The following is a 54,116-nucleotide window of genomic DNA, read 5'->3' as shown; positions in this document are numbered from 1 at the left end:
AAAAAAAAAAACCAAAAAACAAAAAAACACAAAACAAAACAAAGCAAAACAAAACAAAAAAAACAACACTTGATGAACTTGAAGAGAGAAATTGACAACAATACAGTCATAGTAGGAGTCTTTATCTCCCCACTGACATGACTGGATAAATCTTCCAGACAAAAAATTAACAAGGAGCCCTGACCAGTTTGGCTCAGTGGATAAATGTCAGCCTGCAGACTGAAGATTCCCAAGTTTGATTCCGGCCAAAGGCATGTACCTTGGTTGCAGGCACATCCCCAGTAGGGGTTGTGCAGGAGGCAGCTGATCGATGTTTCTCTCTCATGGATGTTTCTAACTCTCTATCCCTCTCCCTTCCTCTCTGTAAAAAAATCAATAAAATATATTTTTAAAAAAATTAACAAGGAAACAGGGGCCTTAAATGGTACAGTAGATTAGATGGATCTAACCAATATTTATAAAACATTTAACCCCAAAGCAACAGAATATACATTCTTCTCAAGTACACATGAAACATCTCAAAGATAGCCCACATGGTAGGCACAAAACAAGTCTATACAAATTCAAGAAGATTGATATAGTATTAAGCATCTTCTCAAATAACAATGGCAAGAAGTTAGAAATCAACTGCAATAAAAAACACTCAAATACGTGGAGGCTAAATAGCATGTTATTAAACAATGAATGGGTTACCAATGAGATCAAGCAAGAAATTAAAAGCTTCCTGGAAACAAATGAAAATAAACACACAACCACCCAAAACCCATGGGACATGGTGAAAGCAGTCCTGAGAGGAAGTTCATAGCACTAGAGGACTACCTTAAAAACAAGAAAAGGATTATTAAACTATCTAACCCTAAAGCTGAATGAATTAGTATGAGAACAGCAAGAAAAGTCCAGAGGAAGTAGAAAGAAGGGAATAATAAAGATCAGAGTGGAAATAAATGACACAGCGACTTTTAAAAAAATGTACAAAATATCAATAAATCCAAGAGTTGGTTCTTTGAAAAGATAAACAAGATTCATGAACTCCTAGCCAGACTCATCAAGAAACAAAGAGAAAGGACCCAAATAAATAAAATCAGAAATGAAAGAGGTGATATAACAATGGACACCACAGAAATACAAAGGATTGTAAGCAATACTATGACAACTATACGTCAACAAACTGGACAAGCTGGGTGAAACAAATTCCTAGAAACATACAATCTTCCAAAACTTAATCAAGAAAAATCAAAAAACCTGAGTAGGCCAATAACAGCTGATGAAATTGAAGCAGTAATTTAAAAACTTCCAGCAAACAAAAGTTCTGGGCCAGATGGATTTACAGGTGAATTTTACCAAACATTCAAAAAGAACTAACACCTATCCTCCTCAAACTATTCCAAAAAATTCAAGAGGAAGGAACACTTCCAAGCTCTTTTTACAAAGCTAGCATTATCCTAATTCCTAAGCCAGATAAAGCCACTCTAAAGAAAGAACACAGATGCTAAAATCCTCAATAAAATATTAGCATATCAGATTCAGCAATATATTACAAATATCATACACAGTGATCAAGTGGGATTTATTCTGGGGATGCAAGGCTGGTACAATATTCACAAATCAATAAATGTGATACATCACATAAACAAACTCAAAGATAAAAGGCACATGATCATATCAATAGATGCAAAAAAAAAAAGTATTCCACAAAATCCAGTACCCTTGCTTTCATAAAAACACTCAGTAAAATGGGAATAAAGGGATCCTACTTCAAAATAATAAAGGCCATATATGACAAACCTACAGCCAACATTATACGCAATGGGCAAAATCTAAAAGCGTTTCCCTTAAGAAAAAGAACAAGTCAGACCATCAAACCTCAGAGGGAAGGTAGGGGAGGGTGAGGATAAGGGGGAGAGATCAACCAAAGAACTTTTATGCATGCATATAAACCTAACCAATGGACACAGACAACAGGGGGGTGAGGGCATGAGTGGGGGGATGGATGGAGGGGCAAAGGGGAAATAAGGACACATATGTAACACCTTAACCAATAAAGCAATTTAAAAAAAATAACAAGACAAGGATGTCTACTCTCACCACTCTTATTCAACATAGTACTGGAAGTCCTAGCCACAGTAATCAGACAAGAAGAAGAGATGAAAGGCATCCAAATTAAAAAGGAAGAGATAAAACTGTCATTATTCACATATGGCATGATATTGTACATAGAAAACCTTAAAGATTCCACCAAGAAACTACTAGACTTAAAAAATTAATTTGGCAAAGTAGCAGGATAAAAAATAAACATCCACAAATCAATGGTATTTTTATACACCAATAATGAACTCTCAGAAAGGGAAAGTAAAAAGCAATCCTACGTTTTCCATTGTAACAACAATAACAAAAAATAAGATACTCAAGAATAAAATTAACCAAGTAAAAGACATGTACTTGGAAAACTCTAAGACATTAAAAAGAGAAATAAAGGAAAATACAAACAAATGAAAGTGTAATACATGTTTATGAATTGGGATCATTAAAATGTCTATACTACCTAAAGCAATCTATAGATTCAACACAATTCCTAATAAAATACCAATGGCATACTTCACAAAACAAATACTCTAATATTTATATGAAACCATAAAATACACCAAATAGTTGCAGCAATGTTGAGAAAGAATAATGAAGCAGGAGGGATCAGAATGCTGCATATCAAACTATACTACAAAGCCATTATAACCAAAACAGTCTGGTATTAGCACTGGTACAGGTATATAGACCAATGGATCAGAACAGAGACTCCAAAATTGACCCACACCATTATGGTCAATTGATATTTGACAAAGGAGGCAAGAACATTCAAGGGAGTAAAAGACAGTCTTCAACAAATGTTGGGAAAACTGGACAGACGTATGCAAAAAGATGAAACTAGACCACCAACTTACACCAAGAATAAACTCAAAGTGGATAAAAGACTTAAATGTAAGGTATAAAACTATAGGAATCTTAGAAGAAAACATAGGCAGTAAAATCTCAGACATCTCATGTAGCAATATGTTTATGGATACATCTCCCAGGGCAAAGGAAACTAAGGAGAAAATAAACAAATGGAATTACATCCAAATAAAAAGAAAAAGAAACCACAGCAAAAGGAACCACCATCAAAATTAAAAAGGAACCCACTGGATGGAAGAACATATTTGCCAATGATACATCTGATAAGGGGTTAATATCCAGAATATATAAAGTACTCATACAACTCAACAAAAGGAAGACAAACAATCCAATTAAAAACATGGGCAGAAGACCTGAATAGACATTTCTCCAAAGAGCACATACAAATAGCCAACATAATGAAAAAATGCTCAAAGTCACCAATCATCAGAGAAATACAAATTAAAACAACAATGAGATATCACCTCAAGCCTGTCAGAATGGTTATCATCAAAAAACAACAAGTACTGGTGAGAATGTGGAGAAAAGGGAACACTGGTTCACTGCTGGTGGGTATGCAGATTGGTGCAGCCGCTATGAAAAACCATATGGAGTTTCCTCAAAAAATTAAAAATGGCACTTCTGATTGACCCAGCTATCTCTCTTCTGGGAATATATCCTAGAAACCCCAAAACACTGATCAGAAAGAATGTATGCACCCGTATGTTCATAGCAGCACAATTTACAATAGCTAAGATCTGGAAACAGCCCAAGTGCCCATCAGTAGATGAGTGGATAAAAAAGCTGTGGTACATTTATTCCATGGAATACTATGCAGCACTGAAAAATAAGAATCTCTTACCCTTTGAGACAGCCTGGAGGGACCTGGAGAGTATCATGCTAAGTGAAATAAGTCAGTCAGAGAAAGATAAGTGTCACATGATCTCACCCATATGTGGAATCTAATTAACAAAATAAACTGATAAACAGAGTCAATCCAGAGACATTGAAGCATGGAACAGAGTGAGGAATCTTGGAGGGAATGTGCGGGAGGGTGGGTGGGTGGGAGGTAATCAACCAAAGACCCTGTATGCATATATACATAACCCATGGACACAGACAGTAGGATGGTGAACGACTGAGGCAGCAGGCGAGGGTGGGCTAGAGCGGGTTAATGGGGGGAAAAAGGGGATATATGAAATACTTTCAACAATAAAGATTTTAAAAAATTAAAAATGAATCTGTTTGACTCAGCAATCCCACTTCTGGGAATATATCCTAATAATCCCAAAACACCAATCAGAAAGTATATATGTATCCCTATGTACATAGCAGTGTTATTTACAATGGCTAAGATCTGGAAATCTCCCAAGTGCCCATTAGTAGATAAGTGAATAAAAGAGCTGTGGTACATTTATACAGTGGAATACTATGCAGCTGTAAAACAGAGGGATCTTTTACCCTTTGAGACAGCATGAATGGATCTAGAGACTCTTATGCTAAGCAAAATAAGCCAGTTAGAGAAAGACAAGTATCACATGATCTCACTTTTAAGTGGAATTTAAAGAACAAAATAAACTGATGAATGAAATATGTCCAGAGGTATGGAAGCATGGAACAGAATAACAAAACTCAGTGGGAGAGGGGTTAAGAGTAGGAGACAGGAAGAGATTAACCAAACAACATATATGCATATATGCATAACCCATGGACACAGACAATGGCATGGGATAGGAGGCCTGGGGTGGAGTAGGGGTTGGGTGGAGAGGGGCAAAAAGGGAGAAAATCTGTAATACTGTCAACAATGAAATAAGATAAAAAATAAAATTAATAAGTAATCATATAGGCAATGTTAAAATTAGTTCATAAATTGAAAAATGTTTGTGAAAAATTTGAAAAACCTTTGCTCCAAAACATTTAGAAGTGACACATGCATTCTTTATGTGCCAAGGGAACTGATATAGAATCAATTTTTTAAAATATATTTTATTGATTTTTCACAGAGAGGAAGGGAGAGGAAGAGAGAGTTAGAAACATCGATGAGAGAAACATCGATCAGCTGCCTCCTGCACACCCCCCGCTGGGGATGTGCCCGCAACCAAGGTACATGCCCTTGATCGGAATCGAACCCGGGACCCTTGTGTCCTCAGGCCGATGCTCTATCCACTGAGCCAAACCAGTTAGGGCTAGAATCAATTTTTTAATTCATGATTATAAAACTCATGTCGTTATTACTACACTTGTGAATAATTTTTGGTTTATTGCTATTTTCAACTCATATACATAGCAGAAAATGTAATGTGATCAGAGAGTAAGACTAAAATGATGATCTGGAATGTGTGACAGTGGAATTCATTGGGAAGTAGTCATACATTTTAATGCAACTCCAGTCACCACTAATTTCCTCTGAGCATCTGCTTCTGGTTCTCTCTTCTGAGCAATAGTGCAAACTTTTCCAGGTATTACAGAAAAGCCTCCTGCTTTTCCTGTATTGCTATATCTATAATTTTGCAGCAATAATAGACAAGAATTAATGTTTGCTTCAAATGTGTACCGTATGGTCTTGAAACTTGTTTTATATATTATCTGATTTTTTAGTTGGATTATTTCCTTTTTATTCCATCTTGGCTAGAAGCAGAAGCTCAACAAATGACAATTTAACCAAATTTTAACCTCAAAATTAGGGTCAGAAGTTTAAAAACACAAGGAAGAAAGAAAGCCAAAGAAGAAATGTAAACAAATAAGAGGCTTATTTTTCTCAGGTAGAAAGAAGTCCTAAGGTAGAGAGCACAAAGTTGGCTAGAGTAGCTCCATAACCCCGCTGGGCTGCTTCTATCCTTTGCTCAACCATCCATTGCATGTCTGCTGGTTGGTAATTGCAATCTCGTTGCTTTATCTGACAGCATCATGTCTACATTCCAAGAAGAAAGGAATGGTGAGGAGCAAGATGTTTGCATGATCCAAATGTGCAAACTTAAAAAATAAAAAACAGCCTATGGTTTCTACCCAGTAATTTATGCTTATATCTCAGCAGTCAGAATTATGTCATGTAACTATTCTTAGCTGCAAAAGAAGCCGGGAAAGAGTTATAAAGAAGTAGATTGTTGCTGCTCCAAAAAAAAAAAAAAAAAAAAAAAAAAAAAAAAAAAAAAAAAAAAAAAAAACAACTGGGTTCTAGAAGAATGATTAGAAAATATATTGCAATAGCATTTAGCAGGGTCTGCCACTACTACTTTTTGCCACTAAGTCTTTATTATTGTGACAATATTATATTAGCAATTTAGGAGACAGAGGGTTAGTCATTACAACTAATAGCACAATTTCCAGTTTCCATTACTATATGAGCCATGTTAGAAAATTTAATGTGACCAGATGAACTCAACAGGAGAAATGTGTCTTTATGTGTTTTATATATAAATAAATATACAGTAATATGTTATAAAGCTACAAGTACTATATAATTTGAAATATTTTAGAAGGTATTTTAGGTAAACCAAATAATAGTTAATGAGTGTAAAACACGCTCCATTTGTTCCTGCTTTGACATCCAAATAACTTAATGTGAGTCAAAGCATTTCTTCTTTACACAAGTAAATAAATGTTTTACCAAGTCAAATTTATTCTTTCACATTTTATCAGGAGAATTTTCAATAACTTACAGAAATTTTAGACCTAGAGAATCAGGATCTTGAGAATATCAGGGAAAATATTAACGAATTTTGTTCTGGCATTTTCTTACAATCCCATGAAAAATTGGCAAGCCACTGAGCTTCTTTGTTCATTTCCTTTTCTTTCTACCATTTCCATTCATTGATAATATTTAGCATTTTCTATGTGCCACTCACAAAAAACCAACAAAGTAGTACTATTATCTCTATTTTCTATTTATAAAATCTTTGCTTGTCAGAAATGGAAAGGATTAAATAACACTAAACCTTCAATTTTAACATCTGGTAAATGAAAGGTCTTTCATGGATACTATCCAACAGTTTAATACTGAACAGAAAAAGTACTATGGGGGTGTATTATGGGTTGTCTAAGGAAGCACATTATTGGGGTTAAGCACTGACTGGAAAAGAATCGTGATTCTACTTATTAGCTGAATAATACTAGGGAAATTAGATCCATGCTTTTAATTTCCCTATCTGAAAATGGGGATAATAGCACCTACTCATGAATTTGCAAAAATAAAACTGAATTGGTTAGTATTACTAACATATTTAGAACAGTCTTGGTACATAGTAAACATTCTATTATCTATTGCTGAAAAACAAAATATTCAGTAGCTTAAAATAAAAATGTATTATGTGTTTACATGAATCAGGAATCTGGAAATCACTTAGCTGGGAGATTCTGCTTTAAGATCTCTCATGAGATTACATTCAAATTTCAACTGTGGCTGAATCATCTGGAGCTCTGCCTAGAGAAGGGTCAGGCTCTCACATAGTTAGAAGGTGGTATTGGCTGGGTTATGCCTGTTCACCTACATATGACTCTCATATTCCAGGGCTTATTCCCTATCTGTATTTACCATCTGAATAGCCTGGTCTTCTTTACAGCAAGTGAGAGTGCATGCATCCAACAGAGAAACCAGTCTTATTATAATCCAGTTTCAGAAGTGACATCTGAAGCACTTCTGCCCTATTCTGATCATTAGCAGTGAGTCGTTAAATCTTGCTGGGAGGCTGGGATCATAAGAAGCCTCATTAGAGGCTGCCTACCCCAATGAGGAACTGTATACATGTTAAGTGAAATAAATATGAAAATGTCTCTATATTTCCTCATGTATTTGAGTTCCTCAGTAATGGTAGTTAAAATAACAATGAAGGAATCACAGGAATTAGCAATGAAGAGTCAAGTTTACTATCTTTATTTAAGGGCTCATTTGAAAAGACTACAGTAATATAATAAACTTTTCTAAAAATATTTTTGTACAAAATTTATCAGAATTTATTAGAAAATTGTAAGTATTAACCATCAACCAAAGGATTACAGTAGCCTACTATGCAGGATTATTTATTAACCAACTAGATTAGTTTAGGTGTTGGCTCCACTATAGTTAGGAGTCATGAACTGGTATTCAGAATTATGGACACAGTGTTTATATAATATACTTCTAAGTCAGGAAAATAAGCAGAAAAGTAAGCAATTTCAGAGACAACCAGGATGCAGGGAACTAGGAAACAGCTGTTGAGGTTACAAGCCATGGGCATCAGGTCAGCTCTATCCCCACTTCCTTTCTTATTTATATACCTCAGAAAAGGACTCAGGCCTAGTCCTAAATGGAAGAAAATAGAGTATATAGCTTAAAACAAACTGCAAAGTCATATTTATTTACATTAAAATATGAATAACCTGTATACACACAAATTTAAGAGGCACAATCTGTTATGTACAATACATGTTACACAGTAATATCCGTAGATACATCAGTGGTTTGAGTGAAAACACAGTACCAAAACATTCCTGATACAAAATAAATTACTCATTCACATAATCTAATTATACAAGACATCTAATATTTTAAAAGTTATATACCTCAAAAAACACTAGCTAGATATACAGCTAAAATGTAATGTTTGTTTTATGAAGAATGTCTTCAGATTATTATATATAAATGATCACTTTCAGAATCCATTTTTATCTTTTAAATAAGCTACATTGATGTCTATTTATTTATAGCCTGGTAAAATGATGGAAGACAGACATTACTTCATCTTTTAAAGTTGAAACTATACTAGAGAATATGTTAAACTATTGCCCAATTCCAACACTGCCATCATAATTACAATCAAGTTATTTAAATTCCAATTTTAGATTATGAGATTCATTGCCCTATTTTGCAAATTGTTTCCTCTAAAAAATATGATCAGATTGTCCTCAACTATCTCATATTTTGGAGAAATTCAAGTTTTTAAAAAAATCTTAAAATGCTTTAGGTTAAAACTGATTCTATATGTAGAGATTTTGAGAAATTGGACACTTTAAAGAGCTTCATAAAAAGATTGTTTTCAATTCTAAAATCTATTAAAGATTTATATGAAGTCCAAGAGAACACTTGAATATTTTCATAATGCAGTGAAGGTTTCATCTTTGGCATTTCTCCATTAGTTCTAAATGAAATACATAAACGAACATTTTATATTTTTCTATCTACCTACTTCAGATATTTTCTGTACACAAAAGTGTTTGAAATTTCATTGCTAAGAAAGTTTTTTAGATCTGCAAAAAAAGTGTTAACATTTAGCTTTTTATTGAGAAGTTGAAATGTTCTGATGTTGCTGAAATGAGTTTACTTAGTTCTTTTTCAAGAACTGAAAATTCAACATCCTGTCAAATTCAACAATGGATAAAGCAGGTAAAATTTAATAAAAATATTGACCAGAGTATAATTTTTTAATAATAATCTGAAGCATGCCTCTGTTAAGGAAAAAATATGGGCATCACAGAAACAAAACTGCTATATTTTCTTTCTTGGTCCCTATAGCTTTCCTAAAAGGAAACAGACCAAAACAAAACTACTAATGCTGATTAGTAGAAATTTTTTTCACATTGCCTTCTGTATTAGATTTCCACATTACTTCCAATATTCACAGATCTTTTTATCTCTTCATACACCAACCTTAAGGCTAAAAATTGTCCAAGTGGAACTATTTTAAAAATGACAGTAGGAAATAATAGCAAGGTTTTTATAAGTGAGCATATTTTTCCTCATTCGAAACTAAATATGGAGAAAAATCTCAGTAAAACTGAATCAAATACCAGCTACATTATCCAGGACTAACTGAAAATAAGAAAAGAAACAAAACAAAAACATAAAACAAATACTGTAGCTAGTTTTTTATCAATGTCTGAAAAAATCTTGAATAACAAAAACTGATAGTAAGGATGGTTTTATTGTCACATTAATGTATTTTAAAAAGGCTATTAAAAATTCCCCATTGTTTGCTAACCAGGCAGAATCATGGAAATCCAAGCAGAGAATGATGCACAGCAGATAAAGGAACTAGAATATATAAATTAGGTATTTCTACTATATGGTATTGGAACATTTGAATAAATCTGTAGTTATTTCAGAAAGAGAAATATATCCAATGAATATATTTTGAAAATCTGGAGAATGCAGGTTACATGAATAGATACATAATGGGGTACTGAATCTGTGAAAGTAATTTTATTATATAATATGGCAATTATTGAATATCACATATATAGCTTATATTAATACTTCTATCTCCCAGCCAATGCTAATACCTGACATCAACACTGTCCTTCAAGTATAGTTCAAATTATTAGTTACATGTGATAATCAAGTAAATTAATTGGCACTAGACAATGTTCACAGAAAACAATTTTAAGTGCATATAGTTATCTACTTCCAGAATCCAGAAAATATAGCCATCCATGCTCCTATTCTATCATTTTAGATGTATTTGTAGGAATGGGATCTCTCCAAAATCAAATAGGATCAATCTGGTCACATTAAATCTTAAAACAAATGTTATGTAAATTTTATATATCTGAATGTTGCCTTTTAGGTAAATTTTTGAGATAGTTTAGACACTTTTTTTTTTTTTGAGGTGGTGGTCTAATAAGATCATAAATAATCATTCCTCCATAATTCAGTTGAAATTGGTTTTTTGTAAATGCTTATTGGGAATTTCTAAAGCACTGACTTGAAGAGGCCAAGAACCTCCATCAATTCCTGCTTGGATAGCCACTCCCGTCACCACTGCCAGGTCAGGGTCTACAGACGTGTTGGGATCCTTTCCAAAAAACTCCTGAATGACTTGACGGATTCGAGGAATACGAGTAGAGCCCCCAACCAATACCACCTCATCAACTTCAGTCTTTTCCAGATGGCCTTCTTTCAATACTTGCTGAATGGGTACCAGAATTTTCTGGAAGAGATCTTCATTTAGGGTGTCAAAGAGCTCCCGTGATATTTCTGTTTCAAATAAAACCTGACTTTCTCCACTTTTCTTTTCAGAAAGGCCAGCTCCAAACATGCTGCTCACATGGTGGCCATCTGCTGGGGACAGTCTGTCCTTTGACAATTCAGTGTCACTACTCGGAGTTTCCTTCTTGTCCTTTTCCTCTACTGTTAGTAACACTGACATTTGAGCAGATTGATGAAGAGTCAGATTTAATTTTACCATTTCCACAGCTTGTCTTAATCTGTGAATTTCCTCTTTCCTAGAGGGTAGGAAGCCGTATGTTTGATAGATCTGTTTATATAAGTACTGAAGCAATCTCTGATTGAAGTCCTGTCCTCCAAGTTTATTGTTTCCTAAGTTAAAAATAAGAGTTTATATTATAGTTATTCATATATGTGTGTAAACATGTACTTATTTAGCATGTATGTATAAATACAATTTTATTGGAATAACAAAGTCTGTATTGAAGATATTAAGATTTTATTCATACAAAGAATGATTAAAAATAACAGGGTTGAGATGACTTTAACTCGAATGTGTACTATGAAAAAAACAGTGCAGCCATGGCTGATGTAGAGCATTGTTCTATACATCAGAAGTGGCGGGTTTCATTTCCTGTCCCCGTCAGGCCATGTACCCAGGTTGCAGGTTCGATCCCTGGTGGGGGTGTATGCAGGAGGCAGCCAATTGATGTTTCTATCTCACATCAATGTTTCTCTCTCTTTCCCTTCCTAAGAACCAAAAAAAAAAAAAAGACCTCCATGCCTTTCCACATCCCAGCCCCAGGAAAATTACCAATACTTTCCTCCGGCTATATTCCTACTTATAAACACACACACACACACACACACACACAAAACAAACAAACACAACAACAACAAAAAAACAAACAAAAAAAACAGTGCACATCTGGGTTTTTTTAAATGATATAAAAGGAAATATCTCTTAATGATATCAAATATTTTTTCAGAAAATAGATTGAGAACACAGATTGACTTTTAAGTAACAATTTAGAAACACTAAATATCATTATTCAATACAAGAAAGTCCTTCTTACAATTAAAATGTACCAGCAGGCATTTTATCTTTAAAAAAAAAATCCTTTGCTTATATGGTTAGGAGCAGAAAAGCAGAAAAAATGACTTAAAAGGAAAAGAGTAATGGATTATAAATCCCCTGCACTAAACTTGATTCTAAAGAGAGTCCAGTTAGGAGGAAGACAAATGCAGAAGTTAGACTACTTATAACTTACAGCTCCACTTTTCAAACAGGCTTATTCATCCCTTAAGCTAAATTAAAACAAAAATCTCTTAAAAAGATTTAGAGTGCAAAATCCTATCACTTCCTAAAGAATACTAAAGATATCTATTTTGTGAAACAGATTACCTAATGAAATCAACTGATCACCCTTCATTTTAAAAGAATTTCTTTCCTTCTGTTCCCTTTACTATAGCCATGAAAAGCATTGACTCAGTGAGCTACCACTGGCAGTGTATTTATCTGACTTACAGGATGCACAATCATTTTTTGTAAATACATATAAGTGGCAGCATAAAATTATATATACAGATTACCAAAATGAAGTCAAAGAATACTGAAAAAAAAAAAAAAATTAAACACTTCACACATTAGATATGCTAATGTGTCCAAACCTCTTTAACTCTCTCTATATTTTTCTTACCAGACATTGCCCTGGTTAGAAACATTCCTCCTTGTTTATTCAGTAATGACACATCTAGAGTTCCTCCGCCCAAATCTATCACCAAGACGTGAAAGACATCAGCCTTGTGGAGACCATAGGCCATAGCTGCTGCTGTGGGTTCATTTATTACCCTTAATATCTTCAGTCCTGTATGATGGGTTGGAGGAAAGAAAAGCTCATGAGAAGACACAATTAAGAAACTCAATCTCACTCAACCTCATGTTAGTGTCTTCTATAGATCAAATTCTGTTGGTACAAAAAACTCCACTCAGTAATACTGAGAAAGAACAGTCATAAACCCAATAAAAACAACATGTTATTGTTCCTCTAAATAGGTATCATTAAAATTATTCTAAAAGATTACAATAGGATGAAATAAAGGCCCAGATTCAGTGGAACATATTTTATTCTTAATTCATACTCCATTAAAAAAAAAATCTGAGCCTCTTCTCATTGTCATATTTTACTTGGGAATTTATTTACTTGGGAATTTAATCATTATATATTACTAGAGGCCCAGTGCATGAAATTCGTGCACAGAGCAGGGGTGGTAAGGAAGGGTGTACCTCAGCCTGGCCTGCACCCTCTCCAATCCAGGACCCCTCGGGGGATGTCCGACTGCCAGTTTAGGCCCAATCCCACAGATTAAGGCCTGATCACCTCTAACCGACTCTGCTTGCTGGCCTGATTACCCCTACCCACCTCTGCCTGCCTGCCTGATGCCCCTAAATGCTCTCCCCTGTCGGCCTGATCACCCCTAACCGCTCTCCCCTGCCGGCTTGCTCGCCCCTGACCGCTCTCCCCTGCCGGCCTGATCACCCCTAACTGCCTCTGCCTTGGCCCCCACCACCGTGGCTTTGTCTGGAAGGACGTCCTGAAGATGCCCAGTCTATCCAATCTAATTAGCATGTTACCCTTTTATTAGTATAGATAACAAACTGCTATGGAAATGAGATAAGTTTACTGTGCTCTTCTGTTAAAAATGAAAGATGAATAAACAGAAAATAATAAAAAAATATAGATGAAATGCTCTAATAGCTAAAATTATGATTTTAAAAAAATACTTAAAATATAAGACCCTGAAATATAAGAAATTAGCTGAATCTAAAAATACAGCTAATCTGATTTTGATTTGTTGTCTATGTGCAGGCAAAGGATCAGATTTCCTTGAGCAAAATACCTGCTTTAAACTACCTGCCACATAAGTGGTCTGGAAAGTAATAAGGCTTTCTATATCAGGAGCCATAAAACTATTCAGACTCTTATGAATTTATTCAGAGATCATAATACCCTTCATCTTAGTTCTCTGACTTCAACACTCACTCTGCCCTGGCCACACTGGCTAATGCACTATCTTCTTAATAGCAAATTCCCATTTTGTGGCTTTCCCACTGGCCATTCTCTCTCCTGCAACATACTTCCCCTATTTCCCTGGCTATCTACCTTGCTTCTCTTAAATCTGCTTAAATGTCATTTTCTCAATGAGGCCACCTGACCACTCTCTTTAAAACCTGCAAAACCCCCTATTCTCTAACCTTTTCTATTCTTCCCCCGCTGCATAGGATGTTACTTTCAGATATATATATATCTAGGTTCTCTACCAGAGGCCAGTTTACTCCTCCAGGGACATTTGGTAATACCTGGAGGAAAAAAAGATTGTCACCCCTTAGATGGGGAGGGTTCTGTTAGCATCTGGTAAGCAGAGGCTAGGGATGCTGCAAAATATCCTATAGTACACTGGACAGTCCCCCACAACAAAGAATTATCCAGCTCAAAACCTCAATAATGCTATAGGTGAGAAATACTTAATAAGTATATTAAATACCCCATAATATACTTACCTTTGTGCTGATTTTGAGTTTCCCTCTACTAGAATATAAAGTCCATGAGAATTGGGATTTGTCTGTTTATATAGTTCAGTTTTATATTTATATAAGGCATATATCTTTTAAATATAAATTCCATGAGAACAGATATATATTGAGACACTCAGATTTGTTGAATGGTGTTAAATGAATTCTCCCCCACCTTAAGACTTTTTAAAAACATTATATTCGTCTTAATATTAAAGAAAGTTTAGAAGAAAAAACTTGCTTCTAACATGTGTTCATGTTATCTTGCAGCGTTTGTCATGTGCCTGACTGGTTATTGTCAGTGATACATACATTTTATATTGTCCTGTAGACTTTCTTAATTATCATTTGCAAACTTGTATAAAAATCCATCTAATTTACCTGACATATAGTTACGTGCTTAGTTAGGTGGTTTGCAAAGTGATACATCTTACTATAGAAAATTTTCAGCCTCAGAAAATTTTGATAAAAATGTAACTCAGGCAAGGGTAATATTACCTGCAAGGTTAGCAGCTTCAATTGTTGAATTTCTCTGTTTTAAATCAAATTCTGCTGGTACAGAAATAACAGCGTTGGCAACTGGCATTCCAAGATATTCCTCTGCCATTTCCTTTAATTTCAGTAATAGTCTAGAGCCAACATATTCTGGGGAAACGGTGATGGTCTCATTACTTGTCACAGAAAACTCAACCATTCCATTTTTGTTTAAAACCTGTGAATAATAGGAATAAACTTAACTAAGGAGATAAAAGACCTATACTTGGAAAACTATAGGACATTGAAAAAAGAGATAGAGGAAGACATAAACAAATGGAAGAATATACCGTGCTCATGAATTGGTAGAGTCAACATCATCAAAATGTCCATACTACCCAAAGCAATTTATAGATTCAATGCAATCCCCATAAAAATACCAATGGCAGCCTGGCCAGCGTGGCTTGGTTGTTGAGCGTTGACATATGAACCAGAAGGGCACAGTTTGATTCCCGGTCAGGACATGCTGGGGTTGCAGGCTCGATCCCCATTGAGGGCATGCAAGAGGCAGCCAATCGATGACTCTCCCATCACTGATGTTTCTCTCTCTCTCCCTCTCCCTTCCTCTCTAAAATAAATAAAAATACGTTTAAAAAAATAAAACTTTCTACATCTTTAAATAAATGAATGAATGAATGAATGAATGAATGAATAAATAAATAAATAAATAAAATACCAAGGGCATATTTCGCAGGCTTAGAACAAACTATCCAAAATATTCATACGGAATAAAAAAAGATCCCGAATAGCCACAGCAATCCTGAGAAAGAAGAATAAAGTTGTAGGGATCACAATACCAGATAGCAAGCTATATTACAAAGCCACGGTTCTCAAAGCTGCCTGATACTGGCACATTGACCAAGAACAGACATATTGACCAATGGAACAGAACAGAGAACCCAGAAATCGACCCAAGCCAATATGCTGAATTAATATTTGACAAAGGAGGCAAGAGCATACAATGGAGTCAAGAATGGTGCTGGGAAAATTGGTCAGATACATGCAAAAAATGAAACTAGATCACCAACTTAGACCATACACAAAAATAATCTCAAAATGGTTAAAGGACTTAAATGTAAGATGGCAAACCATGAAAAATCTTAGAAGACTCCATAGGCAGCAAAATATCAGACATATGTAGTAGCAATATCTTTACCAATAGAGCTCCTAGGGCAATGGAAACTAAGGAGAAAATAAACAAATGGGACCACATCAAAATCAAAAAGCTACTGCAGAGCAAAAGAAATCATCAACAAAACAACAAGAGCCCTAACCGGTTTTGCTCAGTGGATAGAGCATCGTCGGCCTGGGGACCCAAGGGTCGCAGGTTCGATTCTGGTCAAGGGCATGTACCATGGTTGTGGGCACATACCCAGTAGGGAGTGTGCAGGAGGCAGCTAACAGATGTTTCTCTCTCATCGATGTTTCTAACTCTCTATCCCTCTCCCTTCCTCTCTGTAAAAAAATCAATAAAATATATTTTAAAAAACAAAACAAAAAAAAACACAAGAAAGCCCAATGCATGGGAGAACATGTTTTCCAATGCTATCTCTGATAAGGGTTTAATTTCTAAAATTTACAGGGAACTCATACAACTTAAGAAAAAGAAGATAAACAATCCAATCAAAAAATGGGCAAAGAACCTAAATAGACACTTTCAAAAGAGGACATACTGAAGGGCAAGAGACATATGAAAACATGCTCAAAGACACTAATCATTGAAGAGATGCAAATTAAAACAACAATGATGTACCATCTCACACTTGGCAGAATGGCTATCATCAAGAAATCAACAAAGAACAAGTGCTGGCAAGGATGTAGAGAAAAAGGAACCCTCGTGCACTGCAGGTGGGAATGCAGACTGGTGCAGCCACTGTAGAAAACAGTATGGAGTTTCCTCAAAAATTTAAAAATAGAACTCCCATTTGACCCAGTGATCCCACTTCTAGGAATATATCCCAAGAAACCAGAAACACCAATCAGAAAGGATATATGCATCCCTATGTTCATAGCAGCACAATTTACAATAGTTAAGATTTGGAAACAGCCCAAGTGCCCATCAGCAGATGAGTGGATTAAAAAACTGTGGTACATCTACACAATGGAATACTACGCTGCTGTAAAACGGAAGGAACTCCTACCATTTGCAACAGCATGGATGGACTGGAGAGCATTATGCTAAGCGAAATAAGTCAGTCAGAGAAAGATAAATATCACATGATCTAACTCATATGTGGGACATAATGAACAACATAAACTGATGAACAAAAACAGAAATAGAGACAAAGAAACACTGAACAGACCAACCACAGAGGGAAGGCAGGAGAGGGTGGGAGTGGGGGGGGTAAGAGATCAACAAAGGACTTGTATGTGTGCATATTAGCATAACCAATGGATAAGGACAGTGGGGGGTTGTTCTGGGAGTGGCCGGGAGGGATCAATTGGGGAAAAAGGAGACATATGTAATATTTTAAAAAATAAAAAAATAAAAACCTGTGAATAAGATTTGCAAAGAAAAGAATGTAAAAGTATACACATACATACATACACATACATACATACATATAAACTTACACACACTGGATTTTAATCAAAACTTACCTTTACCTTTACAAGGTCATAGAATTCATTTGTAATGTACCAAGTACATTTATTATGATTAGAGGTTATAAAAAGTTATACTTTATTTTTTTTAAATATATTTTATTGATATTTTACAGAGAGGAAGGGAGAGGGATAGAGAGCTAGAAACATCGATGAAAGAGAAACATTGATCAGCTGCCTCCTGCACACCTCCCACTGGGGATGTGCCCGCAACCAAGGTACATGCCCTTGACCGGAATCAAACCCGGGACCCTTCAGTCCGCAGGCCGACGCTCTATCCACTGAGCCAAACCGGTTTTGGCTAAAAAGTTATACTTTAAAATCTATAAAATTAATCCACATCATAGTTTTTTGATAAGAGAAAAATAACATTCATCACTAAGCACATAGCTGAAACGTAAAAGATTCTCAATATATATTTGTTAAATTAAAGAAAAAATGAATGATGAAATATAAAGAATAATAGTTGCTAAATTATATATGTGACTAAGGATTTTTTTTTTTTTTAAATTAAGTTGTTCCAAAATTAATAGATAACTGACAGAATGTTCTGGTACATATCAGCAAGAATAATTTTAGTACTTCATTATGTTCTTAGCCAAAAATCAAGTATCAGTTACATTCTTGTATCTAAGAAAATATGTATTAGCTCAATATCCCTGCTAATGTAGTTTCCATTTAAAAAACCAGATTAATTCTAAAACATTCTATCCTAGATTCACCAAGAAGACTGCACTAACATCAACAGTAAAGAGAATTAGTCTGTTCTAAGTTATAAGAGTATTAATCCCAGTCATTCTAGACTACATATCTAGGTTTCAGTCAAGAAACCTGTATGATGAAAACAAAAGCAAGCTACAGACACTATTAAAATAAGGTCCAAAGACACCAGTCCTGACAGAGCCCACATGAAACAGAAACAACAAAATCAGATTACTTAGAAACTCATGGACAAAAATGAAAAAAAACTGAACTAGTGATCAGTAAATAATATACCTCAAACTATAATTTAGAAGAAAATTTATAGTTTTATATTATTTTATCATTGCATAAGATTATAAATTAATAAAGTTTCCTAAGAAAGTAAAGAAGAAACTTAAGAAATAGCCCTAACCGGTTTGGCTCAGTGGCTAGAGCGTCGGCCTGGGGACTGAGGGGTCCCAGGTTTGATTCCGGTCAAGGACATGTACCTTGGTTGCGGGCACATCCCCAGTGGGGGGTGTGCAGGAGGCAGCTGATCGATGTTTCTCTCTCATCGATGTTTCTAACTCTCTATCCCTCTCCCTTCCTCTCTGTGAAAAATCAATAAAATATATTTAAAAAAAAAAAAAAAAAAAAAAAGAAATGCATGGATAATTTTTTTCTACTTTGAATAGATTGAAAAATTGACAATTTTTATGGATGGATTCAAATAAGCAACACTGATATAACTATCAGGTATTTTTAAAACCTATCATTTAAAATCCCACTTTGTATTATACAAGAAAAACACTACATGAAATAAACATTTAAATGTTTAAAAGAAAAAAAAACAAACAAACAGCAAAATCCAAACCTAAAAAATACTCATATAAAAGTATTAGGAAAAAAAAAATACAAGTGGATAAGATTAGAAAGCCATTGTAAGCACAATAGGAGTCCCAAACCATTCTAAAACATTAAGAGACAATTTTACTACATAAAAAATTGATACTCTTAACTGCTCAAAAACAAAATTACGTCATCAGGAAAAAAGGGAAAAACTACTGAAAACATATCACAAATGTATTTCATGACATCAGAAAAGGTAAGACATTCCCCACCCCCCAAAATAGGACAAAGAACAAGAAATGGGTCACTAAAGAAAATGAAAATGTGAATAAAGTAATTTTTAATTCTGACCTCACTAGAAATAATAGGGATTGATGCAAGCTATCACTTTTTACTTTTCTATTGGCAAAAATTAAAATAACTAAGTGAAGATACAGGCACTCTAAAAAATGGTTAGGAACATATAACCTTTTCGGTGCATAATTTGTCAATATAAATCAAAAGCCTCAAATGTGTGCATTTGACCTATCACTTTCTTTTAGAATTCAAATTTAGGAAATTATCAGAGAAATGTAAAAAGGTAAATGTAAAAGGATATTTACTGAAGCTCTAACATTAGTGGAAAACCAGGGAAAAAATAAAATGTATTCTGATAAAAACTGGGTAATTGAGTACTTGAATGGTCATTCCATGAAACCAGGAAGGATAATGATGTGAATGTATGACTAATTGGCCATGACATGTTGGTAAGTTTCAAACAACTCATAAAACACAATGCCTAATTTGATATTTTTTACATATACAAATATGTATACATTCAATATGTGTATACTTATACAGAGAATATTATCATCCATCCATGGACTTCATTAGCCTTCCTGCTACAATGAAAGACTTAGGTGACATTCTAAGGATGGCAGAGCAAGAATATAAGGTACTAAGTCTTTGACAGCGCTGTGGAGCCACTGAATTAACTCACCCTGGACCTGCTATGAAATTGCTTGTTATACAATAACTTCCAAGCAAACTGAGTCAGTTGAAATAAAAAGTTTTATAACTTGTTGCCAAAACATATAATTGAAATAATAATCTGACCTAAAATTGAAATAGATTTTAGCTTAACTACTTACCTTAAATGGGTATCTGCCAATTTCAGCCTCCAGCTCTTCTGGAGTAAAAATCTTGCCTATGAATCTTTTGGCATCATATATTGTGTTCTGAGGATTTGAATCTGCCAGCTCTAAGCTTTCATATCCCACATAAACATCATGGTCAGTAAAAGACACCATGCTGGGTATGCTGATATGGCCATTTTCATCTGGAATGACCTTTACTTTTCCTGTGCCAGGAAAAAACACCCCAACAGAGCAGTAGGTGGTGCCAAGGTCAATGCCAATCACTTTAGGAGTAGGCAATGGTAAATACTGTTGTGACAAATAGCCAGCCAACAGGAGAGTCAAAACAGCTGATCCTGAAATACAAACAAATTAAAATACATGTCTTATCAAACTAGTACAATAAGCTAAATTACATAGTAAAGTCCCTTTAATACCACTCTTTGAAACAAGACTAAAAAATATACTCTGAAAATATTTTTTTTTATAATACTAATGGTAACACTTCTCTCAAACATCAAGTTTTTCACACTGTAAATTGACAGCACTTAAAATGAGGTAACAAGAAAAACAAAAAACCTGTTTGTTTCACTATGGGTGGATAAAGGAATAAAAAGTAAAAATATTTCAATAACAATTGTGCTGACATTGACAGGAAAACTCATTCTTCTGGAGCAAATTAGATATAATCCAATTTCTTGATCAATTGATACTTGATTTTATAGCTTTATAATTAGCTTTATTTATCATTATTTAAAAAAAACTCCATTACTAAAATTTCCACAGCAAAAACTCTCATATTGTAAGGCTAAAATTATTTATCTTTTTTTCTTTAAACAATATGAAATCGCCAAATTGGATAAAATGATTTTGAAAGCTGCTTAGATATTAAACTGTCAATTCATAACAGAACATAGTTAACTTTCTCTGTGTTGAAATATCAATTAAGGACACACTTCTATCACAAGCAATATTTAGATAAGAAGCATCAAAGTGTGTTCTGCAAAGTTGATGACAACATAAACGGAAGCTCCTCGCAGTCAGGTTTGCTCACTGTTGTATCTCCTACAGGAAGAACGGTTCCTAGCAAACAGCGGCTGTTCAGTAATTATTAACTGATGAGAAAAACAAGTATAAACAAATGCCTGATGAAGAAAGGTGTCACTTCGCATATTACAATTAATTTATTTGGTTTCAGGAAGCTATGCTAAGCTCCTGTGTCGTCCATCCATGTTATATACGACTAAGACGTCAATTTGTAGGAGTCTGTTTTTACTAATTGTTAGCTCATCCTCATGAACACATAATTCAACGAAGTGAAATCAAGTGCCAAGCCCACTTTCCTCTCGCTCCTACGTGCAGAATTTCAGAAGCACTTCATCACCTTTTGTCCGGGGAGGGGGATTCTAACCAGGGCTGGCGGGGAGAGCACAGTGCGGTACACCGCAGAGGCCTGGATCTCAAAAACCCAGCACCGCTGGAGCCCACGGCCCCGGGCGCAGCGGGCTGCTTCTTCTCCACAAAGGGGAGCTGGAGACGCACGTTCTAAGGCCCCAACTCAACGTACGATCCGAAATCGGTGTTGTTTTGGAAAGAACTGCTCCCAGGCCTGGGATGAACGCAGAAGGATGCCGCCCGCCCTACGTGGTGGGCCTACCGGGGCCTGGGCCATCCTAGAGGCGACTCCAAAGCGGCTTCCCGAACAGCCCCAACCCGCCTCTAAATCACCTTTTCGGCGCCATTCCTGTTGCGCAAGCTGGATCTAGAAGGTGTGGCAATCACCCCCACCCACCCGGCTCCTCACAAAGGCTCTAGTCAGTGCCCACACCAGCACAGGGACCCCGGAGCACTCACCTAAGATCGTCATCTCTCCGGCCATCACAGTCCCGCCGAAGAGGTTTGGGATGAGTGTACCAGACGGGAGGCACCGCCCCCACGCCGCCGGGCGGCCCGCTGCCCCCTGGGAAATGTAGTTCTCTTGCTCTGACGCGGCCAGGGAAGCTACATGTCGGGCCAGAGAAAGGACTTTCTTTACCATGAGGTCGCGAGGCTGAGAACCTCCATTCAACTGCTGCCAGGGACAACAGAGCCGCCCTCCCACGCACGGACTGCTGAGCCAATTGGGCTGAGGAGGAGGAGAGTCAAGTAGAGGGGCTGAACTTTAATCATTCAGCCGGAAGCGCCTCGGGCCACCGGAGTTATAAAGTCTCTCTAGCGCCGCCCTGCCGCTTTGCTTTCTGGGAAGTGTAGTTTGGGCCTCCCCCGGTTCGACGGAGGGAGAGGATCGCTCGCTTATTGTGCGGGGGGCCTAGTCCGTAGCCAGGCCAGATTCCAGCCTTTGTGCATTCGTTCGGTCCACCTTTAAAGCGCGCTCCTTCCCCTGCGATCCAGATTCTAGCTGGACTTTCACTAAACGCGGCCTAGCCTCCCTAGGATCCCTGCGCAGTCCGGCGTCCTGAAACTCCAATTAAGATGATCAGCCCCGTCTTTTTCTTTTGTTTTGGGCTAAATAAATTCAAGCAATTTTCAGGTAAGGCGATTTATTCAAGAGAGCAGGGACACATTTCCTGTATTGCTAACGCTGAAGTAGGCCATTAAAAACAAAAAATAAAAACAAAACACCTTAGCTTTCTCTTGAATTCAGTCCTGAAGTGGCAGGAATAGCTTTCAGAGACGAGTTGAAGTGGCTTTTCAGGTTCTAGTCTACGAAAGACCTGATTTTTCTCACTGCGTGGTCACTGGTCATACGTCATGGCTCCTTTTCAGAGTGTTTGGCTGTTCAAGTTCACGCGAACTGTGATCCTGGAGAAGTGAAATTTATTTCCGCACCTGAGATTAAACCAAACAGTCCCTGTTGACAACAGGTCAGGCGGCTGGGAGAATAAACTGCCACAAGCTTGCTGGTTGATTTACAAATGTATAGCAAACTGTTGATGGCTATTGAAGCAGAATTATGGTTTGTGGGGATTTATATATATAATATTCTCTCCACTTTCATGTATTTAAAAATTTTATAATGAGTTTATAGTGAATACTACTCAGTATAATTTGAGCATACTTATAAAGAATGCATGATTCAAACATTTAGTGTCTTAAACACAAATATATTATTTTACAATTCCATAGATTGCAAATTTGGTACAAGTCTTACTGAACTAAAGGGGAGAATTGTTTCCTGCTAATTTGATTTTCTGGCAGAATTTATTTCCATGTAATTGTAGATCAAGGTGATACCTGAACCAGTGAGCAGGAATTCTCACAGATTCGAAGAATGAAGCCACAGACCAGAAGAGTTCAAACAAGGCAGGAGTTTATTGCAAACAAACACAGGCTCCCAGGTCAAGGAGGGGACCCAAAAAGGTTGCCCTGAAGTATTCTGCTCTTCCACTTCATATCTGCTAAAGGCCTGCTCTTTGTCTATCTGTGCCGCTCTGATTGGTTCCTGGACTTTTTGCAGCATTTTATTTTGCACTTGCAAGAAAAACATCCTTGTTTCAAAAACACCCTGTTTTTCTGCTATCCTCTTTCTCTGCAAAACATTTTGTAATTTCAGCTACCTCCAGGATTCCTCCTTCCACCCCTTACCCTGTCTACCTAATTCTGCTTCTGACTTCTCTCAAAGGTCCCCATTTTCTTGCTAATTGTAAACTGAAGGCCATTCCAGCTCCTTTCTAGAGGCCACCAACATTCCTTAGCTCAGAGACTGTCTTCCCCTGTCTCCCAAAGCCAGCAACAGTGGGCCAATTCTTTGTCAGAAGATACCATGTGATTAAATTGGATCCACCTGGACAATCCAAGATTGTCTCCTGATCTCAAGCTCTGTAACTTTAAAATTATCTGCAAAGTCCATTTTGCCATGTAAGGTAACATATCACAGGTTCCAGAAATTAGAATGTGAACCTCTTTGGGAGGCTGTTACTCCCCCTACCCCCATTCACTCTCTGGTCCCCAAAGATTTATATCCATCCACACGAAAATGCTACATGGTCTTATCCTATAACAACATTAACTCGAAGTCCAAAAACCTAATCTAACTCTTATCAGCTTAAAAATCCTAAATGTCATGTTCTATTTCATGTAAATTGGCCAATAGCTGTTGTCCCATATCTCTTCTTGTTTGCCTGCGATCAGAGGAGCAATGAAATGCATGGATAAGAATGTTGGTGAGACTGGACTATTCCAGTTGTTTCTCAGGGTTATAGCAATGTTATAAAGAACAGAAAGACAACAGATGGGAAATAAGGGTGGGTGCAGGAATGTGAAAAGAATGTGGATATGCTGACTTCCTCAGTAAGGAGTTAATAGGTATTGTAAGTGATGAAAAATTTAAGAAATAGGAGCTTGGCAACCTGGCCAAATGGCTCAGTTGGTTGGAGCATTGTCCTATCCTATACACCAAAAGGTTCAATTCCAGTCAGGGCACATATTAGTACCTAGGTTTCGGGATTCCATCACTGGTTGGGGTGTGTACAGGAGGCAACAGATTGATATTTCTCTCTCACATTGATATTTCCCTCTCTCTTCCTCTCTCTAAAACAAAAACAAAACAAACAAAAAACACATATCCTCAGGTGAGAATTAAAAAAAAAAAAAAAGAGCCCTACCTGGTTTGGCTCAGTGGATAGAGTGTCAGCCTGCCGATTGAAGGGGCCCAGGTTCGATTCCGGTCAAGGGCACGTACCTCAGTTGCAGGCTTCTCCCCAGCCCAGGCCCTGGTCAGGGCGCATGTAGGAGGCAACCAATGATTGTGTTTCTCTGTCTTTCCATCTCTCTTCCACTCTCTCTGAAAATCAATGGAAAAATAACCTCGAGTGAGAATTAAAAAAGAAAGAAAGAAAGAAAGAAAGAAAGAAAGAAAGAAAGAAAGAAAGAAAGAAAGAAAGAAAGAAAGAGGCGCTTAAACAGAACTCTCTGGGGCCTTCTTTATAAGGGTACTAATCCCATTCATGAGGGCTCTACCCTCATAATCTAGTCACCTCCCAAAGGTCCAGCCTCCTAATACCATCATTTTGGGGATTAAGTTCAATATATGAATGGGAATGAGAGGTATAAATATTCAGTCTATAGCAATTATATACATAGGAAAATCAATACTGTAAAAATATCTGAGAAACAATAGGAATTGAATGAATCAAAAGACAACACTTTGGATAGGAAAACTCAAATTTATTATATAAAAGTTTAAGTATACACAAAGTAGGGAGAATTAATTACCATGTACCACATTCAATAATTACCAACTAGTGACTAGTCATGTTTTATATTTGTCTCTACCTGTTCCCTATCTCATATTACTTTGAAACAAATAGGAGATTTATTATTTAATCATACATATTTCACTAAGTATCTCTAAACCAATTTTTAAATATACACAATAATATTGTCAGGGCTCAAATTTCCAATGGATTTATAAAAGTTACATACTTTTCCAGTTTTCTCCTTTGCATTAGAATTCAAATAAAGCCTACAACTTGCAGTTTAAAAGAATAATAATTTGATCTTTAATGTTTCCTATAGTCTGATTTTGTTGATTGTATCTCCATGGTGTAAATATGTTTGCATCTTTTGTGTCTATAGTTAGTGTAAATTGCTAGTTAGATATAGAGGTTTGACCTAATTTAAGTGCTTTTTCTTTTTTTCTTGCAAGTTTATTTTGTCTTTGGTCATGTTTTTCCATTAGAAGGACAAATAATATGTGGTTGCCTCTCTTTTACTTGATGAATAAAGCCCAAGCTTATGAATTTATTAAGCATTAAGGAAAAATGCTCTTCTAGTTTTCCTTTTTTTTTTTTGTTAGCTGGCATATGTTTATAAAGAGAAACTTGTCTCATTTACTATTTGATTACCCAGTGGTATGGTTTATATAGAAAGACAAGATTAATTCTTTTTTTAAATATATTTTTGTTGATTGGAGAAAGGAAGGGAGAGGGAGAGATAGAAACATCAATGATGAGAATCATTGATTGGCTGCCTCCTGCACTCCCCCCAGTGGGGATCCAGCCTGCAACCCCGGCATGTGCTCTTGACTGGAATTGAAACTGGGACCCTTCAGTCCGCAGGCCAATGCTCTACCTACTGAGCCAAACCAGCTAGGGCAGTGGTCGGCAAACTCATTATTCAACAGAGCGGCAAACCGCGGATACGGCTTGCGAGCCGCGGTTTGCCGACCACTGAGCTAGGGTGATTAATTCTTTTGGTTTTTAAATATATTTTTATTGATTTCAGAAAGGAAGGGAGAGGGAAGAGAGATAGAAGCATCGATGATGAAAGGGAATCATTGATCTGCTGCCACCTGCACACCCCCACTGGGGATCAAGCTGGCAACCCCTGGCATGTGCCCTGGGCTGGAATCGAAGCCGGAACCCTTCAGTCCACAGGCTGACGCTCTATCCACTGAGCCAAGCCATCTAGGACTAGGGTGATTAATTCTTGATTCATTCTCTTTACTTTCTACTTTTAAAGATAATCAGTGCCCTAGCCAGTGTGACTCAGTGGATAGAGCATCAGCCTCTTCTATCCCAGGTCCCGGGTACTTCAAAGTAGCCCTACAAAGAGTCCCAGGTTCAATTCTGGTCAAGGGCACATACCTCAGTTGCTGGCTCCTCCCCAGAGCTTGTGCAGGAGGCAACCAATTCATGTGTTTCTCTCACATGGATGTTTCTCTTTGTCTTTCCCTCTCTCTCTCACTCTCTGTAAAAATCAATGGAAAAATATCCTCAGGTGAGGATTAACCAAAAATAAAATAAAAATCAGTTAACTTGCTAGCATCTGCCAATGCTGACCAATTAACTTGTTGTTGTTACAATTATTGTTATTGTGTGGTTATATATTCTGTATATTGTAATTATTGTCCTTTTATTTAGATTGTCCTGACTTTGGCCAGTTTCAGCATCTTCAGATTCATTCTTGAGTGTTTTTGACACAAGCCTGCTAGGCTTTTGTAGGAACCCTAATTAGAGTATGCTGGATGTTCAATTCCTGTTTTATGTATTTCAAAGCTCTTATTTTAGGCATACACAAATTTAATGTTGTTATCCTTTATTATTAGCAAATATCTCTTTTATGTCTGGTAATACTTCTTGCTCTGGAGTCTACTTTGTTGTAGGACCAGAACTGGTATGCAGAATCTCTGGTACCGACTTTGCACTTGCCAGATCCTAAAGCAGTGGTTCTCAACCTTTCTAATGCCACGACCCTTTAATACAGTTCCTCATGTTGTGGTGGCCCCCAAACATAAAATTATTTGGTGACCCCCAAACATAAAATTATTAGGCTCTTACAGCAGCGGTTCTCAACCTGTGGGTCATGACCCACAGGTTGAGAACCGCTAGCAGGGTCACCTAAGACCATCGGAAAACAGATATTTACATTACGATTCATAACAGTAGCAAAATTACAGTTATGAAGTAGCAACGAAAATAATTTTATGGTTGGGGGTCACCACAACATGAGGAACTGTATTAAAGGGTCGCGGCATTAGAAAGGTTGAGAACCGCTGTTTAAGTGCCTCCTTAAATTTTGCACCCTAGAAGCCTCACTTTTCAGGAGGCATTCACTCACTTATGCAAGGGCCTGATACACTTGTGCTTGCTTGCCTTCCTGATTCTAGCCCTGCTTTGTTTAATATTAATATAGCGACTCCAGCATTCTTTTGGTTAGTATTTGCTTAGTACATTTTTTTCCATCCTTTATCTCTTCTTTCTTTTGGGTTCTTATACTTAAAATGTCTCTTATAAATAGTATTCAGTTAGACTTCAGTTTTAGTAAAATTTGACAATATTAGTTTTTGAGTGTTTGGTCCATTTACACTAGATATAGTTAGGCTATACATCTATACATGGGTTTGTCTGACACCTTACATAAAAAAAAAACAACTTGTTTTATTATTATTCTAAAATATTATGACCCATCTACTTTCTCCCCCCATTCATCTCTCTCCATCCCTCCTTCCCTCCCTCCCTCCTTCTTTCTCTCCCTTCATTTCTCCCTTTCACAAATATTTTACACCGATCATTTGCTAGTCACTGTGCATACCATAAAGAACCAGAGAGAAAGATTTTCTGAGCTCAGATGGCCTACTTAGAGGAACCCAGAGATTTAATAGCTAGTTGCTACATAGTCATATAATTTTATGTTATAACTGCTTTAAAAAAAGATTTATCTTGGTGGAGACTGGGATTTATTGATATTATTTTATCTTTATTTATATACACTTCCATGTATTAAAGGGAAATATTCACAGCCTGTTTTTTACTCAAATGAAAGTAAGATATTTAATTGATAATGGGCCAAATTTTCTATACAGAAAATAGTACTTGTAATGCAGTCTACTTAGGACTCTTTTAGGTTAACTTTTTAGGATTGTTTTAAATATATTGTTAGCAACATTAGTTGTCCATTTTCCTAAAAATTGTCCTTTACATTATACTAGGAGATAGCTTTACCCTTATTTCACTGCCATCTATTTTAAGAATTATAAATGTTAGAAATGAGTTGCTTTATTCATGCAGATGATGACCTCAGACAATTAGGTGTAATACACTGTGCCCAAAATTGCTTCTTTTTTTATGTGAATTTTTTTTTGTAAATTTTAGGCCAGCTGAAAACATTTTATTTATATAGCTTATAAAATACTTAAACAATGCAGTAGTGTGTAAAATTAGAAAGAAATCTTTTCCCTTTCAAACAATCCAATTTCCTCATGTGGTGTGTTTTCCTGAATTTTTTTTCTGCATATACATATACTATAACATAGCTATAAATTTTTACTAACAGAAATGTGCTCATATTACATATATTGTTCTGTAATTTGTATATGTCCATTAACAACCTATATTGGCTATCTTTCCATGTTGTTATATATAATTCTGTTCCAATCTAATAGTTATGTAATTTTCTAGTACACTAATCCTATATAATAAAGAGGTAATATGCAAATTGACCATCACTTCAACACACAAGATGGCTGCCCCCATGTGGACACAAGATGGCCGCCACAAGATGGCCAGCAGGGGAGGGTAGTTGTGGGGAGACCCAGGCCTGCAGGGGAGGGCAGTTGGGGTCAACCAGGCCAGCAGGGGAGGGCAGTTAGGGGCGACCAGGCCAGCAGGGGAGGGCAGTTAGGGGCGACCAGGCCAGCAGGGAAGGGCAGTTAAGGGTGACCAGGTCAGAAGGGGAGGGCAGTTAGGGATGACCAGGCCGGCAGAGGAGGGCAGTTAGGGGTGACCAGGCTGGCAAGGGAGGAAGGGAAGTTAGGGGTGACCAGGCCAGCAGGGGAGGGCAGTTGGTGGAGACCAGGCCTGCAGGGGAGAACAGTTAGGAGTGACCAGGCCAGCAGAGGAGGGTAGTTAAGGGTGACCAGGGTGGCAGGGGAGGGCAGTTAGGGGCAATCAGGCTGGCAGGGGAGTGGTTAGGGGGTGATCAGGCTTGCAGGCAAAATTGGTTAGGGGCAATCAGGCAGGCAGGCAGGTGAGCGGTTGGGAGCCTGCAGTCCCGGATTGTGAGAGGGATGTCCCAGATTGGAGAGGGTGTAGGCTGGGATGAGGGAAACACCCCCCACCCCCATGCATGAATTTCATGCACTGGGCCTCTAGTCTATATATAAAAAGTCAGTGACCATGACAATCGAAATGACCGTTCGACCAGTCACCATGCGGTGCTAGCATAGAGCATAGACACAGGTAAAGTCTATGAATGAACTAAGAATGAACAAGACAAATGCTTGCCTTCACGGAGCTCACACTGTAAGAAGGTAAGGTCAGGGATGAGAATTCAAAATTGCCACCAGCACAGACCTGAGGTGCCGCTTCTCAGAGTGGCCACAGATACACCTGGTAGCAGAATAGGGGTGTGACTGAAGGGCTGCCACCAACGTGAAGGCAGGGCCATTCTGATTTCCCATAGGAGCCAATGACTGCCTAGGAGGTGGAGCTTTTTTTTTTTTTTTTAAATATATTTTATTGATATTTCACAGAGAGGAAGGGAGAGGGACAGAGAGCCAGAAACATCGATGAGAGAGAGACATCAATCAGCTGCCTCCTGCACACCCCCCACTGGGGATGTGCCCGCAACCAAGGTACATGCCCTTGACCAGAATCGAACCCGGGACCCTTCAGTCCACAGGCCGACGCTCTATCCACTGAGCCAAACCAGTTTTGGCTAGGAGGTGGAGCTTTTGATGCTGACTGGCATAGAAACCAACCAATCAGAACCAAATATGGGTGAACTGCCAGGAGCCAATGGCTGTCTAGGAGGTGGAGCTTTTGATGCTGAATGGCATAGAAACCAACCTATCAGAATCTAATCTGGGTGAACTGTGAAGGCAGAACCTAAGGTGGCAGCTGAGGAGGGGTTTTAAGGGCAATAGCTGTTTGGTGTAAGGTGTAAGAAAGTGGTTCTATTTTTTAATAATCAGTTTGGCAGTATAGTGCATATGGCTGGCTATCAGTCCGGATACAGGGGTAATGTATTTTTGTCTGCCAAGAGCATCTCCTCTTGCTGAAAAAGGCTTTTCCCCCCATTAAAGCAATCCTATCCTATATAATCTATCTATACTAATAAAAGGGTAATATGCTAATTAGACCAGGTTGACTTGCCATCTTCCTGACATCCGACTTCCTTTCGGACAAAGCCATGGTGGTGGGGGCTGAGGCAGAGGCAGTTAGGGGCAATCAGGCCAGCAGGGGAGAGCAGTTAGGGGTGAGAAAAGTCTGGCAGGGCATTAAGGGCGACCAGGCCTGCAGGGGAGGGCAGTTGGGGTGACCAGGCCAGTAGGGGAGGGCAGTTGGGGGGTGAACTGGCCGGCAGGGGAGGACAGTTGGGGGCAACTAGGCCGGCAGGGGTGGGCAGTTGGAGGTGACCAGGCTGGCACGGAGGACAGTTGGGGGCAAACTGGCCTGCAGGGGAGGGCAGTTGGCGGCGACCAGGCTGGCAGGGGAGGGCAGTTGGGGGCGAGCAGGTCAGCAGGGGAGGGCAGTTGGGGTTGACCAGGCCAGCAGGGGAGGGCAGTTGGGGGTGACCAGGCCAGCAGGAGAGGGCACTTAGGGGCAAACTGACCAGCAGGGGATGGCAGTTGGCGGCGACTAGGCCGGCAGGGGTGGGCAGTGGGAGGCAACCAGGTTGGCATGGGAGGGATGTTGAGGGCAACCAGGTCAGCAGGGGAGGACATTTGGGGCATTAGGCAGGCAGGCAGGTGAATGGTTAGGAGCCAGTGGTCCTGGATTGTGAGAGGGATGTCTGACTGCCTGTGGGATCGGGCCTAAACCAGCAGTCAGACATCCCCAAGGGGTCCCAGATTGGAGAGGATGCAGGCCGGGCTGAGGGACACTCCTCCGTGCATGAATTTTGTGCCTCTAGTATACTATAATTTTAAAGACTAGAGGCCCGGTGCATAAAATTTGTGCCCTGAGAGAGAGGTCCCTCAGTCCGGCCTGCACCCTCTCCAATCCGGGACCCCTTGGGAGATGTCCGACTGCCAGCAGTTGGAAATCCCTTTCACAATCCAGTACTGCTGGCTTCTAACCGCTCACCTGCCTGCCAGCCTGATACCCCTAACTGCTCTCCCCTGCTGACCTGATCATCCATAACCGCCTCTGCCTTGGCTCCACCACCATGGTTTTGTCCGGAAGACATCTGGTCTAATTAGCATATTACCCTTTTATTAGTATAGATTATTTGGGTACTGTTGGACACTTATTTCTAGTTTTTGCTGTTACTATTCTGCAATAAAATTCTACTACATCTGTCCTTTTTTCTGCAATCATTTCTGTGTATCACTTATTAGATGTTAAAACTTTACACATTCAGAAATTTGATAGATATTGCTAATTTGCCTTCCAAAAAGTTGTACCAACTTGTACTCCTTTATGTAAATACTAGGGCCCAGTGCACAAATTCATGCACTTTGTAAGGAACTGTGGGCTGCAAGGCTGCGGTGGGCACAGGGGCGGGTCTCAGCCCAACCTCCATGCCCCCGCCCAGCCTCTCCCACCACATGCCCCCTGTCTGCTGGCAGCCCTTCTCCCACCGCTGCTGCTTCCATGCACTGTTGATGCTGGCCTTGCTAGCACCCTCTGCCAGCATGGAGCAATCGGGGCTGGCGCCAGCAGTGGGTGTGAGTGAGGCCACCACCATCAGCGGGTGCGAGCAGTGGCTGCTGCCCCAATCGACCCTCAGGAGCAGGGTGAGGTGGAGAAGCCCTCAGGGACAATCGGGGCCAGCATCTGCCACTCACACCTGCTGACAGCACTAAGCGATTGGGACTAGCACCAGGCACTGGCAACAGATGCAAACAGCGGGGTGGCTCTGGTGCTGGCAGCAGTTGCGAGTGGGGCCATCACTGGCAGCGGGTGTGAGAGGTGGCTGCCGGCCATGATTGCTCCTCAGGAATGGGTGAGGTGGAAAAGTTCTGTTGTGAAATCGGGGCTGGCGCCGGGTGCTGGCAGCAGGTGCAAGCGGCAGCTCCGATGCTGGCCGCGGGTGCAAGCAGGTCCAGTTCCGACAGCAGGTGCGAATGCCCGGTGGGACTGTGGCACATGGGAGCAAAGAATTTTCAGTAACCACCAGAGGCTCGCCCCGATGACAGCATCTGGTGCCCCACTTTAGTCTGGCACCCCTGCTCACCTGCTCTACCATCCCACCTGCTGCCGTCACCTGCCATGTTCTACTCATGCCCCCTGGTGGTCAGCATACGTCATAGCGACTGCTTGTTTGGTTGTTCGGTTGTTCCATTGGTCCGCTATTCAGTCTATTTTCATATTAGGGTTTTATATATACAGACTAGAGGCCCAGTGCATGAAAATTTGTGCACTTGGGGGTGTCCCTCAGCCTGGCCTGCACCCTCTCACAGTCTGGGACCCCTCAGGGAACATCCACCTGCCAGCTTAGGCCCACTCCCCAGGGAAACAGGCCTGAGCTGGCAATCAGACATCCCTCTGGCAGCTCAGGAGCCCTCAGGGGACATTCTTAGTGCTGCCGAGGAGCGGGGAGAGGCTCTCGCCACCACTGCTGTGCTTGCAGCCGTCAGCTCAGTTTGTGGCTGAGCAGAACTCCCCCTGTGGGGAGCAGCTGGACACTGGGGGAGCAGCTCCTGCATTGAGTGTCTGCCCCCTGGTGGTCAGTGTGCATCATAGTGATGGGTCGTTCCGGGTTGTTCCACCATTAGGGTCAATTTGCATTTTACCCTTTTATTATATAGGATATGTGCCACTACCCCTCCTGCCTTGTGGCTAATGCTTCATATTGTCAAACATTGCTAATCTCATAGGGGGATTACATCACAGTTTCTTTTTTGCATTTATAAATTTATTAGTGATATTAAAAATTTTTGTTAATGCTTATAATTTATGCTTATTTGTTTATATCATTTACTTATTACATAGCTGGTCATTTTGTTTATTATTTCATAGATACTTATTGATATTCATATCAAAATTCTCAATTTATATGTTGTAGTGGCTTTTACCAGTATTTCATTTTATTTTTATTTTATTTATGCTGTCTTTTGTCACATTGAAGTTTAAAATTTTTACATAATCAAGTTTTCAATTTGTATTTTTATGTATTATTATTATAATTACATTTCAATTACAGTTTACATTCAGTATTCTGTGTTAGTTTTAGATGCACAGCATAGTGGTTATAAATCATATACTTTACAGAGTGGTCCCCACAATGTTTCAAGTACCTCCCTGCCCATACATAGTTATTACAATATTATTGACTATATTCCCTATGCTGTTGAATCTTTACTTTTACAGCTTCTAAGGTTGATGTCATGAATTGAAAGACCTTCCCAAGTTAAGATTTAAACAATGCTCCCATATTTTTTCTTACATATTTATTTTTTTATATTCATATCTTAAAGTTAGCAGAAATTTATTATAATGTACAAGAGTGGGCAAAAGTACCGGCCATCATTACCTAAAAGATAAATCATGAGTAAGACTATGAAATAATAATAACAATTATAATAAGACACAAATAATACAATAATTAATAACTAAATAATAATACAAGAATAAACTGTTTCATGTACTCACAACTGTACACCTACTTTTGCCCACCCCTGTTGTGAAAGTTATTTCCTATTCTATTTCTAAACATACATGCAATTGTTAAAATAATATTTACCAAGGGAGCTGTCTTTTTCACTGATTTGAAATGCTTCACTTACCAAATACAAAATTTCCATATGCACTTGGGTCTTTCCAGTTGGTAGAAGTTATTTATATATTTTGAATACTAATACTTTGCATGTTATACATGTCATACATATCTCTGTGGCTTATCTTTTGAGTATCTTTACAACCTTTAATGACAAATTTTAATTATATAATGTGATCAATTTTATCAATCTGTTATGATTAGTACCTTTTATATCTTATTTAAAAACACCTAAGCTACTCCAAGGTCATTGATATATCCTTTCATATGATCTATTAGCTTTGTGGTTGGGTTTTACTCAAAATGGAATGGATTTGTGATAAGGATCCTACACCATTTTTTCATATGTATAACACTTAGCCCAATATTATTTATTGAAGTGCTCATGATTTCTATAATGTTTTGCATGGCCATCTTTGTCATATATCAAGTTTCAATAAGGATAGGTCTGTTTGCAAGCTGTCTATTCTATTTCACTAGTCAAATGGCCTAATATTCTTTTTATTATTATTTATAATAATAAAAGCATAACATACAAATTGACCAAACACCAGAACGACTGTCTAGATGACATTCCAGACGACCATGCTATGACATGCACTGGCGCCAGGTCAGCCAAGGCAGGTGCGATGCAATTGGTCGGGGGGCCCCGCCATTACCCCACAATCGATTTCCCCAAAGAGGGAGGCCTAGGCCACCAGCCAGCGGGGCAATTGATTTGGGGGGGGGGTGGAGGGGGCCTCTATTATTGCCCCAAAGAGGGAGGCCCAGGCTACCCGGCCGGCCAGCAATACTGTGGCTGGCGGGCGGGGCCTCCCTCTGTGTGGCAATCAATCACAGCAACCCCGCCAGATGGGCAGGGCCTCCCGCTATGCAGCAATTGATCAGGCTACCTAGCCAGCGGTGCTGCGGTGGGTGGGCGGGGCCTCCCTCTGCGGAGCCATCGATCAAGGAGCCCTGCAGTCTATCGCCCCACAGAGGGAGGCCCAGGGCACCAAAGCTATCGCACCCCATGCCTGTCACCTGCAGAGGGAGGTGACCAGTGGCGGGGTGGGGGGGGCAGCGCCGCACAGATGGCAAGCAGATGGCAGCGGCAGGGGCGGGGCCAGCTACCAGCTGCCGGGGAAAGGAAATCCCTGACAGGCCTTGATTGCCGGCCGGGCCGGGCTAAGGGACACCCCCCCATTCATGAATTTCATGCACTGGGCCTCTAGTCCTATCTAATAAAAAAGGAATATGCAAATTGACCATCACTCTGTCACAAAATTGTGGTGCCCATAGCCACAAGATGGCAGCGCCCAGTCCTCTCAGCCCCACTGGAGTCCCCCAGTCTCTGGGGGGCGGCCGCTGAGAGTGGGCAGCATGAGCGGCCAGGCGGAATGCTTGCTTCATCGCCATGGCAACAAGGCAAGAGTTCCACCCCAGCCGCTGAGGGCCTCTGGGCAGCAGGTATGGAGCAGCCCAGGAGCGGGGGAATGCTTGTGTCATCGCCCCGGTGACGAGGCAGACCGCACCCAGCCGCGGATAGGCCTCTGGCCAGGGAGGGCAGTTGGGGGCCATGAGGCCAGCTGGGGAGGGAAGTTGGGGGCCATGAGGCTGGCAGGTGAGGGCAGTTGTGGGCCATGAGGCCAGCAGAAGCGGTCAGTTGGGGCCATGAGGCCGGCAGGGGAGGACATTTGGGGGTGATCAGGCCAGCGGGGGGGGAGGAAGTTGGGGGTGAGCAGGCCAATGGGGGGGCAGTTGGGAGCGAGCAGGCCAGCAGGCAGAGTGGTTAGGGGAGATCAGGCAGGCAGGCAGGTGAGCGGTTAGGAGCCAGTGGTCCCAGATTGCAAGAGGGATGTCCAACTGCCGGTTTAGGCCTGATCCCCCGGCACATCCCCCAGGCAGTCAGACATCCCCCGGCAGTCGGGCATCCCTCAAGGGGTCCCAGATTGGAGAGGGTACAGGCCAGGCTGAGGAAGACCTCTCCCCCTGCACAAATTTCGTGCACTGGGCCACTAGTAGTTTTATAATAGACTAGAGGCCTGATGCACAAAATTTGTGCACTGGAGCGGGGTCCCTCAGCCCAGCTTGCACCCTCTCACAGTCCGGGACCCCTGGGGAATGGGCCTAAGCCAATAGTTGGAAATCCCTCTTGCAGTCCTGGACCCCTCGCTCCTTACCGCCCGCCTGCTCGCTGCTCCTTACCACTCAGCTCACTGCTCCTTAGCGCTGCCACGGAGGCAAGAGAGGCTCCAGCTATCACCACTGCACTCACCAGCCATGAGCCCTATCTTTCTGTGTAGCTGTCTGTGGGCCAACTGCTCTCTTCCTTCTCACTTAGGGCGAGCAGCATGTGAGGGCAGAGCGTGCTGTCTTGGAATGCAGAGGGCTGCCCGGAGCTGAGGGGAGTGGCTGGGCCCAAGAGGTGAGAGGTGGACACAGAGGACGCTATCTCACCCAATTGTGGGGTGGGCTGGCCGGCCTTCATCTGCCTGACCCCACCCAGGGAGGGACCGAGCAGGGTGTCTGCCTCTCCATTCTTTATCCTTCTATCTGTGACACCTGTCACCCTTGCCAGTCCTCCCCCAAAGTGACTTCAGCTCAATCCCTGAATGTAAAAGGGCAAGGGGCGGGCTCCACTCCAGTGCCCCCTGATTCCTGGTCTCAGGACGGTGGCCACAGCGCAGAACATAGATCTGTTTCAAGAAAAGTTGGGAATGCAGACTTTCGTATGAGACCCTATTCCAAAAGGTGGCAGTGTATTCACATTGTGGCAAAGACACCTTCAAGGGTAACATAAGTGGGTAAAGTCAGGGCCAAACCGGGACAGAACCAAGTCTCAGCTCTTCGCAGGGCACTTCCGGGTTTTTTTAAGCCTAAAGGACAGTTGTCTGTCTCCATTCTTATTCTTTGGGATTTTTTCATCGTTGGATAAAAGGATACGTACATTGGGGCAATCCTCTCGAGATACAATATTCCAGTTGCACCCATGTAATGATGACATCGACCTCAGAGGGAGGGAGCCAACAGATGGGGAGCTGGGAATTCTGAAAAACAAAGCAAAGGTTCAGAACATGGAAGAAGTCCTTGGTATTCTGCTGAGAAACTTGGACTCCTTCCTCTGCGGTCACATGCCAGGCAGTCACTCAGAAATATCTTGGCATCAGCCAACTTATGGAATTCTCCCTTCTCCTGAGGCGGACTCCAGATGTTGACTGCAGCATTCTCTTGGTTATCTTTTATTTTCCCCCCAAAATGTTACAAAGTTTATATGAATATAACATACAAAGATGCAGCCTCCTTTGTAGGAACAAGGAAGGAAGGGGTGGTTAAGTAAGGCACACAGAGCTGTAGCAAGCACCAGCTGTGGGGAGGGCCAAGGGGAGAGGAGGTTGGTACTGGGGCTGAGGCCCTAGAGCCATTGCTGTGGAAGTAGGAATCTCCCTCTGAGTGCCATGTTCTGAGGCTGAACTAATTGGTCAAGCTGAGGCAGAGGTGGGTGGCCATATCAGCCATCTTTGGTGCTGTTTACCCTTTCCCACCCCAACTCTGTTGTAAAACCCCAGAGCCCTGGATTCTGAAGGCCCCATCCAGAGCAGAGAGGAAGTGAATAGGGTAAGTTTGAAAGCTGATATGCCTGTGTGCCGAGGGCTGGCCGGAGACAGTGGTGAGAGGTAGCAGGGGAGGGCTCTCATACATACCCTTCTGTGGGGGTCACAGATGAAGGAGGCCAGGAGAGCAGGGTAGGCATGGGGCACCATGGCCCCAGCCTCTTAGACATTCCTGTCTGTCCTCTGCAGTGTACATGGAGGAAAGGGGCTGCCTCTGAGAAGGGGCCAGGCCAGGCCAGGTGACCATCTTGAGTTCTGGCTGAGGTGATGGTCCTCACCCTGAGATGTCTTCTAACTGGTGATAGACCCAGGCCTGACTGACTGCCTGCTGGCACGCCTTGGGCACCCAGGACACAGGCCTGACTCCTGCCGCTGTGGGCGCCCTGGACATGGGCCTAACTCCCACCGATGCAGGTGCCTGGGACCCAAGCCTGACTCGCGCCGCTGCAGGCACCGGAGCACAGAAAGTCCCCCTGCTGTGCGTACAGCCTCCTGCTGGCCTGTTAATATGCAAATTGGTCATTACTGTGACGCTGTTAGGACCAATTTGCATATTACCTCTTCATTATATAGATTGTGCTATGTATTAGGGCAGTGGTTGGCAAACTGCGGCTCGCCAGCCACATGTGGCTTGCGAGCCGTGGTTTGCCGCTCTATTGACTAATGAGTTTGCCAACCACTGTTATTAGGGCATTGATTTTCAACCTCTTTGTATTTTATGGCACACATAAACTAATTACTAAAATACTGTAGCACACTGAATGATATACATATATTTGCCAACCTGACAAAAAGATAGGTAAAATTTTGATTCATTCACACTGGATTGCTATTGTTGTGTTGGCTGTTGTCATTTTTTTAAATTTGATAATGTAAGGGAAAGGAGCAATGTAAGAGCTCCTGACTAAATAATCAGGTATTGCATGTTTTAAAAATTCTTTCAGCACACCAGTTGAAAATCGCTGTATTAGGGCAAATACCTTCACTTTATTCCTCTTAATAAGAGTTTGTTGGCTATTTTTATTCCCTTTATTCTTTACATAAACATTAAATTTATTTTGTGAATATGAACAAACTGATTCTAAAGTTTATATGGAGCAGGAAAAGACCAAGACTAGCCAACACAATATTGAAGGGGAAGAACAAAGTTGGAGGACTGAAGCTACCCTACTTTAAAAGTTACTATAAAACTTCAGAAATAAAGCTAGTGTGATATTGGTGAAAGAGTAGTCAAATAGATTAGGGGAGCAAAATAGAGAACTCAGGAATAGACCCAAATAAATATAGTGAACATAAAGGATCAAAGTCAATACAATGGAGCAAGGTAGTCTTTTCAGCAAACATGCTGTAACAATTGGACATTCTTATGCAGAAATGAATATAGATACAGACTTTACAATTTTCACAAAAGTTAACTCCAAATGGACCACAGACCTAAATGTAAATCATCCTATCTAATAAAAGGCCAATATGCAAATCGACTAAACAGCAGAACGACTGGTCGCTATGACGTGCACTGACCATGATGGGGGCAAATGCTCAATGCAGGTGCTGTCCCCTGGTGGTCAGTGCACTTCCACAGGGGAGTGCCACTGAGCCACAAGCCCTGAGCTGGGCGCATGGCTGGTGAGCACAGTGGTGGTGGTGGGAGCCTCTCTCTCCTCCTCGGTAGCGCAAAGGATGACCGACTGCGAGAAGGCACAGGCTGGGCTGAGGGACCCTCCTGCTGAGTGCACAAATTTCATGCACTGGGCCTCTAGTAAAACTATAAAACTCCTGGAAGATAACATAGGAGAAAACCTAGATGAGGTTGGGTGTGGTAATAAATTTTTAACACAACACCAAAGCCATGGTATGTGAAATAATTGATAAATTGAACTTCATTAAAATTTAAAACTTCTGCTAAAGAAAATATCAAGAGAACAAGAAGACAAGCTACAGATGAGGAGAGAATGTTTTCAAAATACCCATCTGATGAAGGACTGTTTTCTAAACTATACAAAGAACACTGAAACTCAACAATAAGGAGACACACAATGGGAAAATAAAATTGGCCAAAGATCTTAACAGACACTTCAACAAAGAAGATATACAGATGCCAAAAAGTCATTTGTAAAGATGCTCTACATCATATGTTACTATGGAAAAGTACATTAAACAACCATATGATACCACTAAACACTTGTTCTAATGGCCAAAATCTAGAACACTGACAACACCAAATGTTGGTGCAAATGTGGAACAACAGGAACCGTCATTCATTGCTTGTGGGAATGCAAAGTGTTATAGTCACTTTGGAAGACAATTTGGCAGTTTCTAGCAGAACAAAATATACTCTTACCATACAATTCAGCAGTCATGTTCCTTGATGTTTACCTAAAGAAGTTAAAAACTTATGTTTACACAGAAACTTGCACATGAATGTTTATAGCAGCTTCATTCATACTAACACTTGGAAGCAACCAGGATGTTCTTCAGTAGGTGCATCTATATACATATATAAAAGCCTAAGAGACCATCACAACTGAAACAACCAAATGGACAGCCGAACAGGCTGTATGGGGTGACCAGGCTGGCAAGGGGGTTAGTGAGGGACGACCAAACAACTGAGCAGCAGGCTGTGTGGGGTGACCAGGCTGGCAGGGGATCAGTTGGGGGTGACCAGGCTGGCAGGGGGGCAGTGAAGGGCAACCAGGCCGGCAGAGGGGGGCAGTGAGGGGTGACCAGGCTGGCAGTTGGGGGCGACCAGGCTGGCAGGGGGACAGTTGGGTGTGACCAGGCCAGCGGTGGGGGGGCAGTTAGGGGCGATCAGGCAGACAAGAAGGTGAGCAGTTAGGAGCCAGTGGTCCTGGATTGTGAGGGGGATATCCAACTGCCAGTTTAGGCCGATCCCCAGGATCAGTCAGGCATCCCCCAAGGGGTCCCAGATTGGAGAGGGTGCAGGCTGGGCTAGGGGGACCCCCTGTCCCCCATGCACGAATTTTGTACACCAGGCCTCTAGTATATAAATAAACTGTGGTATACCCAGGCACTGAAATACATGGAGTAACCCTTAAATACATATTACTAAGTGAAAGCAGTTAATATAAAAAAGAGTACATATTGTATACTGGTAATTCCAACTATATGACATTCTGAAAGTTAAAAGATCAGTGGTTTCCAAGGTTGGAGTGGAAGGGATGGGTGAATTCACAGAGCACAGATGATTTTCAGGGCATTAGAAGTAGTCTGTATGGTGGATACATGTCATTATACATTTACCTAAACCTATGGAATATACCTTAAGAGTGAGCTCTAAAGTAAACTATTAACTTTTGGTGGTAATTATGTATCAATGTAGTTTCATCAATTATAAAAAACTAGAGGCCTGGTGCAGAAAATTCATGCATGGGGGTGGGCATCCGTCAGCCTAGCCTACACCCTCTCCAATCCAGAATCCATTGGGGGGATGTCCAACTGCCGGTTTAGGCCCGATCCCACAGGGATCCCTGTGTGATAGGGCCTAAACCCGCAGTCAGAGATCTCTCGCGCAATCCAGGACCACTGGCTTCTAACCGCTCACCTGCCTGCCTGCCTGATTGCCCCTAACCCCTCTGCCTGCCTGCCTGATCACCCCTAACCACACTCCCCTGCCAGCCTGATCACCCCTAACTGCTCCCCTGCTGGCCTGATCGCCCCTAACTGCCTCTGCCTTGGCCCCCGCCCCCATGGCTTTGTCCAGAAGGAGGACCAGATGACTGGAAGATGTCCGGTCGACCCGGTATAATTAGCATATTACCCTTTTATTAGTATAGATGTACCATTCTGTGGAAGATGTCTCTACGTGTATGGGAGCAGGGGCTATATGGGAAATCTCTGTACCTCCAACCCCTAATTTTGCTGTGAACCTAAAAATGCTCTAAAAAAAATAAAGTTTTTGTAAAACAACAACATCTTATGAAATTATACACTTTGACCAGGACAATATATCTGAGACTTCTTCAGTCTTGTGCAAGCCCCCTAGTTAAATCCATGAATTAGTTTTAGGTTCATTTTCTCTATCTTACTACTGGTCCAGGATTTAGAGTAATAATTTTGGTATTTTCCTTCAGGGCTTCTCTGCCTCCTGAGGATTCATTTTCTTGGTTTTTCATTTGTGTTTCAGCAAATTTTTAAAAAATATTTTTGTCCCTTAGAGATTTTCCTCAAATTTTCGGGAGCCCAGCATGCAATAAAAACAATGTTTTATAGAAGCTCTCATTTTTAGTATTTTACTATTGAAACAGGGTTTATTTTTGTATTGTTTATTGGTTAATAATGTATTATTTTCCATACAAACAACTATAAACCTACATTTGCCCCACCCTGTACAATTCCTTCAGAAGTGCAAGTCCTCCAGATTTTTCATGTTGCAACCTTAAAACCCTATGCCAAAAATACCATATTTCAATTGACTGATGACCTTTGAAATGGCAATTTAAAAATATATTTTTTATTGTTTATAGTATAACTAATATCTTCCATTCTCCAGCCCCTTTTCCACCCTCCTCCCAGCCAAAACCCACCCACCCAGGTCTTCACTAACCTATTGCCTGCATCCATGAGCTATGCATATAAGTATATAAGATTTTGGTTTATCTCTTTTCATCCGTCCAATCCCACATCAAGGTATGTCAGTCTGTTCTGTGCCTCCCTGCTTCAGGTATTATTTTGCTGGTCAATTAATTTTATTCATTAGATTCCACAAATAAGTGAGATCATATGATATTTGTCTTTCTCAGTTTGGCTTATTTCACTTAGCATAATATTTTCCAGGTCCATCCAAGCTGTACCAAAAGGTAAAATATCCCTCTTTTTTATAGCTGCATAGTATTCCATAGTGTAAATGTCCCACAGCTTTTCTATCCATTCATTTACTAATGGGCACTCGGGCTGTTTCCAAATCTTAGTTATTGTAAATAACACCGCTATGAACATAGGGGTGCATATATTCTTTCAGATTAGTGTTTTGAGATTTTTAGGATATATTCCCAGAAGTGGGATTGATGGGCAAAACAGAAGTTTTATTTTTCATATTTTGAGGAAACTCTATATGGTTTTCCATAGTGGCTGCACCAATCTCTATTCCCACTAGCAGTGAGCCAGTTTTCCCGGCATCTTCACCAGCATCTGTTGTTTATTGATTTTTAAAAAATATATATTTTTATTGAATTTAGAGAGGAAGGGAGATGGAGTGAGAGATAGAAACATCAATAATGACAGAGAATCATTGAAGAGACTGTCTTTACTCCATAGTATGTTCTTGCCTCCTTTGCCAAATATTAATTGACCATAATGGTGTGGGTCAATTTTGGGGACTCTGTTCCTTTTTTTATTGTTTAAAGTATTACATATGTCTCCTTTTTCCCCAATTGACCCCACCCCCACCACTCCTGCCCCCCAGGACAAGCCTCCACCGTCCCAGTGTTCGTGTCCATTGGTTATGCTAATATACACCCATACACGTCCTTTGGTTGATCCCTTACTCCCCTCCCCCACGTTCTCTTGGAGCTTAGACTGTCTGTTCAGTGTTTCTTGGTCTCTGGATCTTTAGTTTATGTTGTCTATTATATTCCACATATGAGTGAGATCATGTGATATTTATCTTTCTCCGACTGGCTTATTTCGCTTAGCATACTCCTCAGCAGGTCCATCCATGCTGTTGCAAATGGTAAAAGTTCCTTCGTTTTTATAGCAGCATAGTATTCCATTGCATAAATGTACTAGAGTTTTTTAATCCACTCATCAGTTGATGGGCACTTAGGCTGTTTCCAAATCTTAGCTATTATAAATTGTGCTGCTATGAACATCGGGTGCATATGTCCTTTCTGATTGGTGTTTCTTATTTCTTGGGATATAGTCCTAGAAGTGGGATTACTGGGTCAAATGGGAGTTCCATTTAAATTTTTTGAGGAATCTCCATACTGTTTTCCACAGTGGCTGCACAGTCTGCATTCCCACCAGCAGTGCACAAGGGTTCCTTTTTCTCCACATCCCCTCCAGCACTTGTTGTTTGTTGATGATATCCATTCTGCCAGGTGTGAGATTGTACCTCATTGTTGTTTTGATTTGCATCTCCTTAATGATTAGTGACTTTGAGCATGTTTTCATATGTCTCTTGGCCTTCTGTATGTCCTCTTTCGAAATGTGTCTATTTAAGTCCTTTGCCCATTTTTTTATTGGATTGTTTATCTTCTTTTCCTTAAGTTGTATGAGTTCCCTGTAAATTTTGGAAATTAAACCTTTATCATAGATAGCATTGGCAAACATGTTCTCCCATGCAGTTGCCTTTCTTGTTGTTTTGTTGATGGTTTCTTTTCCTGTGAAGAAGCTTTTTATTTTGATGTAGTTCCACTTGCTTATTTTCTCCTTAGTTTCCATTGCCCTAGGAGCTGTATCAGCAAAGATAGTGCTACAACATATGTCTGATATTTTGCTGCCTATCGAGTCTTCTAAGATTTTTATGGTTTCCCGTCTTACATATAAGTCCTTTAACCATTTTGAGTTACTTTTTGTGTATGATCTACGTTGGTGATCTAGTTTCATTTTTTTGCATGTATCTGACCAATTTTCCCAGCACCATTTATTGAAGAGACTGTCTTGACTCCATTATATGCTCTTGCCTCCTTTGTCAAATATTAATTGAGCATAATGGCTTGGGTCGATTTCTGGGTTGTCTGTTCTGTTCCATGGGTCAATATGTCTGTTCTTGTGCCAGTACCAGGACGTTTTGAGAACCATGGCTTTGTAATATAGCTTGATAATCTGGTATTGTGATTCCTCCAACTTTGTTCTTTCTCAGGATTGCTGTGGCTATTCAGGGACTTTTTTTTTTTTTATTCCAGATGAATTTTGGAGAGTTTGTTCTAGGTCTGTGAAATATGCTATAGGTATTTTAATGGGGATTGCATTGAATCTATGAATTGCTTTGTGTGGTATGGATGTTGATTCTACCAATCATTGTAATGATGTTGATTCTACCAATTCATGAAAACCGTATGTTCTTCCATTTGTTTATGTCTTCCTCTCTCTCTTTTTCCAATGTCCTGTAGTTTTTTGAGTACAGGTCTTTTACTCATTAGTTACGTTTATTCCTAAGTGTCTTAATTTTTTTTTGGTCCAATGGTAAATGGAATTATTTTTTAGTTTCTCTTTCTGTGAGTTCATTATTGGTGTATAAAAAAGCCATAGATTTCTGGGTGTTAATTTTGTATCTGCTACATGGCTGAATTCATTTATTAAATCTAGTATTTTTTTTGATGGAGTCTTTAGGATTTTCAATGAACAATATCAAGTCATCTGCGAATAATGACGGTTTTACTACTTCTTTTCCAATTTGGATGCTTTTTATTTCTTCTTCTTGTCTGATCGCTATGGCTGCCACTTCTAGTACTGTGTGGAACAGGAGTGGTGAAACTGAGCATCCCTGTCTCATTCCTGTTCTTAGGGGAAATGGTTTTAGTTTTTTCCCATTGCATATGATGTTGGCTGTAGGTTTGTCATATAAGGCTTTTATTATGTTGAGGTCTGATCCCTCTATTCCCACTTTGCTGAGATTTTTTATCAAGAAAGAGTATTGGATTTTGTCAAATGCTTTTTCTGCATCAATTGATATGATTATGTGATTTTTGTCTCTCAATCTGTTTATGTGATGTATCACATTTATTGATTTGTGGCTATTTTATCATCCTTGCATCCCCGGAATAAATCCCATTTGGTGTATGATCTTTCTAATGTAATGCTGGATCCTATTTGCTAGAATTTTGTTGAGAATTTTAGCATCTATATTCATCATGGATATTGGCCTGAAGTTCTCTTTCTTTGTGGTGTCTTTATCTGGTTTTGGAATTAGGGTAATGCTGGCTTCATAGAAAGATCTTGGAAGTGTGCCCTCATCTTGAATTTTTTGGAGTAGTCTGAGGAGGATAGATTTTAGTTCTTCTTTGAATGTTTAGAAAACTCCCCTGTAAAGCCTTCCAGACCACGGCTTTTGTTTACTGGAAGAATTTTGATTACTGCTTCAATTTCATCAGTAGTTATTGGCCTATTAAGGTTGTTTTTTTTTTTTAATTCTTCCTTATTGAGTTTTGGAAGTTTGTATTTTTTCTAAGAATATGTCCATTTCGTCTAGGTTGTCCAGTTGGAGTAAAGTTGTTCATAGTATTTTTTTTTTACAATCCTTTGTATTTCTGTGGGGTCTGTTGTTACTTCACCTCTTTCATTTCTGATTTTGTTTATTTGAGTCTTCTCTCTTTGTTTCTTGGTGAGCCGGGCTAGAGGTTCATCAATATTGTTTATACTTTCATAGAATCAGCTCTCATTTTATTGATCTTTTGTATTGTTTTTCTTTTGTCTCTGTCATTTATTTCCACTCTGATCTTTATTATTTTCTTCCTTCTGCTTATGCTGTGCTTTCTTGTTGCTCTCTTTCTAATTCTTTAAGTTGTAGGGTTAGATAATTTGTTACCATTTTTTTCTTGTTTTTTTGAGATAGACCTGTAGAGCTATGAACATCCCACTTAGGAGTGCTTTCACAGTGTCCCATAAATTTTGAATTGCTGTGTTTTCATTGTCGTTTGTTACCAGGATGCTTTTTATTTTTTCATTGATATCTTTGGTAACCCAATCATTATTTAATAGCATGCTATTTAGCATCCAAGAGTTTGGTGTGTTTTTTTTTATTGTTTTTATAGTAATTGATTTCTCGTTTTATGCCATTGTGATCTGAGAAGATGTTTGATATGATTTCTATCTTCTTGAATTTGAAGAGACTTTTCCTGTGTCCCAATATATGGTCTATCTTTAAAAATCTCCATGTGCACTTGAGTGCCAGAGTTAAAGACCAACAGTAGTTAACATATAAATGCAAGAAGTCTGCTAGGAGGCTAACGGACTTTGTTATTTAGCAAGGGCTGAAAATCAGCATTGTATTACCCTGCTGCTGGCTGAATGGCTGAAGACAATCCCCTAACCTGATAATCCTTTATTGTTTACCAAATCTTACCATTGATATGTCTGTTTGCTTTGCTAAAGGGCAAATGTGTATTCTAGTAAATAAAAAGTTAATGGGTCCAGGCATTACATCTCCGCTAGAAAGTAAGTTCTCCGCCTGGTTCCCCCCATGCCTTATAAATTTATATTTCTTGTCTAGTATATCTGTTTGTGTGTCAGTCCCTTCTTCAGACCTTGAACTCAGTCATGCCGGTTGTGGTTTCACACTTGAAGAGAATGTATAATCTGTAGCTTTGGGGCTAAATGTTCTGAAGATGTCAATTATATCCATCTGATCTAATGAGTCATTTAGGATTGATGTTTCTTTGCTGATTTTTTTTTGTTTAGAGTATTTATCCATGGTGTCAATGGGGTATTGAAGTCCCCCACTATGACTGTATTGCTGTCAATTTCTCCCTTCATATCTTCCAGAATTTTTCAAATGTATTTGTGTACTCCTGTATTTGGTGCATATATGTTTACCAGAGTTATGTCCTCTTATTGAATTGCTCCCTTTAGTATTATTAAGTGGCCTTCCTTATCTCTTGTTATGGCCTTCACATTGAAGTTTAATTTCTCAGACAAAAGTATTGCTACCCCAGCTTTTTTTATTTTTCATTTCCATTTGCCTCAGAAATTTTTTCCATCTTTTCATTATCATTCAGTGTGAGTCCTTTGTTCTGAGGTGGGTTTCTTGTAGACAGCAGATATATGGGTCATATTTTCTTATCCATTCAGTTACTCTATGTCTTTTGATGTCAACATTTAATCCATTTACATTTAAGGTTATTATTGATAGGCACTTGTCTGTCACCATTTTTATTTTTTCATACCTGTGCTCCTTCTTCTCTTCTTCTTTCTTTCTTTCTTTTTTTTTTTTTACAGCAGTCCCTTTAGCATCCTTGCATTGGTGGCTTGATGGTAATAAACTCCCTTAGCCCTTTTATGTCTATAAAGCTCTTTATTTCACCTTCAACTTTGAATGATAGCCTTGCTGGGTATAGTATTCTTGTATTTAGTCCTTTGCTTTGCATCACTTTGTATATTTCATTTTATTCCTTTCTGGCCTGATGTGTTTCTGTTGAGAAATCAGTTGATAGTCTAATGGGAGTTCCCTTGTGAGTAAATTTCTGTCTCTCTCTGGCAGCCTTTAGGATTCTTACTTTGTTGTTGGTGTTTGACAATATAATTATGATGTGTCTTAGTATTGATTTTTTGGGTTCATCTTGTTTGGGACTCTGTGTGCTTCTTGAACTTGTGTGAGTTTTTTCTTCCCAATATCAGGGAAGTTTTTTGTCATTATTTCTTGAAACAGGTTGTCTATTCCTTGTTCAGTTCCCTCTCTTTCTGGCAACCTTATTATGAGGATGTTGTCCCAAAACTCCCTTAGGCTCTCCTCCTTTTTAAGTTTTGTTTGTTTTTTTAATTTGTTGTTCTGCTTGATGTGTCTTTATTGTAGCTATGTCATTCTTCATTTCTTTTTGGTTCTTTTCAGTTCCTCTTGATTCTTACACATGCTGTTGAATTTGTCTTCCATCCTGATGATGATTGCTCTGAATTCTTTCTCTGACAAATTGCTTGCCTCCATTTCGTTTACTTCCTTTTCTGGTAATTCTTCCTTTTCCTTCATATGGAGGCTGTTTCTTTGTCTCCACATTTTTGCTCCTCTCAGGATGTCTGGTTATGTGGCTCACTCTTTACCACATTGACAAAAAGGCACAACATTCAACTTGACAAGATATGACACAGAGAGAACAAAACACGAATGTAGTCACGACACCAATAACCCCAATAAAGTTGACCACCAGATAAAAAAAGAGAATTAGGGGAGAGAAAAGAGCACAAAAATACTGTTGAGGAAAAGAAAAAAAGATAAGAAAGAAAAGAAAAAGGAGAAAAAAGAAGAGGAAAAAATATACATACATGGGGAGAAAAGTCTACAAATCAAACAAATAAACCAAAAAAGGCAAACAACAAAAACCCAGGAAAAAAAAAGGGGAGGGGGGACTAAATCTGAAGAGGCAGAGCTTATTTCCAGAAAGTAAGGTAAAAGAATTGAATGAACAGGAGAATGGCCACATTTCAGTATAGAGGAGGTAGAAAGAGAATGAGTGGATAAGAAGAAAAGTAAAAAATAAAATAATCAATAAAAAATATTCCCCCTTTCTTTAATCTATCTATCTATATAGTCATCTATTTTTGGAAAAGGAGAATAGAGTAGAGAGCAAATAGGCTTGAGTTTGGTGAGTGAAACTAATTAAGCAATTAGCAGAAGAAGAGACCAAGTGAGGAGAGGAAAAACAAAAGCATAAAAAATTGGCTAGTGAAGAAAGAGAAAAGAGAAGGATGCATGGATTTGGAGCAGGGGAGAGGAAATTAGATATATGATTAAGCCAACAGAGAGTACTATAATAATAATGCATCAATAAAGCAGATAAAGAAAATCTATTTTTTTTAAAATATATTTTATTGATTTTTTACAGAGAGGAAAGGGAGAGGATAGATAGCTAGAAACATCGATGAGAGAGATACATCGATCAGCTGCCTCCTGCACACCCCCCACTGGGGATGTGCCCGCAACCAAGGTACATGCCCTTGACCGGAATCGAACCCGGGACCCTTCAGTCCGCAGGCTGACGCTCTATCCACTGAGCCAAACCGGTTCCGGCAAGAAAATCTATTTTTTAAGAAGGAGTAAAAAGAAAGAAGAGAGAAAAACTAAAGCAGGAACAGGAGAAAAACAGGATGAAAAAGGGAGAAGTAAGGAAGAAAATGTTGGCAAAAAGGAAAAAAATGAGATAAAGTAAAGTAATGATAAAAATAAAAATAAAAATGGAATGTAGAACACTAATTCAAAAAAGATAAAAGGTTAAAATAATAATAATAATAATAATAATAATAATAATAAATAAAATAAAGAAAATAAATTGTCCCTTTCTTAAGTAAAAGATTAAAAAAAAGTGAAGTAGAAAAGATTCCTTTATTAACTTTTGGTCGAGAATATGTTTGTATATTTTCAGAAAACAACTCCAAGACCATGTGGACTCCTGCAACAGAGAGGAATTGATAGGTCTGTTCCAACCACGAAGACAAGAGGAGAAACAGTCCAGAGATGGAAGATGCTGATGACACCTTTCCACGCTAGCAGTCAGCAGCTGTGCGACGCAGCAGGTTGCCTAGGACCAAACCAGAGAGGGTAGGACCTGCATTGCCACCATGTGCCCACCATCCAGATATCATTGCTGACATGTACACTTAAGAACTGTTTGACATTGAAACGGGGACTCAGAACTGTTGGACATTGAAATTGGGACTCAAACATTTTTTTTGTTATTATATGTTTATTTCTATTCTGTAGAAGCAAGATTTTTTTAAAGGAAAGAAATGGGGAAAAAATAGATACAGAGGCAAAGAAGCATTGAACAGACTGTCAAACTACAGCAGGAAGGCAGAGGAGGTTGCGGGGGTGGGGGGTGCGGGGGGCTGTAAGAGATCAACCGAAGGACTTGTACACATGCATATAAGCATAACCAATGGATAAAAGACACGGGGTGGGGGGCAGGTAAAGGCATGTACTGGGGGGAAGGGGAGGCCGGGGGGAGGTCAATGGGGGAAAAAAAAGGAGACATATGTACTACTATTTGTAATACTTCAAACAATAAAAAAATAAAATAAATAAAAATAAAATTAAAAAAAAAAGTGAAGTAGTGAAGTGTCATTTGCTTCAGCTGCGTTTTAATGTCCCATGGGTGCTGGATTAAGACCCCGCTCTACTGTTTTATCTGGCACTTCTCAGTGTCCTTTCAGGTAGTCAGCACCGTGTTGAAGTTTCCAGCAATGTACTGCTCCTCTGTGTCTGTCTCCACATCCTTGGTTCCAGGCAGACAGGACCAATCTGCCTGCTATGTATTTTCACCTGCTTTCAGTCATATTTGTACAAGTGTCTATTTCTGACATGGGTTCTAAGTGGTGGTGTTGCTGTATTAGGTTCTGGGACCAAATGGCCCCTCAATCCAGTCCCCGAGGGCTCCTTGGGGGTATTTAGAATCCTTGTTTCCCTGCAGAGCTCAAGGCTGGGTGCAGCTGCACTGCTAAGAGGGGCTGGCTCTTCTGGAGAGAAGTGGCTGTTTAGGGTTGGATGGACCAGACTGTCCCAGAGCTGGCTTCCTGGTCACCTCTCCCTGCTTTGTTCTGCAGCCTCCATCAAACTATCTTCTGCAGTCTCGGTGAGTGTTTGTAATTAAAAGATCCTATGTACTGGGTTTACTGGTAGTGAGTAAAAGCAAGGAAAATATAACGATAGAGAAACTGCGCCACTGCACATCTCTCTCCCTTGCCCGGCACTGCACTGCCAGTGCAAAACTTCAGGATGCCTTTCTGGGCATAGCCTCCCATGGCTGTGGACTTAGATCTAGTCCCCCGTTATCAGAGCCCTGTGTACCCCCTTCCACAGTCGAGTGTTACATGTGTCCCCAAGGGACGTGGACTTGATGCAGTGTAGTTTCCTTCTGACCCTCTCATCCTGGTGGTCATGCATCTTTCTCTCCAGCCCACATCTCTTATCCTACTGTTCTCCAGTCATCCTCTGTGCTTTCTGGCCATGGATTGTTTCACCAGCTGTGTTTAATTCACCAATTCCAGGTGGATGCTATTCAAATTAGCTGTTTCTTCTATCTGCTTCATGAGAAGGCACAAGACCCGTCTGCCTATTTGGCTGCCATTTTGTCTTCCCCTGGACAAACTCCTTAGGTTCCCGTGGCTGGAGAGGCTGGAGTCTCAGTGTTCCTGGGTTCCCAGCCAAGGCAGTAGGTCCCTGGCTGGTGTGGCTGTAGGGTCCCAGGTGGTGTCTGAGGGCTCCCTGGGTGGAGGTGAGGCTGGGCTCCCAGTCATAGCTGCTCTCCCCTTCAATATGGCATGGCCTCTGCTGTAGAGCCAGCTTCCCCAGGAGAGATCACAGCGGTAGCAGAGGCAGCCCAGTGAAGGGAGCCTTGTCCGCCAGCCCCCAAAAGTCTTGTGGAATATAACTGTCCCTCACTCACACACACACAGGCCCCACACATCCATGCACTCCTCTTTTGCTCCCTCCCTCACTCACATTCTCTTCGTCACTGCCGTCCTGTCAGCTGACATCTTGGATTCCACTCTCTGCTGTGATCCATTGGTCTACATGCCTGTTCTAGTGCCAATACCAGACTGTTGGCTTTGTAGGATAATTTGATATCTGGTATTATGATCCCTCCTACTACTTCTTTCTCAAGATTGCTGCAGTTATTTGGGGGTCTTTCATGGTTCCATGTCAATTTTTGGAGTATTTGTTCTAGCTCTGTGAAATATGCCATTGGTATTTTAATAGGGATTGTGTTGAATCTATTGATTGCTTTGGGTAGTATAGATATTTTAATCATGTTAATTTTTTCAATCCATGAATATGGTATATGCTTCCATTTGTTTGTATCTCCCATTTCTTTTTTCAATGTCCTATAGTTTTTTGTCCTTGGTTAAGTTTATTTTTAGGTATCTTATTTTTTATTGTTGTTGCAATGGCAAATGGGATTGCTTTTTTACTTTCCCTTTCTGAGAGTTCATTATCTATACTAATAAAAACCTACGTGGCCCTCGTGCCCTCGTGCGATGCCCTCACATCATCATAATATGGCCGCCCCCACATCATCACAAGATGGACTCCCCACGTTGTCACAAATGGTCGCCACAAGATGGCCAGCAGGGGAGGGCAGTTGTGGGTGATCAGGCGAGCAGGGGAGGGCAGTTGGAGGCAATTGGGCCATTAGGGGAGGGCAGTTGGGGGTGATCAGGCTGGCAGGGGAGCAGTTAGAGGGCGATCAGGCTGTCAGGCAGAAGCAGTTAGGGGCAATCAGGCAGGCAGGCAGGCGAGTGGTTAGGAGCCAACAGTCCCGGATTGTGACAGGAATGTCCGACTGCCGGTTTAGGCCCGATCCCACAGGGGATCGGACATCCCACAGGGGTCCCAGTCAGACATCTCCCGAGGGGTCCCTGATTGGAGAGGGTGTAGGCTGGGCTGAGGGACACCCCCCTCTCGTGCGTGAATTTTGTGCACCAGGCCTCTAGTTGGTATATAAAAATGCCATTGACTTGTGGATGTTGATTTTTTATCCTGCTACCTTGCTGAATTAATTTACTAAGTGTAGTAGTTTCCTGGCGGAATCTTTAGGGTTTTCTATGTACAATATCATGCCATCTGTGAATAATATTAGTTTTACTTCCTCCTTTCTAATTTGGATGCCTTTTATCTCTTCTTGTCTGATTGCTGTGGCTAGGACTTGCAGTACTATGTTGAATAAGAGTGGTGAAAGTGGACATCCTTGTCTTGTTCTTGTTCTTAAGGGGAACACTTTTAGATTTTGCCCATTGAGTATTATGTTGGCTGTAGATTTGTCATATATGGCCTTTATTGTGGTGATATATAATCCCTCTATTCCCACTTTACTGAGAGGTGTGTTTTTTAAGTCAAAACAAGGGTGCTGGATTTTTGTGGAATACTTTTTCTGTATCTACTGATATGATTATGTGGTTTTTATTTTTAAATTTGTTTATGTGATGTATCACATTTATTGATTTGTGAATATTGTACCAGCCTTGTATCCCTATAATAAATCCCAATTGGTCACGGTGTATGATCTTTTTACTATATTGCTAGATCTGATTTGCTAATATTTTGTTGAGGATTTTAGCATCTGTGCTCATCATGGATATTGGCCTATAATTTATTTCTTTGTTGTGGCATTATCCAGTTTTGGAATTAAGATAATGCTGGCTTCGTAAAAAGAGCTTGGAAGTGTTCCTTCCTCTTGAATTTTTTGGTAAATTTGAGGAGGATAGGTGTTAGTTCTTCTTTGAATATTTAGTAAAATTTACCTGTAAATCCATCTGAGCCAAGACTTTTGTTTGCTGGAACTTTTTAAATTACTCCTTCAATTTCATCAGTTGTTATTGGCCTACTCAGATTTTCTGATTCTTCCCGATCGAGGTTTGAAAGATTGTATGTCTCTAGGAATTTGTCAGTTTCATCCAGGTTGTCAGCTTATTGGCCTATAGTTGTTCATACTATTTGCTTACAATCCTTTGTATTTCTGTGGTGTCCTCTTTCATTACCTCTTTCATTTCTGATTTTA

The 54,116-nt window shown here is 39.9% G+C and overlaps 1 protein-coding gene across 1 annotated transcript; it reads right to left on the bottom strand.

The window, feature by feature from the left end:
- Positions 1-7,774: 7,774 nt before the first annotated feature.
- HSPA13 (heat shock protein family A (Hsp70) member 13) lies at positions 7,775-22,206 on the bottom strand. Its single transcript, XM_080654985.1, has 5 exons — positions 22,055-22,206; positions 20,216-20,556; positions 14,916-15,129; positions 12,544-12,711; positions 7,775-11,215 (listed from the first exon to the last, which is right to left on the bottom strand). The coding sequence occupies exons 1-5, from the start codon at positions 22,077-22,079 to the stop codon at positions 10,548-10,550; spliced, it is 1,416 nt and encodes a 471-aa protein (XP_080511111.1). The 5' UTR covers positions 22,080-22,206; the 3' UTR covers positions 7,775-10,547.
- Between the last annotated feature and the right edge of the window lie 31,910 nt (positions 22,207-54,116).

The sequence above is a fragment of the Plecotus auritus genome (genome assembly GCF_963455305.1).
Source record: "Plecotus auritus genome assembly, chromosome: 2".
Classification (NCBI taxonomy): Eukaryota; Metazoa; Chordata; class Mammalia; order Chiroptera; family Vespertilionidae; genus Plecotus; species Plecotus auritus.
Note: the sequence above shows the minus strand (reverse complement) of the source record. Positions and strands in the feature narration are given on the sequence as shown.

Excerpts from the sequence above, each read along its gene's own strand:
- HSPA13 (XM_080654985.1), bottom strand. The coding sequence starts at position 22,079 with ATGGCCGGAGAGATGACGATCTTAG. Across the intron at positions 20,557-22,054 it reads CGGAGAGATGACGATCTTAG|GATCAGCTGTTTTGACTCTC; the intron begins GTGAGTGCTCCG and ends TTTGTATTTCAG. Across the intron at positions 12,712-14,915 it reads TGAAGCTGCTAACCTTGCAG|GACTGAAGATATTAAGGGTA; the intron begins GTAATATTACCC and ends CCCATCATACAG.